The sequence below is a fragment of the Malania oleifera genome, chromosome 6 (assembly GCF_029873635.1).
Source record: "Malania oleifera isolate guangnan ecotype guangnan chromosome 6, ASM2987363v1, whole genome shotgun sequence".
Taxonomy (NCBI): domain Eukaryota; kingdom Viridiplantae; phylum Streptophyta; class Magnoliopsida; order Santalales; family Ximeniaceae; genus Malania; species Malania oleifera.
The window spans coordinates 13,185,723-13,257,811 of NC_080422.1; the positions used below are offsets into that span (position 1 = coordinate 13,185,723).

Below are 72,089 nucleotides of genomic sequence, written 5' to 3' on the forward strand. Positions count from 1 at the left end.
TCGGTACTCACTTGTCGACGAACCTTTGAATTTCGTCGCTGAGCTATAGAAAAGACTTCATCGACAAGAAAAGGAGCCTTGTTGACGAGCCCTGCTGTTTTCCCCTTTTTAAATCCCTTCTCATTTTCTTATTTATTTAATCTACATTTCTTGGGTCTGGTTCTTACAACCTCCCCTCCTTACAAAAACTTCATCCTAGAAATTTGCAATCTCTCACTTGTTAACTTAACAATATAACCAACACACACTCGACTCTAGGAAGAGCCGGCGGCCACCCACATAGCAGCCCCATCCCAAATACATTACATACCCTCACTTATAGCAGAAGAATATCGTGGTTACATACACAATGTCTCGGGAGTTCACATTATCACAAAACCCTCCCAGAGACTAACCATACATCACTCTAAATAATAGAAACAACACATACCTACCTAACCGACTCTACAACTCTATTCCTCAGAATAGTTGTGGATATTTCGGCGTATCTCCATCTCTAATTCCCAAGAAGTCTCCTCAACCGCGTGATTCCACCACACTTTCACTAACGGTATCTCCTTAGTACGCAGCTTCTGAACTTTCTGGTCCAGAATTTGAACGGGTATCTCCTTATACGCCAAAGCATCCCCAATATCCAAGAATTCATAACTAATCACATGTGATGGATCCGGCACGTACCTCCTCAACATAGATACGTGGAACACACTATGGATCCGAGAGAGCACTTAGGATAGTGCAATCCTGTAGGCCATTAGACCTACTCGTTCAAGTACCTCAAATGGTCCCATATACATCGAGCTCAGCTTGCTCTTCTTCCCGAACCTTATCACTCTCTTCATCGAGGCGATCCTCAGGAATATCTTATTCCCCACCTCGAATTCCAATTCCCGACGCATAACTCTTCTGTCGGCTCTGAGTTGATTTAATTCTATCCCTGATCAACCTGACCTTCTCAGAAGCCTGTTGCACAAGTTTAGGATCCAATATCTACCTTTTACCTATCTCATCCTAGTACAGAGGAGACCGACACCTCCGACCATACAATGCTTTGAACAGTGCCATCCCGATACTAGCTTGGAAGCTATTATTATAAGCAAACTCCACTAACGATAGAAACTGAATCCAACTACTGTCGAAATCTAAAACACAAGCCTGTAACATATCCTCCAAGATCTGAATCATCCTCTCTAACTGTCCGTCAGTCTGGGGGTGGAACGTTGTACTAAAAGTAAGTTTCGTCCCCAATGTTTCATGTAAGCTCTTCCAGAATCGAGAAGTGAATCTTGGGTCTCGATTTGAAACAATGGATACCGGTACCCGTGCATTCTAACTATCTTTTCCACGTATAGGTCTGTTAGCCTACTCAAAGGGTAAATAACCTTTATCGGCACAAAGTAAGCAGATTTAGTCAACTTGTCCACGATTACCCAGATTGCGTTATGCCAGTGAAGTACTGGTGGTAACCTGGTGACAAAGTCCATGGAGATATGCTCCCATTTCCACTTTGGAATACTCAATGGCTACTACGGCCCTACCGGCCTTTGATGTTCAGTCTTACCTGCTGACACGTTAGGCATTACTCAACGAACCGATCAATCTCCCTTTTCATGCCACTCCACCAGAATGATTCGCACAAATCTTGATACATCTTTGTGCTACCCGTATGTACTGCATACAAAGAATGATGCGCCTCCCACAAAATCGTCCTTCTTATCCCCTCGTCGTTTGGAACACACAGTCTGGTTCCAAACCTCAATTCACCTCCCTCGAAAATGTTAAAATCTGCAGCAAATCCCTACTGCACTTTCTATACAACCTCCACTAACTCCCCATCATTAGCTTGGGCGGCTTTAATCCTCTCAAATAATGTCAGCTGGATCACCAAGCTAGCAATGAAAGCCTAGTGATTACCATCCACCAATTCCACGCCAAGACTCTCCAAATCCTGTCTGATATGATGATGACCTACTACTGCAGATACTGACGCATGCTTTGACTTCCAACTCAACGCATCAGCTACCACGTTAGCTTTCCCCAGATGATAGCTAATGGTGCAATTGTAGTCCTTGATCAGTTCCAGCCACCTCCTTTGCCTCATGTTCAACTCCTTCTACATGAAAAAGTATTTGAGGCTCTTGTGGTCCGTGAAGATCGCACACTTCTCACCGCAAAGGTAATGCCTCCTGATTATCAGTGCATACACCACTGCTGCCAATTCCAGATCATGCGTGGGGTAATTCTTCTTGTACTCCTTGAGTTGCCGAGAAGCATAAGCAATTACTTTCCCTTATTGCATCAGCACACATCCCAAACCCTTTAGAGATGCGTCGCTATATATCACAAAACCACCGTCCCCAGATGGGATGGTCAAAACTGGAGTAGTGACCAGTAGATGTTTCAACTTCTGGAAACTCTGTTCGCACTCATCGGTTCAATCAAATTTCACATCCTTCCTTATTAACAGTGTTAGAGGACTAGAAAATTTAGAGAATCCCTCCACGAACCGTCAGTAATACCCAGCCAGTCCAAGGAAACTTTGAACTTCCTGCATGCTCTTCGGTTTCACCTAGTCAACCATTGCTTCAATCTTACTTAGATCAACTAAGATACCACCTCCCGAAACGATATGGCCTAGGAATGCAACCTGGTTCAACCAGAACTTGCATTTCTTCAGCTTAGCATACAACTTCCTTTCCCACAGTATCTGAAGCACCAACCTCAGATGATTTTCATGCTCTTCTAAACTCCTAGAATATACCAGAATATCGACAATGAATACCACTACGAACTGGTCTAAGTATTCATGGAAAACCCTGTTCATTAGGTCCATAAATATCGCAGAAGCGCTAGTTAACCCAAAAGGCATGACTAGAAACTAGTAGTGACCATATTTGGTTCGAAAAGCAATCTTCACAACATCCTTAGTCTTAACTTTCACCTGATGATACCCTGACCATAAATTGATCTTCAAGAAGACCTGCGTTCCCTGCGGCTAGTCAAACAGATCATCTATACGAGGAAACGGGTATTAGTTTTTCACTGTTACCTTGTTGATCTCACAGTAGTCAATGCACATTCTCATTGACCCATCCTTCTTCTTCACGAACAATACTGGAGCTCCCTAGGGTGAAACACTAGGTATGATAAAGCCCTCATCCAGTAGTTCATGTAGCTGCTCCTTCAACTCTTTAAGTTCAATTGGAGTCGATGCCTTGCCTGGTAGCAATTCAATAGCGAACTCCACCTCACGATTAGGAGGTAAACCAGGTAAGTCTTCTGGGAATACCTCCGAAAATTTGTTAACCACTCGGATATCTTCAAGCTTTAGATCATCACAAGGTGGTTCCTTCACACAAGTTAGGTACCCTTGACACCCATCCAAGAGTAATCTTCTTGCCTGCATTGCCAATAGAATCTGTGGCGTCAAACGCACGCACGATCCTATGAACTTATACTCTGTTTCCCCAGGAGGTCTGAATACCACTACTTTCCTACGATAGCCAATCACAGCAAAATTGGAGGATAACTAATCCATCTCTAGTATAACATCAAACCCAAACATATCGTATACTACTAGATTCACCGATAGCGATCTTCCTTGAATTACCATTGGGCAGTTCCCTAACATCTTCCTACAAACCACCACACTCCCAGACGGTGTAGCCACAGACAACCTCTCATCCGTCACTTGGGTTTTAACCCTACACAGTTTCACAAAGTTTACAGATGTAAAGGAATGGGTTGCTCCTGAATCAAATAGGACAACTCCTTTATTTGAAAGTAGTAACATGGTACCTGTCACCACGCTGCGAGCACGCTCTACATCGGCTGGAGTAAGCGAGTACACTCTCTCTTGAGCTGTGTTTCCCTTAAAATTTTCTCGAGGCACCTGATTATTTCCCTGGTTTTGACTCGGTGCAAGTGTATCGTTCATCTACGTATGACAATCTCGGATCCTGTAACTCGATTTGACACAGCGGTAACAATTACCCCCAAATGGCTGGCATTCTCCATCATGTCATCTGTTGCACCTGGTACAATGCTCATGAGGTCGGTTCCCCTGTGGACCTCACGGTTCCGTACCTTGGCGATTACCTGAACCGTAGTTTCTCTTCTTCCACTGCCCCTGACAAAAACCAGTCTGAGAACCAGAAGGCATTGATCCCTTCTTTTGATACTATACCACCTTATCCTCCAGGAGACCAACCTCAACCACGGCGGCTTTATCCACTATAATAGAAAACTCCCAAATCTGCAGCATTCCCACCAGCCTACGGATATCTTTCCTCAGACCCTTCTCGAACCTCCGAGTCTTTTCGTGCTCATTCGAGATCAAACACTGCACAAAGTGAGACATCTTGATGTATCTAGTTGTGTAACTCTGCACTGTCAGGGTCCCCTGAGTAGACTCGAGAATTCGTCTACCTTCACATCACAGGTAGAAGTCGGGAAGTATATCTCAAAGAATACCTCCTTAAAAGGCTCCATGTCATCCCTAATGGATTGGCCCTCTGCTCCTTCAGCAGACTTACATCCATCCACCATCTCTCAGTTTCTTCCGCCAGCTAAAACGTAGCATAGAGAACTTTTTACTTGTTGGTGCAATGCAGAACTTTTAGTATCTTTTCTGTCTTTTGCACCCAGTTCTCCGCCACAATCGGGTCGGATCCCCCAATAAACGTCAGAGGATGCATGCGAGTGAACTTCTTAATGGTACAACCCGCCGCCGTAGGTAGACACTCTCGTCCTCTAACACTTTGCTCGATCTCTCGTATAATCTGCTTAGTTAAACCCCAAGGCACGGAAGGATAGCCTTCACTCGCAATCCCTCCAAGCTACTATCCTAGTTGCTACCCTTGGGTTTCATTCTAAAAAATAAGATAGGAATATATTGGCATTCCTATATCATAACACAATTAACATAATCATTGCTGGATAATCAAGTTAACTTCTAGACTCTCAGGTCCAGGTCTGCCCCACCACACCAACACGAAATCATCAATGGTTTGCTGTGATATTACTGAAATCGTTATTCCAAGAAAAATACAGAATTACCATCAATAAATCCCTGCCTGGCTACAAGACAACCCTCGACCTACTCTACCCATTCTCTACATCATATACTCTGGTATGTTCACATAATCATGTCTAACCAAGTCTACAAGACCTAACAACCTGGTTAACTCTAATACCAAGTTGTCACGCCCTGGACCCAGAAATGGGCCCTAGGGTGTGATTTAGTAACCTAACCTGTCTCTGTATCATACTACCATCCATGATACTACACAATATAAGGGTCTGACCCCGTAGGGTTCACGTATACCCTATACACAAACACATACACAATATACGCAGCGGAAATATTCAACCTATTACATTCATTCCATACCATACTAGAGTCTATACAAAACCAGGATCTAGTCCCATAATACAAAACCCCTAGGCGCCTACATAACCCAAAAATGACAACCCAGCCAAAGATCAGTACTTACACTAGTACTTAGATAATGCTAACCAACAACCACGCTCCTGAAACGTTAGGACACTAGTATCGGCTACTCGAAGGACCTGAAAAAAACATTTGTATGATAGAGGTGAGACACTTCTCAGTAAGGGAGAATAAGGTGATATCACTGTGTGGCACATGAGTGTTATTTCAACAGTAAAATATAAACATTTCACAATTCCAGTATTTTCACAATACAGTTCCAGTATATCTCACAAAACACGATCAATCTATCAAGTGTTGTCACACTCTTCAGCCTAAGCCAACCATATTACACGGTACCCTTGGTAACTTGGCCTTGAATAAGCTCCCATGGCATTGTATCGATGCTAACTTGGTGAACCCACACCCTTCGCTAATCAACCGTTATAGAAAGTGATATTTCACACTCTCCACCTACGGTATTATTCCGACATGCCTCCACATCTCAGCCTTCAGGTATAAGTCGGCGCGCTTTGATTATCTTCGACATTCGGGCTGATTCCGACTCCGCATTTTCACAAAACCTGGAACAATTTTGAACTCTCGTTCCTATATCTCATTTCAACAACTCACAGCCTATAGTAATTAATCGGCACGCTTTTTCACAAAACACATCATTCAATACAATAGTTCATTCCACACTCATTTGGGTAAACAAATAATCTCATATTAGATACTCCGAAAATATAGTTTAACATAATCAAAGGTACGGTCATCTCTATAATACAATTTAATTATATATATAATTTTTCAATGGGAAAGGAGATGATACCCGAAACCCCCAATTTTCCCAAAAACTATAACCCGAAAATCTCGTCATTTCACCCAATAGATTTTCTCAAATAAGTAACCAAAACATCTTTATAATCATAAACCACAGTTTTACCGATTCAGATTTCAAAATAAGTGATATAAATAGAAACCCCTTACCTTATCCTGAAAATCGAAACACTAACTTAATCGGTCCAAAACAACGACATGGGATCCCCAAAACCTAAAATCCGAAGAATAATGCTTCAGTATAATCCTATTTACTATAGATCTACTGAACCAAAATGAAATCAGACCCTTACCTCAATTTTGGAACAAAACTCAAAAATCCTCAAAACGAATATCTGATTCGCTATAACTATAAAGATTCTCCTCCTGATTCACGTAGCGACGTCGGATCGTTGATTTAGGCAACAAACGGCCAAACCTGAGAGAGAAAGAGTCTCCTTCGAATTCTAGATAAAGAGAGAGAGAGAGAGAGAGATATATATATATATATATATATATATAGAGAGAGAGAGAGAGAGAGAGAGAGAGAGAGGGATTTTGAGTTTCTTCACCATTAAGCAATGAATAAGATATTTATAACTTAGTTGACTTAACCACACTCGTCGACGAAGTGGAGCACTCGTCGACGAGCAGAAGAAATGCGTTCGTCGACGATGGCGTGGTCTCGTCGACAAGCCAGAGATTTCAGAATTTCCAAAATCTCTCGGTACTCACTCGTCAATGAACCTCTAAATTTCGTTGCCGAGCTGTAAAAGGGACTTCATCGACGAGAAAAGGAGCCTTGTTGACGAGCCCTGCTATTCTTCCCTTTTAAAATCCCTTCTCCTTTTCTTATTTATTTAATCCACATTTCTCGAGTCGGGTTCTTACACCATGGCACTCGCCTTTCTCAGCAAGCCCTCGGGCGGAGAGTTTACTTCATCCCAAGTACATATAATACTACAATATATAATGCATTTATTCTTTACTCTATATTTCTGTTATCTCCGTAATACTCATCTCTTCATGATCTCAGTTCTCACATTTCCCAGTATTTCACATCACATAATCTCATTTCACATTTCTCATCTTCTGTCTTCATATACTCAGTATTCACAGATAATTCACATACATTGCTATATAATATTCACTGGTTAAATCAACAATTATGCATTTATAACTGAATGCCAGATGGATAAATACTGTCATGCCTCCCCCCATGACGGGTTATGCAGTCCGTAGGCTGGACTTAGCCCTAGTCGGCCCCCCAGAGTTAAATCAGTAACAACCTCTTTAGTCTGTATGTCAGATTGGCTGTTCCCATAGTGGTCTAGACTCTAGGGAGACTTTACCCTTCTCAGCCCAATCAACCATCCCATCTCCACACTATCTCTAGGATGTGTGGGTGCACTAAGCTCTCCTGAAACACGCGCAACAGTACTGTGCATACAATGGTCCATCGGATTTCTCAAACTATACATTGCAATTTAACAATACATTTCATTATTTCCATCATGTCATACATATATCATAACTCAACTCAGTACATTCATTTTATTCATGCCACACAATTTAAATAATACTTTTATCTATATAACTACTGAAATAATAAGCCAACTCATGTTCATCATCTGCTTTACTGAAAATACAAGTTAAATTATCTCCACAATTTATCCAGAAAATCCATTACTTTAACTATTCCATTTTGGAAAATAATAACTAATAACACAACCCTAGGCTCAAAAATTTTAGTTTAAATAGTTGGATTTCAATACTCGCAGGATAATCATATAAATAGACAAATAATTTCCATTTTAACCCATGAAATTTACAAAACGGCTAGCTTAATCTATTCCCCTTACCTTATTCACGGAGACTGTACCTGTAAGATTCCTAAACCGACGCCTACGACATTCAGAACACAAACCATGTAACCACATATTTCAGTATAATAAGTTAAGTCCTAGAATAATAATTATTTTAATATCCCTAGGCTTACACACTCCCGTTAACCAGTTAAATTCTAAAAACGGGGGTATGATCCACTTCCCATATTTAAATTTAATCTCCAACATATTAAAAAAAAATTACCAATATGATCAAATATCCGTAGTTTAATCTAATTCCAATATATTCCCAGAATTCTAATTTAATCCAATCCCTGCAATTTAACTTAATTCCAAAATGTTCCCCGAAAATTCTATTTAATGAAATTCCTGCAGTTTAATTTAATCTCAGGAATATCTCTAAAAAAAATCCAATATAATCCAATCATGCAGTTTAATTTAATCCTAGGAATATTTCTAAAAATCTAATTTAATCGATTCCCTACAATTTAACTTATTCACAACACTCCCAAAAAGCTGATATAGTTAAATACTACAATTTAATAATTAAATACTATAATTTAATTGGTTAAATTTTTAAAACAACCCACAAAATTTGTACTCTTTACCTTAGCCTCGGAGTGGTGCCTCGAAAGTCTAGTTCAAAATTTCGCTCTGGTCAAATTGACGAGGATTGAAGCTAGACCTAGAAATGGCGTCTGATCGTCAATTAGACTAAAAATTAGAGAGAAATTGATGAGAGAGTGAGTTTACCTTACCCCAAGAGTGAGTTTATCTTACCCCAAGAGTGGTGCTTACAACGCTCCTACAAAAAATTCACTCCGGTTAAATTGACGATGGCAGAAAATGAAACCCAACTGTATTTTCTGTTTTCTCGATCGGCTGAGTATTTGCCAAAAAAATGAGGAGAGAGAGAAGTGACGGCTAGAGAGAGAAAGCGCAAAGAAACTTGCTGAGAGAGAGACGACCCATATTTGAAATCTTCAGAAGTCTCAAGAAGCTCCTGAGACTTCCATTAGGTTATATACATATATTATTATAACTAATTAATATAATATTTTATTATAGATATATTATATACATATATATATATATACGTATATGTGTATATATGTATATTTATCATATTACTTATTTAATTAATTCAATTTAACATGAATGAATGAATTAATTAATAATAATAATTTTTTTTGGGGTTACTGTAGTATGTATATATATATATATATATATATATATATATATATAGTACGATTTTGATTATAAATCATAATTGGAAAAAATCATGTGGTATGAAAATAATGCTTTTTAATTGACTGGTTGAAAATACTGTACGATTGTGAATACTATCTACTTATTAGTGTTGTTTAGATGTAAGTATTGTCTGGTTGTGAATACTGTTTGACTGTAAATATTGTTTGGTGGTGAATATTGTCTGTTGTGAGTGTAAACATGCAGTGAAATACGTAGCTGCCCTATGTGGGCCACGTACAGTGAAGTATGCAGCTGTCCTATGTGGGCCACATACTGGGTAGTTCGTAGTAGTCCTATGTGGGTCACGTACTGTGATAATACGCAGTAGTCCTATGTGAGTTACGTACTAGGTAGTACGTAGTAGTCCTATGTGGGCTATGTATTGGGTGGTATGCAGAAGCCCTATGTGGGTCACATACTGTAAGGTATGCAGTTGCCCTGAGTGGGCCACGTACTGAGATCAATGGAATATATTGTAATTCTGTGTGGTTGTGTGGTGATGTATGTGAACATAAGCATTTATGGAATATGATTGATATTGGAATATGTGTGAATACTGGTATGTGAATTTTAGTACGTGAATATTTATGGAAAAGTAAATCTTTTCGCCCGAGGGCTTACAGTGAAATGTGAGTGCCCTGATTGGTATCAGTTGTAACCATACTTGAATCAAAGGGTACTATTACAAACGGTATCAAAGTAGAGGGAAAATACATGTATGGACGTGTAATCTTTCCAATTCTCGGGAACTTTTGCTATAAATATTGGTTATTTGTGTGACTATAGTCTGTATGCGCCTTGCCAGTTATTGTTGAGTAATGGATGAGTTTATTTTATATATATATTAAAACTCTTCTGCCACACATTGTTATATTTTATTTCTTTCTTACTAAGAGGTGTCTCACCCCAACGAATTATTAACTTTTCAAGTCCTTCAGGTGATCGAGCTTAGAAAGTTTTGGGGCAGGGCTGAGAATTTTGGGTGGTAGTTGGAACAACTATTTGTAAAGTTATATTTAGAATTTCTAGTTATGTAATATATGTGAACGGATACTCCTTTTTGGGTTTTATATAGTACTTTGATATTTTATTTGAGATTATTTATTATTTATTTCTGCGTGAATGGTATCAGAGACAGTGAATGGTCTCATCACACCCCGGGCCCCACCTAATCGGTTCGGGGCGTGATACTTTGCCTTTCCATCCTTCTCACTAGTTTATTGATGCTGATGCCTTCTCCATATGACAAATACTCCTAATTTATTTCAAGCCATAAAAAGCACTACTTTACACTCCAAGATTATTCTTGCCAATGGTTACACCAGCCTCTAATTGTTCATTCATTTCCTTAATTGCCACTTAGTCAATTAACTAAATCTCATAATTGTTTTGTGTCTTTATTTCCTTCTCGTTGTGGTATTTAGCATTTCCAAAGAAGAGAATTGGTGGAGGGGAGCTTGAAAAAGATGATCTGTACTATTTCATCAGTGGTGGAACATCTAGTTTTTGTCACACAGCTTCTTCAATTTCTACTATAGGGTTTCTCTGAATCTTATTTGGGTCATCCTATCCTTCACTTAAAAAAGCTGCAATAAGTTTTTCCTATGTTTAAGCCTATTTCTCGTTTTCCGAGTGTTCTTCGTGTCAATTGAAAAACATACTAGGACATCTTTAGACTCAAATCTCGCTATAAATCATTTTTTTCCCGTCATCAACATTTTGTATCGTATGGATAATTTTCACGTATGACCTAGATATATCTGTTAAAAAAACAAGTATGAATTTTTAAGTGTATTTACTCAATTCTACGAGGAAATAGAAATCCAATTTGTCGTATTCAGAGTTTTTTATGTGATAATGAACTTGTATTTGTTCAAAATGAGCTTCAATTTTTTTGCTTGGCCAAAGGAATTATTCATCAAACATCATGTCTACTGATCCTTCAGTAGAATTAGACTGTAAAATGGATTCAGGTTTGTGAATATCCTGCCCCTATAGGGACAGATTGGGTGGCTTCTAGATGAATTCGTAGTAATTGGTATGGATTTTGTTATAACTGGTAATTGTGTTTTACTTGCATGAATTTTATTTCAGTGTCCTCATGGAGGTATTTGTAATTTATGATTTTCCATAATAGAAAGGATTTCGTGTATTAAAAAAAATATTCTATAATTGCATAGGTCGTGCAGAATACTTCTATCATATTGCACTAGGCAGTAGGTCGAGACACAATTGACAGTAAGACATGCCTAGACAGCCAGAAGTGACATCACTAATTTAAACCATGCCAAAATCCCATGACTGAAGATTGCACAACGGGAATTGGATACCTCTTTACCAGCATAGACAATTTCTTTACCAGTCTGAACAATTGGTTCAGCATAAGTCACACTAATAGATATTAAACAGTTGCATCAACAATAGCACTAACTGCTGTGTCAATGCATCTTGTGACTTCCTTGTGTTTCCTCCTGAGCTTTCCTATTCTTCTCCCAGTTGGTTTGCACACCCTTTATGAACGTCTGCTATCCTCTTGCTGCAAGGCACTCCTGCCTATTTTCAACTGGCCCCTGCCTCTCTTTTCCAGGGGACCTACTTAGCTGTGTCTGCTCTGCTCCAAGGCATGAAATCTGCAACATACAAGCATCTCATTAGCACGAATGCTTATGATTTGCACCGTTTCATAATATTAAATACAAGCCAAAGAAATGGAATAATCTGAACTTGAAGGACGTCTAGTCAAGATAGGGTTTGATAAAAGTCATATGCTCCTAACTTATTATGAATAAATTTAACACAAGTATCCCCCTCAAAGCTTTGGTAAAAAAATCAGTAAGATACATATCAAACTTCCACAAGTGGTAGTAATGAGCTTCTGCACAAGTTTCTCCCAGACAAAGTGGCAATACAAAGTGGCAATCAACTTTAATGTACTTCGTCTGCTCTTGAAAGGCAGGATTGGAGGCAATATGAAGAGCAACTTGATTATCACACATCAACTTCATAGGCTGAGAATGCAAAAAACCCAACTCTTCAAACATGTTCTTCAACCAAACAAGTTCATAAGTAATGTGAGCCACAACTCTATATTTTGATTCAGCACTCGACCTAACCACCACAATTTGTTTCTTACTATTCCAAGAAATCAAAAAACCACGAACCAAGATATAGTACCCGATTAATCTCCGGTTAGAAGGCGACCTAACCTAATTTGCATTTGTATATCTATGGATGTAAGTGTGACCCTAATCATGATATAAAAGACCCCTCCTAGGTGCACCTTTGAGATATCTCAAGATGCGAATTACTGCGCCCCAATGACTTGTCCTTGGAGAATCTAGAAATTGACTCACAACACTTGTTGCAAAAGATATATCCAACCAAGTGACTATGAGATAATTTGACTTTCCAACAAGTCTTTGGTATTGTCCAAGATTAGGTAGCAAATCATTCATATCCAACACTAACTTGCTATTACGATCCATGGGTGTATCAATTGGTTTAGATCCCAACAATCCAGTTTCATCCAACATATCAAGAACATACTTCCTCTATGGCAAAACAATTCCTAGACGAGATCTAAATACTTCTATACCCAAGAAGTATTTAAACGGTTCAGAATCTTTGGTTTAAAACTTAGTCTATAGAAAAAGTTTGAGACTCTAAATACCTTTATCATCATCACTTGTAATAACAATATCATTCACATAAACAACAAGAAGGATCCTACCCGATGAAGTATGACTATAAAACACAGAATGATCCACTGCACATTGTCGAAGACTAAACTCAAGTACTACAACACCGAAACGATCAAAACATGCTTTAGAGACTATTTTAAACCATATAGCGCCTTCTTGAGCCAACACACTAAGCTTGACTCCTCCTGACCAACAAACCTAGGTGGTTGCTCAATATATACCCCCTCCTCAAGGTCATCGTGCAAGAAGGCATTCTTCACATCTAATTGATGCAAAGACTAGTGACAAGTAGTAGCTAAGAAGATGAACAAACGAACTAATGTAGGTTTGGCAACTAGAGAAAAAGTATCAGAATAATCCAAAGTCCAAACCACACACCTGAGCATACCCCTTAGCAACAAGACAGGCTTTTAGATGGGCCACAAAACCATTAGGGTTGACTTTCATAGTGTAAACCCAACGACAACCAAACAAAGACTTATCAAAAGGAGGAGGTAGCAAATCCCAAGTGTCATTGTCATAAAGCATTCATCTCTTCACCCATAGCATTCCTCCACCCAAAGTGGGCTGAGGCTTCCAAAACAGATTTAGGGAGGGTAGTAGATGATAGAGTAGTAACAAAACAATAAGAGGAAGGTGATAAGAAGTCTTAACAAACATAGTTGGAAATGGGATGTTGAGTACATGTGCATTTACCTCTTCGAACAGCAATGGGAGGATCAACATCATGGGAAATATGAACATTAGACGAGGAAGCCAAAGGTGTGCTAGTAGAAGCTAGAGGGAACTCTCTTCCTTGGAGTCGCAGTCATGAATACACCTGCAAAATAGGATGATCAAGACAATAAGAAGGACTCGAACAACATGGAGACTCAGATGGTTAGTTGGGCAAGAATAGCAAAGTAAAATCTAGAAGATTAGGTGGGGGGAAAGACTCATTGAGCTCAGAAGCAAGGTGTAGATTCAAAGAAGGCAACATCGGTAGAAACAAAGAAGTGATGCAGCACAAAACTATAACAACAATATCCCTTTTAAGTTTATGAATAGCCCAAAAAGACACATTTTATAGCACAAGGATCCAACTTATCCACTCCAGGAGTTAGTGAATAAACAAAGGACACACACCCAAATATACGAGGAGGAAGAGATAATAAAGGTGGATTAGGAAAGAGAATGGAGTAGGGAATTTTACCACTAAGAACAGAGGATGACATCCTGTTGATCAGATACCAAGTAGTAAGTACAACATCACTCCAAAACACTTTAGGCATATACATTTGATAAAGGTGTGATTTCAACGATAAGTCTATTTTCCTCTTTGCAACCCCATTTTGTTTAGGAATGTGGACACAGGATGATTAATGGACAATACCAAACTCAAACATATAAGTAGCGAATTGTGCATTAAAATACTCTTTAGCATTATCACTTTGAAGTATTTAAACTGGCAAACCAAATTGAGTCTTTATTTCATAACAAAAGGCACAAAATACATGAAATAACTTGAAACGGTCTTTTATTAAATATAGCCAAGTCATTCTTGAATGATCATCCACAAAGGTTATAAAGTATTGAAAACCCAACTTAGACACAACTCTACTAGGACCCAAACATCAGAATGAACTAACATAAAAGGGGCTTGCAGCCAGTTTATAGACTCGGGAAGCAAAAGGGACACGATGATGCTTTCCCAACTAATAAGACTCACAATCAAGACTAGACACAAAACTAAAATTAGGAACAAGGCATTTTCTAGTGAAGGATGACCAAGAGGACAATGAATTTAGAGAGGTGTGGCGGCAGCAGTGTAGGCATTAGAAGGAGATAGTGGCTCAAAGTGATAAAGTCCACCGACTTCATGCCCTCTACAAATCGTCTTCCTCAACTAAATTAAGGAAGAATGCCACTGAACAATTCATGGATTTAGTATCTTGCTAACAAATATAAGATTGAAAGGAAATTTGGGAATATACAAAATTGAAGGAAGAGAAATAGAAGTGGGATTTACGATCCCAATTCCCTTGACTGCAGTGCTAGATCCATCAGTAAGAGTAACACTAGGTAAATTTGCAGGATATTAAAAAGTAGAGAAGAAGCTACGTATACTTGTGATATGATCAATGGCAATGGAGTTTGTGACCCAAGGACTAGGACGAGAAGTACTAGATGACAAGAATACTATGGGATTACCTGTTTGGGCAAGAGATGCAAATATGCAATGGGAAGAGATGCTTGTTGTGACGCTTGATACTACTAGAACTCGAAATATTCTTCCTTTGACATAGATACAGTACGTCCCCCCAACTCAACCCCAAATATGTGTCGATGGTGGCTGCATTGGCTGCCCCCAAAGGTGTGAAATTGGTAGTGGCTAAATTGGCAACACATGAAGGTCTATATGGAGATCCCAACACTGCATAATAGTATGATTACTCCATCCACAATGAGTGCACTTGTGAGGAGTGCCTCTACCTCGTCTGTCTCTACCACCATGACCACTTGAACCACCTTGATAACTTTTGCAGTTGTTTGGTAGAGAACTAGAATCACCTTGTGTAGCAAAGGCTGTCCTCTTAGAGCTAAATGCAAGAGTAGGAAAAAGCATGCTAAAGGAAGCACGACGGGCACAAGAATAAACATCGGCAAATGATAGCATCTCGGCACTACTAAGTATCTGGGATCGCACTACCTCAAACTCGGGTCTTAAGCCCGCTAGACTTCAAAAGACTATCATCTACTCCATCTGTTTCTACATCTTATGAACGTCGGCAATTATAGGTTGCACGACGTTAAGCTCCTCATGAATACGCTTCATCTATCCGAAATAATATGAAATGCTCCTATCTCCTTGTTGTAATGAAAGTACTCCTAAGATAAATTTTACATACATGTAATGTTACTAGGGTATAGAAGCTTGACATAATCCCAAATCTCCTTGCATGTATCTAAATGCATACACATCTCTGTAATCTGTGGCTCCATCGAATTCCACAAGAAGGAAACAATCAAGGCATCTTCTTGAACCCACATTTCTTTTTTCTTCTCATCAAAAGGATAAAATTGGAGCAAGTGGTCAAATTTTCCTAATCCTGCTAAATAAACCTGAACAACTTTAGATCATTGAACATAATTCTTTCCATCTAACTTTTGAGTTGTTATCTATAACAGCAATGTAAGAAACAGGTTTTTGGGATATTCATAGACTCCATCCCAATACTCACAAACTTGCAGCCACACCAATGTCAAACAAGAAGAACAATCAAAACTAATCAGCACAATCACAAACTATATGAAGCCCCGACACAACCATGGACGACGTGAACGACTCACCTACTGATATAGCACTGCCACAGCCTCACAACTTGACGTACGAACACTGCCATTGCTCCAAGAAACTCACAAAGAAGCCTTTACGAACATCGAACAGAAATTAACAGATTACCGCAAGTGCATGGACGAAAAAGGTTGGATTTTTAGCAAAAAGCATGCCCAACAACTTGATAATATTTTCTAGAGAAGGAATCAAAACATGAAAATAAGAGAAAAAAGGTGGTCGGAAACTCTCTCATGCGCCGGCGCATGGGGTTAGCAGTGCCAGCAGTTGGCCAGCACATGGCAGTGCGTAGGGCCTTTTCCGGAAATGGGGTTTTGTGTGGTTAGGCTTCAAAGGGTTCTATATTTGGGTATATGGTTTGTTTTGTGAAATAATGAGGGGTGGAGAAGGACCTAAGAAGGACAGCAACAGGAATATGTTTTCCAGCAACGACCGAGTATAATAGGGTTTAGGTTGGATCATGCTCTGATACCATGTTGAGATTTTGATTAAAATGAATGACTTAACTTGAAGATAGGTTTCTCCTTCTATTTATAATACAAACTAAATACATTCTAATGACAATAATACCCTCATTAACTCTCACTAATTAACATACTAACACACTTAATAATAATAATAATACTAAAATACATAAATAACCTCTAATAGCAACTAGTAGAAAAACTCAAAGCAAACAAATGCTTCGTTTATAAACAGCTAGAGGAAGTTTAACACACTCGATAATGCTTTTGAAGATCCTCAATGTCTCTACAAGTGTCATAGACCCCAAGTTTTCTCCTAGTTGCAAGGTTCATGAGGCACTTGTTGAGAACTCTTCACACCCAAGTCGCCAACATTTACATGATCAAGTATTGAAGCCAGCATAGCAAGCATAACTTGAGTCACTTAAACCCCAATAATAGCAAAAAGCGTAATATCATATGTAACCATGAAAGCACAAAAAGGCAAGAGCTATACACATAACAAATAACCAGTGCACAATAGCACACATAGCAAACAAGCATTACAGACACATTATGAAAGTGTCTACTTGTCTCATTCATCCAACAAGGCAATAATACATGATTTCACACAAAGAGTTCAAATTACAATGTAAAAGCCCCTAAAGAAATATATATAGGATTGTTACCCATCCCTCTATTATCCATTTACACTCATCCGATGAGATTCTCCCCAACTCAATCTGTCAATGTCTACGTCAATTTGAAATTTTGGAAGTCTTTAATGCCCTATGTAGCCAATATTCAGCTTTTGTTGGTTGATTTGGAGTTTAGGAAGTCTTAAATCTTAAGTGAGGAGTGTTGACGGTCTTCAATCTCTGCCAAATTGATTTGTTCTTCTCCTAACCCCTTCCATTTGATTAGGTATTGTTGTTCATCACCTACTTCCTTGATGACTCTATAGGCAAGGATCTCTCAAGCATCTCTTAATAGCTTGCTTCCTTGAAATGGGTAGTCACATTGTTTTATATCGTTAGGATCATCTTCTCTGCATCGTACGGCTGATGTGACAAACTATGCAGACCGCCATCGATTCAACATTCACATCTTGGCCAAGAGATTCCAAAACAACCCTTTCAACATCAACTTACTTCAAAGATACATAATTAAATGTAAATAAAAGGGTAATTTAACAATAAAACTAAATAAACTTCTTTCTAACTACCCATAGCTACCACATTCTTAGCCCCCACTGCCACCTCCACAACCCTTCTCTTTTTCCCTATCAAAATGCACTTTTATTAATTCTAGTATTACCAGTGGATATATTACTCTTACCAGTGTACAAAATTCTGCATAATTACATGAAATTTGCATTTGTCCCTTTGAGAAAGGTGGCTAGTTTTGTTTAATTAAATTCCAGGTGAAAGAAGAAACGATTGGAAACTAATATTTCTTCTCTATATTGTTCTTACGTACAAACCAATATATAATACAATTACCTATTCGAAACAAGGAAACAATTTCCTATTAAATAATATCAAATCTCCTATAATTACCCACTTTCCTAATTTGTATTTTATTTACAAAGATATTCGGGATTGATATTTTAACACTCCCCCTCAAGTTGGATCATAAATATTAATCATCTCCAACTTGCTAATAAGATCATCAAAACTCTGTCGCCCCAAGCCTTTAGTGAGGATATCTGCAGTTTGTTCCTTGGTTGGTACATAAGTCATACATATAATTCCTTCTTCAATTTTTTCTTTGATGAAGTGTCTGTCTACCTCCACATGTTTAGTCCTGTCATGTTGGACTGGATTAAGAGAGATGCTAATAGCTGCCTTGTTATCACTGTAGAGTTTGATAGGAAGGTTCACCGGTACCTGTAATTCCTCCAAGAGTTTTCATAACCACAATCCTTCACAAATCCCTTGAGCGACTGCCCTGAATTCAGCTTCAGCACTACTACGAGCCACCACATTCTGTTTTTTGCTTCTCCACGTCACAAGATTTCCCCAGATGAATGTACAATATCCTACGGTGGACCTTCTATCTTCCACTGATCCTGCCCAATCTGCATCTGTAAAGATCTCTACTTCCTTGCTTTCACATTTCTTAAAGAAGAGTCCTTTTCCTGGGGATCCCTTGAGATATCTAAGGATCTTGTATACGGCATCAAAGTGAACTTCCTTTGGTGAATGCATATGTTGACTTACTACACTAACTGCAAATGCAATATCTGGTCTAGTATGTGATAGGTAGATCAGTTTGCCAACCAATCTCTGATACCTCTCCTTTTCTACTGGTTTTCCACAATCTTCAACCCTCTTTACTGTTTCTATCGGGGTTTCACTGGGTTTGCACCCTAGCATGCCAGTTTCAACTAGGAGGTCAGTAACATACTTTCGCTGAGAAACACTAATCCCCTTTTTTGTTCTTACCACTTCCATGCCCAAAAAATACCGCATCTGTCTCAAGTCTTTGACTTCAAATTCAGTAGCCAGAACCTTCTTCAATCTCTCCATTTCTTCAGTATCATCACCAGTAAGGATTATATCATCAACATACACTATTAGAATTGTTTTCTTACCTCCTTCAGACTATTGGAAGAATAGTGTATGGTCTGATTGCCCTTGTCGATACCCTTGATTCTTTAGTACCTTTGCGAATCTGTCGAACCACGCTCTCGGAGACTGTTTGAGGCCATATAACGATTTCTTTAGTTTACACACTCTGTTTTCTTCACCTGTTCTACTGAATCCTCGTGGTATAGTCATGTAAACTTCCTCTTCTAATTCTCCATTTAAGAAAGCATTTTTAATATCAAGTTGTTGTAATGGCCAATCTAAATTGGCTGCCAGGGACAAGAGAACCCGAACTATATTTAAGTTTGCCACTGGTGCAAATGTCTCAGTATAGTCAATGACGTAGGTCTGTGTAAAGCCTTTTGCAACAAGTCTGGCTTTATATCTTTCAACTGTTCCATCAGATTTACATTTCACTGTGAAAACCCATTTACAACCTACTGGCTTCTTCCTTTTCGGTAGATCTGTCAACTTCCAAGTTCCATTTTTTTCTAGGGCTCACATTTCTTCCAAGACTGCCTCTCTCCATTCTGGTATTTCTAGAGCTTCCTGAATGCTTTTTGGTACTTTCATCCTGTCAAGATTAGAGACAAACGCACGATATCCTGTAGACAAGCTTTTATAAGACATGTATTTCGACCAAGGATATTGAGTACATGACCTGGTTTGTTTTCTGATTGCAATAGGTAGATTGATATCATCAGGTGCAGAATTATCAGAGGAAGACTCAATTACCAGATCAGGATAAGTCAAGGGCTCATGATTATTCAGAGCCATCACCGGTTCCAACGCTCTTAGTGCCTCAGGTATGAGATTCTCCCTCTCCTTTGTTTTCGGCTTTCTTAAGTAAACCAGTATGTCTGCATTGTTATGTTCTCCTGCATCTCCCCCGAAGGGTAAGTGTTCAGTTGTGTTTGGCAAGTCGGGAAGTAATGTAATGGAAGACTCAAAAGATGGGTCAGGGAATGAAGTAACTGGAGTAACCGCAGATTCAGTAGTAAAAGGATCAAAGAACCGATCTTCACTCCTCCATTTCTCCTCCTGAAGAGAGGGCTTTGAGAAATAAGGAGTGATTTCAAAAAAGGTGACATCAAGACTAACGAACAGTCGTTTAGAGACCGGATCATAGCATTTGTAGCCTTTTTGGGTAGGTGAATAACCAATGAAGACACATTTAATGGCACGAGGATCTAATTTATCGCGATGGTGTGCACGGACATGAACAAAAGCAGTACAGCCAAAAATTTTCAGTGAGAGACTGGAAGGGAGTCGAGAGGTAGGAAAGTTTTCCTGAAATTTCTGAAGAGGAGTGACAAATGAGAGTGCTCGACTTGGCATTCGATTAATGAGATGTGTGGCTGTTAAGATGGCATCGCCCCAAAAATAATGTTTCATGTGGGTAGTAAACATTAAAGCCCGGGCTACTTCAAGTATATGTCTATTTTTTCGTTCAGCAACCCCATTTTGTTGAGGGGTATCCACACAAGAACTTTGATGAACAATCCCATGATCTTGAAGATAAGTTCCCAGGATGGTATTGAAATATTCCGTACCATTAGCAGTACGTAGGATCTGAATATGAGTCTGAAACTGTGTATGAATCATGGTATGAAAATTGATAAAAATGGAGCGGACTTCAGTTTTCTCTTTCAATAAGTAGACCCAACAAAGACGAGTATGGTCATCGATAAAGGTCACAAACCATTTTGTATTGGTGCGATTTAGGGAACGTGAGGGACACCATACATCACTGTGAAACATAGCAAATGGACGTGATGGTTTGTATATGGATGATGGAAAAGAAGTACGACGATGTTTAGCAAGCTCACACACTTCACATTGAAACTTAGAAGCCATTTTATTTGAACAAAGAGAAGGAAACAAACGTTTTAGATATTGAAAGTTGGGATGACCCATCCGCGAATGCCATAACAAAAGTTCACTATTTCTAGAAGTAAATGTAGAATCACAAATTGCAGTATTACATAGTTCACTCAAACTTGCTTCCTCAAAGTAGTAGAGTCCCTCATACGCTTTAGCAGTGCCAATCGTCTTCCTTGATGATAGGTCCTGAAAAACACAATGGGAGGAAACAAATTTAGCGGAACAATTCGAGTCTTTTGTTAACTGACTGATAGATAACAGATTGCATGATAACTTGGGGACATGTAAGACTGATTGTAAAGTTAAGGAATCAGATATGCGAATACTTCCTTTTCCAGCAACTGGTAAGAGAGATCCATCTACAATTTTTACCTTCAAATTCTCAGCATATGGGGAGTAGGATGAAAATATTGATACGACCCAGTCATATGATCGAATGCACCCGAATCAATTATCCAAGGGTATTTGTAACAAGATGTGATTTTTAAAGCTGACAGATGATTACCTCGATGAGCCAGAGAACCAAAGGAAGACTGACCCGATGTTTGCATTGATGAAAACATCTTATATAATTGATCCAACTGTTCAAGACTGAAGACACTGCCGGACGGGGTATCATTGTTCTCTCCTTGTGATCTTTCAGTTGATCCGCCAGTGCTGGCCTGGTACCCACGATTTTTGTGGTATTGTCTCGGTTTCCAGTCTGCCGGTTTTCCATGAATCTCCCAACAGGTATTTTTTGAATGTCCTGTTTTTTGACAATGTTCACACCATATTTTTCCTCTTTGTGGTCGTTGACTAGGTCCTCCTGGGCCTTTTAATACAAGAGCTGAGGCATCCGACCCAGCTTGTAGCCCATCTAATTTTTGGGCGGATCCATGTACAGCCGGGCCCAGTGTAGCGGATTCATTTTGGGGCCGCAACATCACCCGTCTCCTGTTCTCCTCCCTTCTGACCTCTGCGAAGACTTCTCGGGTTGAAGGAAGAGGTCGCCGGCCGAGGATCGGTCCCCTCACGTCGTTGAGCTCGCGATTCAGGCCGGCAAGAAACTCGAAGACCCTTTCATTTTCGAGCCTCCTTCGGTATCGCGTGCTATCACCGGAGCACTCCCACTCTTCGTCGATGCTCAGATTGAGCTCCTGCCAGAGATGACTCATCTCTATGAAATACTCGGTAACCCCTCTCTCGCCTTGCCTCATCTGCCACAATCGGGTCTTGATGTTGAAGATTTGGGAGTAACTTTCGCCATCGGAGTACGTCTCACGTACGGCTTCCAAGACCTCCTTCACCATCGGCAAAAACAAATAAATTTTTCCGACTGATGGTTGCATCGAATTGACGAGCCAAGCCGTGACCATGGAATTTTCGGACCTCCATCTCTGCAAGGCTATAGTGTCGGAAGGATCTGGTTTCCTTCGCTCACCGGTAAGGTAACCAATCTTTCCTTTTCCCTCAATTACCAGTTTCATGGACTGAGCCCCTTCACGGAAATTTTTTCCGTTTAGTTTTTCCAATGAGAGTGGAAAGACTGAGTTATCATTCGTACTCCCACCAGACGTGACCTCTGAATCGCCGGTGATGTTCGCAGAGGAGGTAGAGTCTCTGCAATCAGCCACTATTTAGCTGGGTTTAAGAAACCCTAGCTCTGATACCATGAAAGAAGAAACAATTGGAAACTAATATTTGTTCTTTATATTGTTCTTACGTACAAACCAATATATAATACAATTACCTATTCGAAACAAGGAAACAATTTCCTATTAAATAATATCAAATCTCCTATAATTACCCACTTTCCTAATTTGTATTTTATTTACAAAGACATTCAGGGTTGATATTTTAACACCAGGCTTCAAAAAAAGTTTCTAAATAATCAAAAGACACTGATCAATTTCATGTTTTGTCATGTATAACACCCAGGAACCATTAAGGAAATTCTTCAACCTAAGGTAATGTAAGCCTGTTGAAGTGAGCAGCTCAGACGCCAAGCATGACGAAAAGCTGTATGAACAGCGCATGCTAAACCAGAAGATATAGGACAAAAAATAAAAGGCATTCAAGGTTTTTCTTGGAGCACAACCTTCAGCCCTAACTTGATTGATTATTTCATCTTTCTCCTTCAATGGAGCAGCAGCATCACACTTTGTACGCTGCCTCCCTCCACAGTGTATCCCTTTCTTTTGTAAGAACATAAACCTGAAGCCCTGAAACCATTTCAAGCAAGAATTCACTTAGACAATATTGACCACAAAATCAGTCCAACTCCTGCCCCTTCAAAAGATTTAAGGCTACAATATGCAAAAATATGGTACTCCAGTTAGTAAATATCAAAAGTGTCATTTAACATACTACAAGACTTATTTATAAAGAATTTGATTCATAGAAAACCCACTGTGAAGAAAAATAATACGTAAAGAAGGTGTCAGAATTTAAAGTTGGAAAGGCTGAATTTTCCCTCTTTCGACGAAAGTGAGGAAAGAATATTTTTCTTTAATAACTGCTGAGGAAGGAATACGACAGAAGAAATATCCACATTCCACCAACTCAAAAAAAAGAATATGACAGGATCCCTTAATGCAAGTGTGCGAGCCTAGTTAGGGAAGGGTGGTGTTTATGATTTTAGATATGGGAACCCCTGCCCTCCTTTTTTCCCTCCATCCCTAAGGCAACTAGCTTAGAAAAATAGTAATAAATCAACAAGAGTTCCTTAGAATATGTGGATATATATCCATTGTGGTCTGCCCCTTCCCCGGGCCCCACATATGCAGGAGCTTTGTGCACCAAGATGCACACACACACACACACAGACACACTTATATATATATATATATATATACTGAGAACCATATGGTTTTAATTGACATAATAAGTTGGAGAGATTGTTCAAAATACGAAACTTTTGAGTTAAGCATTACTTGGCTCCAGTGATACAGAAAGTAGAAATGCTGCAAGTCCAAAAATAAAAAACTGTCCTTTATTGAGACGATTTCCTTTAGAAGGTATCGACTAGGAAGCGACAATCTTGTCCATAAAAAATTAAAGCGAGACATCCCTAGTGGCGTGGTGCCTTTGGAGAGTTGTTTGAACATAGAGTTGAAGCCTGAAAGTAAGATGTAAGACTACTTTACTTATGCTTAGTGGTTTTTTTTTTTTTTTTAGGCAGGTGGGGTATATAAAATAAGAATGTAAAAGAATGGGCAATCAAACAAATGCATATTTGAGATACAAAGACAAATATGAGAATACAATAATAAAAGAAAGTACTAATATAAGTAAAGACGCAACAAGAAATGACAGCATTTGTGAGCTAGAGGCCTTCCTACATAAAATTAGATGAAAGAGCAATCTAAATTGCTCTAGCTACATTCAATAAAAACTAATAAATGCACCAAAAAAGGAGTAATTGGATCCAGGTTGAAGAAAGTACAAGAACAAGAGAAGGGAAAAAATAATTTTGGTCAGGCAATGAGGAATCTCTTAAGAAAATACAGCCCCAAATAATGATGAAAATTGCAAACAAAAGATTAGCACAACCCATCTAATCAATTAGAATTAAGGTTTCGCTCAATTAAACTGACAAATGGTCGGTTAGAAAATTAAAGGTTAGAAGCAAGAGTACAAATTGATATGGGCCCAACATCTGTCCAAAACTTGAAAATTTTCAAATAACAAAGAAGTCCATTGTAGTTTGTAGAAGCATTTCTTATTTTATCTAGAATATGAAAATCAGAGCTTGGTTCTAACAATAGCAATTGCTCATTCCATTTCATTGTCATTGTAAGGAAATAAAGGCTCATTTGACACAACAACCATTGTTAGGTTAAATAAGGCATATCCATAAGACTTGTAGCCACTAAACGGAAGATGAACTTTTGGTCAAAAGGGCAAGTCGATCAGGTGTCAATATCGGACACATGTCAATATGAGACGCATGTCGGGTAATGACACTCCGGGCTCCCAAGAGTGACAATGCTTCCTTAGTATCATCTATGGTCTTCCAGACATGGTTACTCTCTTTTATCCATACTCACAATTAATTCTAGAACTTTTACTTTTAAGGAAAAAAGGCTTACAATAGAAATATGAGCTGCTAGGTCAAGTCAATCTAGATATGGTTGAATATCATACTCTGCTTAAAGCACTAGAAATTGTTATATTGTACCAAAGAATTTACAGTACGAAGTATTAATAATACAACAACAATAATAACAAAACCAAGCCTTACGTCCCACTAGGTGGAGTCGGTTATATGAATCTTTTTCCGCCAATTTATGTGATCATGGACCATTTCTTTTAAGAAATTCAGGGCTATTAAATCCTTACCCACTATCTCATTCCAAATTATTTTAGATCTACCCCTACCCCTTCTACTGGCTCGCATATAACTAAATCACTTTTCCTCACTGGCGCACTGTGTGTCCTACGTTGCAAGTGCCCAAACCATCTAAGTCGTCCCTTCTTTATCTTATCTCCTATAGGAGCTACACCTAACTTACCACGAATATGTGTATTTCTTAATTTATCTTTCAATGTTATACCACTCATCCATTTAAGCATTCTCATCTCGGCAACTTTTACTTTTTGGATATTCTATTTCTTTGTCACCTAACATTTTGATCCATATAGCATAACTGGTCTTATAGGTGTCCTACAAAACTTCCCTTTTAATTTTAAGGGTATTCCAAGATCACAAAGCACACTTGAAGCACTTCTCCATTTTACCCAACCTGCTTTAACTTTACGCATTACATCTGATAATAGTCTAAAAATTTAGTATCTTTATACACTTCATTACACTTCCATTATATTAATACTCATACTTTTGGTCAAAATAGAAACTCATGTCACGACTTTAATTTGTATTGACTTTAATTGTAAAAATAAGACTATGCATACATGTTTAGGTTGTCTTGAGTATTATTCATAAAGTATAGTATTTATGTAGTGTATTTGTTGTGTGCAAATGGAAAAAAAATGTGTGAAAGAAAAGCCAACAATTTCAGCTTGCTTACCTACTGCACCCCAGTCAATATTTTGAACATATATGAAGTTGTAGATCTCCAAATGAGCTGATATTTTATATATAGAAAGACAAGACATATATCTACAACTTTTATCTTTTTTATAAATTCAAAGTCGGTGTGCATGTAGGTGAAATATAGCAATCAATCTGGGTGAAGACAAGTCAACAATGCTGGTTGCGTACAGCTTGCTATTTTGGACATAGCTGGAGCTGCAAACCTTGAATGAAGATGAAATTTGATATCTGAATGCCCAAGACATTGGGTTACAACTTTCATGTTTTGACCAGCTCCCAATTCCATGTGTAAAGAGGTGAAAATGGAGCAATCTTGTAGAAGTTGATAAAATTGCAGCTTGTGTTCAAACTTGTGTTCACACTTGCATAAGGTGCTTGTGATGCCTATAAAAGGAAACCTTGAGAGAGCTCTAGGGACACGAAATTCTGACCATTATTCTCCCAAAATTGTTGTAGAACTTCTCTCTCAAGTTTGTGAGATAAATTGTAAGTTAGGCTAGAGTTCTTAACAAGGCTAGAGATGAACTTCTATGTGTAGTATTTCTACTTCTCTATTTTGATTCAAATTGAAGTTTAATAAATGTAATATTTTTTTATTATGTATGAAGCTCTTTATCATTTTAAGTTTCAATTAAACCAAAGATTATGGTTTTCAAGTTCGTATAAATTCAGTCATGCTTTCTTTATGCGATTTCTTTTTAATCATAGTTTTATTTTATGGGTTGATCTTTTACTGCAATATTGTCAGTAGATATATTGTCGATTTTGGATAACCTCTAAGATAACATCTTCTTGTTCTCAAGGAAAAAAAGAGTTTTATGCATATTAAATACATTTGCTTATCATTGTTCTTCAAAGAAATACTTTCCGATTGAAGGTTTGGGACGTGAAACTTTCAGTTGAGTTATAAAATTGAATCAAAATAGGAAATAGATTTACGAAGCATAGAAGGGATTCTCAACGCCTTGTTGTCCTTAATACTTGATTCTCTTCAACTTATTTTGTTGTAAACGCTTCCTTGTGGGATCGACACCACAATCTATACTTCAATAACCGCTAGTACATTTTGAGCGTAATCAAAATTTGGCGCCGTTGCCGGGGAAGCCATATCAACAAGAAAGGTTTGTACTTCAAAGGTAAAGTTATTTTTTTTTTCTTTTCTTTTAATGGAAGGCTAAGCCTCCTACTTTTACTTCAATAACCGCTAGTATATTTTGAGCGTAATCAACATCCTCTTCAATTTCTCTTTCAGCTTACATAATAGATCCAAAGTATCGAAATATAAAAATGCTATTTATTTATTCATCATTAAGTTTAACTTTGTTTCCAATATTCCTCCTACTACTACCAAAATTACATTTCATATATTTTGTCTTATTTCTATTTATCCTAAAGCCTTTAGATTCCAAAGCTTATCTCCATAATTCTAACTTATCCTCTACTCTGCCCCTAGTTTCATCAATCAATAGAATATCATCTACAAACAACATACACCGAGGAACCCCATTTTGGATGCTCTTAGTCAGTTGATCCATCACTAAAGCAAAAAGATAAGGGCTCAAAGCAGATCCTTGATGTACGTCTATGGTGATTGGAAATTCTTTAGTCTCTCTATCTATAGTCCTCACACTAGTCATTACCCTATCGTACATATCCTCAATGACATTAGCATACCTACTACATGCACCATTTTTTTTCTAAACCCGCCATAAAACTTCCATAGGTACCTTATCATATACAACAACAACAACAAAACCAAGCCTTAGTCCCACTAAGGCTAATCATACGCTTTCTCTAAATCAATAAATAGCATATGCAAGTCCCTCTTCTTTTCCCTAAATTTTTCCATTAATCTTATTAAAAGATATATAGCTTCTATAATAGATCTCCTAGGCATAAAACCAAATTGAATTTCTGAGACCTTCGCTTCTAGTCTTAATCTTTGCTCAACTACCCTTTCCCACAATTTCATCGTATGACTCATAAGTTCAATTCCACAATAGTATTTATTTTTGTATATAGCTATTAAAGTGATTTTTTTCCATTCATCTAGAATTTTCTTAGTTTTATAATTATGTTAAATAAATTAGTTATGAATATAATTCTATTATCACCTAAGCATTTCCAAACTTCAATTGGGATGTTATCCGGTCCTATAACTTTTCCATTTTTCATCTTTTTTAGTGCAAACTTAACTTCATTAACTTTAATTTTGTGAATAAATCTCATATTTTTAGTCTTTTCCTCATTTGTCAATTCTAAGTTTACGTCTTCGATTTGATTTTCATTAAATAGCTTACTAAAGTAACTTCTCCATCTTTCTTTTATGTCTTCTTCCTTAACCAAGATAATATAATTCTCACTTTACATACATTTTAAATTACCTAAGTCCTTACTCTTTCTTTCTTTAACTCTAGCAAATTTAAATATATTTCTTTCCCTTTCTTTTGTATCTAATCTATCATACAAATTATTAAATGATCTATGTTTAGATTCACTAATGACCCTTTTTGCATCTTTTCTCGCCTCTTTATACTTTTCAAAGTTATCTATGTTTCTACATTTTTGCCATATTTTATACCAAATTATTTTTATATTTACGCGTTTTTTGAACATCTTTATCCTACCACCAACTCTCTTTGCTATTTGAGAATCTTCTCCTTGATTCACCTAAAATCTAATTTGCTATCTTTTTAATAGAGCTAGCTAATCTACTCCATTGAGTATTTGCATCCATCCCATCCTCTATAGTCCAATCACCATCTTTGATCATTTTATCTTTAAATTTTACTATATTTTCTGCCTTTAGGTTCCACCACCTAGTTCTCTTACATTGCTTTATTTTATCCTTTCTCTTCCATTTTTTTTAATACATATATCTAACACAGAGACTATGGTTAAGCTTTCACCTAGAATAGCTTTACAATCCTTACACGATAAATGATCTACCCTCCTAGTTAAGAAAAAACATACTTGACTTTTATTTTGTCCACTTTTAAAGGTTATTAAGTGTTCTTCTCTCTTCTTAAAGCAAGTATTCATTGTAATAAAATCATATGACATAGTGATGTCTAAGATCAACTCCCTAGGCTCATTTTTGTCTCCATATCCATATCCTCCATGTATCCTCTCATATCCTTTATTGGCCCTTCCAATGTGTCCATTCATATCTCCTCCTACAAATATTTTCTCAATCCTTGATATGCCTTGTATAATACTATCCATATTTTCCCAAAATTGTCTCTTAATAATATAATCAAATAATAGGAATTAGTGAATTACAATATTACATACAAAAACAAAAGAAGTTAAACAGATCATACCTTAGACCATGCTCAATCGAGGTGGTCTAATTCAACTCGCACGCAAGCAAAAACCAGAGAATGTTTTTTCGGTAGGCGGATGGAACTGAAATCAGATTGTATGAGTATTATTATTTGCAAATCCCATGAATCTGCATTGAAAGCTTAGAAACACTGTCAACTATAAGGCAGCATCCAAGTTAATGAAGAGACTTTTTGTCTTTCTGACATCTTCCAGCATGATGAACTCCAGGAGATTCCACGTTGATATTCCCAATCCTTTCTGATACGATGACCATAAATCATCTGCAAGACAATGCTTTCAGCAACAACAATTACCACGATCCCAAATTTCTTGTAGCATCCAGAAGTTACATGTATGAAATAAGAACTCTTTTTTATGCTGTGAAGTCAATATTCTGTACTCACAATATCCCACATGCAGCAATAACTTAAAATTACTTCCAGAATACCCGAAAGCCCTTTCATGGTATGATGAACACCACATACTTGCTGCTTCATTGTGGGCATCCTTTTCTTTTCCTCCAATAGATTTCTTTCTTGAATCCATCATCACAATTATTGAATCACTGTTAACAGCAAATAATTCTTGAACCTGAAAAGTTCACTAAGACGTCTCCTTATCTAATTCACCAAAAGTCACTACAAGAACATATGCCATCTTTAAAGTGATGGTAGCGATTGACATCTCTAACAATAATTTCCCTATTTGTGATTTTTGAGATGAATTTGATGGCAACATGGCAGTCCTCACAGACCCGTAGGTTCTTGGTCACAAGAAGCCTGGACCCAGGGGGGGTACTAATGAGTCCAAATGCAATTGCTAGCTTTTCGCTGTGGCTGCACACCATTCCTGTCTTCTCATCATCCTCAACATCATGGAACACTGGAGAGGTATTTGGCACATAGCCAGCTTCTGCCATAAGTCCCCCTACCCTTTCTAACTCAGCATATATCTCATCAGACATAGGGTGCGACATATCTCCAGAAAGAAAAGCATGGACTTTGTTTTTGACTTCAATCCAACTACAAGCAATGCACTTCTTTAGTCCCATGTCTGTCATTAATTTTCTAAGCTTGGCAACTCCATCCCATCTACCTGCCTGAGCATAAATGTTTGATAAAATCACATAGTTCCCTGCATCATCAGGTTCGAGCACCATCAGTCTCTCCAATGCTAGCTCCCCCAACTCCACATTTCCATGTATTTTGCAGGAGTTCAATACTGCACCCCAAACGCCAGAGTCTGGCAAGACTTTCATTTGCATTATAAGATTGTAAGCCTCATCTAATCGACCGGAATGGCCAAGGAGATCAACCATGCATGTGTAGTGCTGAACTGTTGGGTCTATATGGTAATCTCTCGTCATCAATTCAAAAAATTTCCACCCTTCATCCAGCAAACCTCCACGGTTGCATGCTGATAAAACACCCACAAAAGTAATATGATCCGGATGAGCCTGTTTTCTCATTTCCTCAAACAAACTCAATGCTTCAGTAGCATGACCATGCATTGCATACCCAGTAATCATGGCATTCCAAGAAACAACCCTTTTTTCTACAAGCTGCTCAAACAGATTCCGAGCAACCTTCACTGATCCACTTTTGGCATACATGTCAACAAGGGCAGTTTTCACCTTGTCTTGAGATTCAAACCCTCGTCTCCAACTGAATCCATGAAGCTCCCTTCCTTGGGGAAGAGCCGCAATGTCAGCAGAAGCTGAGATCACGGTGACCAGAGTTGCAACAGTGGGTCTTAAGCCTGTTAAGGCCAGCTCACTGCAAAGAGAAAGTGTATCATCTGCACGCCCATTTTGGGAATAGGCAGCGAGCATAGAATTCCACAATACAACATCTCTCTCCACAATTTTATCAAACACTTCCCTAGCACTCTCCACACAACCACACTTTGCATACATATCAATAAGTGCTGCACCCACAAAGACGTCCTTTTCCCACCCAGTACGTATCACATGTTCATGAATCTCTCTCCCCTGCTTAATCGCCGTGAGTGCCGAACACGCCTTGAGGACAAACGGGAAGGTAAAATTATCGGGAAGAATTCCATACTCCAGCATTTGGTAGTAAAGCGATACTGCCACTTCGTAAGGCCCATTCCATGCATACCCACGAATCAAAACATTCCAAAGAAACAAATTGTCTTTGGGAATTCGGTCGAACAGAAGGTGGGCATGCACCAAAGAGTCACAAACACAGTACAAATTAACAAGTTTAGTAGCTAAAACAAGATGAAAACCAAGGCCAGTGAGGCAGAGATGGGCATGGAGCTGCTTTCCGTGCTCGACGGCTCTTCTAGAAATACAAGATTGGAGGAAAGATGCATACTGTGATGGGGAAAATGAATGGTGGGTATAGGTTGAATCAGGGCTGGTTCTAAGGCGTGTGTTTGTATCGTTTTGAGGAAGTGTGGGTGAATATGGTAATGGGTACCGGAAAGGAGAGACTGAAGCGGAGGAGAAGGTGTGATTCGGGAGAGAGCAGAGTGGCGATGGAGAAGAGGTTCTCTTCAACTTCGGCACGCAGTGGAGTAGCATTTGGTACCCCAATAGAAATGCGACAGGAACAAATGGGCAGACTTATAGCGCTCCAAAACGATGGTTGGGCCTTGGGAGTTGGGAGTGAGAATTTATATTTTTAGATTTAGATTTGTGATGATTTAAAGACAAGATAATATAATTTTATATTATATTTTATTAAAATTTATATGAATTTATATTTATTGAAATTCATATTTTCAAAGTAAAATTAAGTTCAGTCTATATTATATAATGAGGATAGATTATTCTTTATGAAGTTATAACACAAAATTATAAATGCAGCAATTTTAGTCCCTCTAGGATATTCAAAAAATTTTATTATTATATTAATAATTGAAAGTATTAGTGTACGACACAATGTTATGTTACTTTGGTAATTCGAGAAAAGATATAACAATACTAAAATAGCTTTATAAGCTAGTCCTCAAAGCTCTAGTTAATATTTTTATTTTAATAATATATTTTTAATAGTGCGTTTAGGACTACTACCTTCAAATCAATACATCAAATATATAAATATTTATCGAGATAATACCTTAATGCCCTTTTCACACTTATTAACTAAAGTGATATTGTAGTACAAGTAATTGAAACGTATTAAGATACATGGTTGGTTTGTAACTAATATGTCCAAAGTTAATTATTTAGGGAAGCTTCTTGTTATCTTCATCAACCGGCTAAGTAGTTAAGAAGAGAAGATTCATTTCGATTGATATATTCACAAATATAAAATGCACTATCAATGTGGATTCAGAGTTTTCTATTCCCATGATTAGGAATTTGAATTTCAAATTTTTGCTTTAAATTTGTACAAATTTGAATAAATGTTATACAAAATTATACTAAATTTTATCTAAATTACAAAAATCAAATCCTACTTTTGAAATCGATATTTATAAAACATATTTCTAAATAATTTCTCCAAGAGATCTAGTTGCAAGATTTAGTCATTACCTTGCAAATGGTACTAGCTTCTTATTGAAAAATAACAGTATTATAGTACAATCAACCTATATTAATTTCTTTTACAAAAAAGCATAAACAATTTATTAGTTTATAAGCACGTGGCTCATTTTAATCATCCAATGTCAAAAGTACATTATGTAGGTGTATTTGTTTCGCAAGTTAAGATTTTGAAAGAATGAACTAGATTAGATCGGACAATTGTAAATTAGTAAGATAATTATCTTATCTCATGTTCAATTAGAGACCATAAGTAGGATTTTCCTTTTAAACTAATCAATGGGAAGAGAGATGGACTGTTGGACCTCTATCAATACTAAAAAAATTTTATAAAGATAAACTCTATTAATACTAGCAATTTTTTAAAAAATAAGATAATTTTTTAAAATAAAAATTCAAAACCTTGGCTAAAATATTAATTTTTGTCTATTCCACATAAAGAAACAATAAAAAATTTTGCATAATCATTTATTTTATGATGAAAACACTTTTTTTTAAAAAAATTATTAATTTAATTCTTAGAAATAGAAATTTTACACATTAAACGTGATCTAAAAGGCAAAAATAAATGGAAATGGAACATTCGTAAGATCGATAAAAAGAGAATTGGCACACTAAATTGAATAATATTCATTTTTGCTTTTGTTTTTTTTTTCCGTTTCCCTAGTAAAGAGTAGCTCCTCTAGTCGTCTTCCTTTCTTTTTCCTCCCTTATCATTAATTCATTTCCATCAAACGAGACATGAATATTGACAAAAATAGTTTCAGATGACATGACATAAATATTTCAATTTTCACATCTTTCATAAATAACAGTGGCAAAAAAATTTAGCTCCAATGTTCAGGAAAATACAACAGTTGCAAATGGATCTCTCATCTTGCACCACAATTCACTGGCCTAAGATATCTGAGATGTACCTGTTGATGATCTGGGACAGCTCTTCCCTGAGGAGAAAAAAGAAAAATGAAATGCAGAAATAGCAGATGCTATATAGTTATGAAAAAAAAAAAAACTATTCTTCTATTATGTTTCAGACTGGGCTTACCGATCTGGTTTGAACAACAGGTAGCGATATACGAACCACTGAGGACATAGATATTCAAGTTAATATTGGAACTAATGAGGAAAATTGCATGCACGGTATAGTAATGGTAAAAAACCATAATGATCTATCTGATTATCAAGAAAATGGAGAGAAAAAAGGTCATTTGAAATCCTCTAACCACTAGGGGCTTAAATGGTTGTGAGATTCCAAGATTTTTATTTCTTTTCCAACCATATCCTGACCAATCGAACATATCAAAAGTGTATCGCAGAACAGACTTACCGAAGAAAACAATATCCCCACTAATTCTAGTGCATTTGGGATGAGAGGAAGCTTGTCAATGGCCTATTGATGTGAAGGAAAGAGAGCATGTCAGAAATCTTAGATCTTGATAAGCTTTATATATACATCAGCGTCAAATAATTAGGAATATCTTGAAGGCAAAACTGTAAAATAGTCCACTGGATTGCAATTAGTATAATTAATGAAGGCCAAAAAATTTATTGCAGTTAATAGTCCAAACTTCCAGAACTGATTCATCAAAAGAAATGATAGATCCAAGTCACGAGAAAATTCAAAGCAGAAATAAGTTTTCAACCTTGAATAAAAATGAGTATTTAGGATTGATCTCTCCATCCTTCATTTGAGGGATGATACAAATAGGACGATCATTTTCAATCATGAAATGATTAAATGGTAAATTGTCCACTCTAACTTCTAAGTCCATCCATCACAACTATACTATGTAATGATGTGAAAAATATTAGAAGAAAGGATAGTGATAATTACTGTAATCAGATTTGCTGAGGCCCATATAGCAACTACAGCTGCAAAACCAAAGCCAAAAAGAGCAAATCGATCTTCAGATTTATCCCACTGTTTCAGAGAAATTGAAGGAAAATTAGAAAGCAGTAAGGTAGTCCCTGCAAAAATAAAAACAAAACAAACTAGTCTTCCTCTGCATTCCTGCATGGCGCGCACACAAACAAAATAATAGTAGATAATGCATAGAGTGAGGAAACCAGCCAATACAATTCACAGAATATAAGTTCTTAGTTTCCCCTTAATAGATTCTATCAGAAGTAAGGAACCTCAACAAACTTAACAAACAAACGCGCCTTTCTTTATTATCTACTGACTGAAGAAAACACCACCTTAAAAAAAAAATGCACCCTCGCTTATAATCTAGTAACTGAAGGGATCGCATGGTTTGCGGAACAATAATAATAATAATAATAATAATAATAATAATAATAATAATTGCAGAAATAAAAACTCTATAAAAAAGTCATAAATTTATGAAGCCCACCAAGGCTTGTTTTTGCCGGGCTGTTTCTTTTCATTCTTTTTTTTTTTTGAATGAAGAATGAGAGAGAGAGAGAGAGAACTCACAACATTTTGAACAGATTTAACAATCAAGGATGTTGAAGATTCAGAACTTTCACCTGTGGCCTTTACAGCAACAAAAGAATGACTCAGTTTCCCTGCAGCATGAAAAAATAAATTAAATGAAAGTGACTGCTAAACACACCCTAGGATTATGCACGCACACACAGAAAATCAAAAGAAAAAATAGAAGAGAGCAAGAAGAACACAACAATTTATTTGGTTCCGCATTGTGCCTACATCCACAGAGCCTCTGCATTATCTCCACTATATCTTGAATGAAAACTGCCTTAGGGTTTCAACCCTCGGCTACAAGTATGCATATGAGAGTGTTGGTGGGTATATGTGTGTTCGTGTGTTTGTGTATATATATAGCCACCATCATACAAGAGCATAATGACACTACGCCCTAACTCAATACTGCACCATACAGTTTGAAACCTCCCACTTATTTCAAATTTCAAGTGGATAACCTTTTCAATATGAGCGGCAACTCAACATTGAATGATATAAAAACAACAATCTTTTGAGCTGATTTCAGCAATTAAGAAGCTTTTTGATTTGTTTTTCCCCCTTGTGTGCATGGCTTTTTTTTTCCATTTCCTAAAACATTCCTAACAAGCTCATTACGTCATCACTACTGTCATGCATAGGCTCTTATCAGCATGGTTCATGTACTTTCATAGTGACTTAATAACATTAAAGGGAACAACCTTTGAAACCCTGTGTAAATCAAAATCTATAATTCTTATATAACGGGATACTATTTGAAGAACTATTAAACCTAAAAGCTTAAGCAATTAGGTGGCAACCAAGTAATAGGTTTTATTGCCTAACATCCCCCCCACCTTGCGAGCGAGCTCACTGGCTTGAAAGTGTGCACAAAAGTCCGCCCACCACTTTATTATCTCATGCTGAAATTTATTTATAAGAATGGGGACCCAGAATTAGACAATCGATCCATAAGGTCAAAGTGAACCCTGAGATACCTACCATATTGAAAAAGCACCCAGTCTAAAAGTTCACACCATTTGTCAAGGAGACACTACTACTATATTGAAGAACCACCCAGATTAAGTTTAAGCCACTATCTGGGGGTCCAATAATAGGTTTATACCTCGCAATTTGACAACCTTATTTCACTTTCAAAGTGACTAAGCCATTGAAGCTAATAATAATCCAAAAACAGGAGACACTGGGATACTAATTCTTTTACTCCTCATGTGAGAAATGGTTCAAAGATTTGGATGGGGATGCCTCCAGCTCTTTTTCTACTATTCTTTTTCTATCAGCTCTTGAAAACCCCGAACCCTTCTTCCTTCCCATTGAATAATTTCATTTGAAAGTCAAAAATTCCTTTTGATATCAGGGCTTTCACGTCATCTATAGCTCTTTATAGGCTTTACACCAACAGTAAGTTGCATAGCAACAGAAGATTTTTTAAGGCTATCAGCCCAGATGTCTGTTTAATGTGTTTTAAGTTTAGTGCATCTCCTGACCACTTGCTTCTTCATTGTCAGGTGCCTAAGAGGTTTTTGATGACTTTGGTGCTACCTTGAACAGTTTGTGCCTTCTTGTTGGTGCAGTACAAAGGTTTGGGAGGAGTAAGAAAGGGTTGGCCTTGTGGAGATGCACTGCCTTTGCCCTTTTCTGGACTATGAGGATTGAAAGGGATGCAAGGATTTCCAATGGCAAAACAACCCCCTTTCATCTTTTATGGGACAGTTGTTTTCTTGCTTCCTTTTGGGCTTACTCTTTTGGCTTTTCTTTTGGGGAGTCTCACTGTCTGATCTTCAGAATATGTTTTTTTTTTTTTATTGTGGCTTTTATCACAGCCGTTGGATCGTCTCTAAATCCAACGGTTGTGTGGTGTCATATGTATGTTTGTAAGCCATGAGAAAAAGCGTGTATTGCTTGCCATTTTTGTACAAGGAGAGTTAGAGGGAACTTTCTCTCTAGGAAGAATTTTTCTTCACAGGATTGAAGTGAAGGCGTGTACAGGGGATCTGGGATCGGGGAGAGTCTGATCAGATCTTGTATTACTATCATTTCATAGTGGATTTTTCTCCAGGTGCACACGTAGGCAATCTTGCCAAACCACGTAAAATCTCTCGTCTACATTTTTTCTATGACTGTTCTTTGTGCTATTTACTTTGTTGATCAGACGATTAAAATCGCTGTGCGTCAACGGGATTGAAGGAGGGCCTTATTGTTTTTGTTTCCCGTCTTTAAGGAGGATATCTTATCCTTCCATCTGCGTATTTTTTGCTCCTTTCTTTTAATGAAATTATTTTTCTGTGTTAGAAAAAGAAAAAGAAAAAGCAAAGGGATAATAACTCAAGGAAACATATTTACATTCTGGTATTAGTTCAATGGAAAAATAAATTAATTAATAAATTAAAACTTTCAGGTTGCATAAGTTCGCTGCAAAATTTTGCCAATCTGGAGCTTGTCAAGTGGAAAAAATTATGCTGAACAAGGATCATTAGAATGATAACTTTATGTTATTAAAAAGCAAAAGTATACAGTGTACAACATTTGCTCATACAGGAAGTCCTTCCATCACATGCTAGGACACCTTTGACTTGCAAACACAAAGATCACATACAGAACACCTACATTAACATGCACTCATTGTACGCCACATGCAAGACTAACCCATTAAATCAGTGAATATAACATTCACACCCCACTTCTCTCCATGCATGCTCCAAAAACACGTGTGAACTTTGTGTGGTGTGCATATTATTGTCATGGGTGTGTATAAGTGTGGAACATGATGTGAACTTTTTATATGCAAGTCAAAGATGTCCTGACGGAGAGCAAAGACTTAAATTTCAGCGAGTTTTGGACGGTATTGATGGAAACTCAATCTCAAGTTCGTTTTTTATAAACTTTTGACTGAAATTCAGATGTTTTTGGCAAATTTCAACTGAAATTTTGGAGTTCCGGTAAATTTTTGGTAAATTTCAACGAAAATTTCGAAATTTTGGTAAACCCTGCACTGTAGCTCAAATTTTGGTAGAAAAAATAGGAAAAGAAAAATGAGTTTCGAAGCCCTGAACTAAGCATACATCATCACTTCACCCTTGTTTTGAAGCCATAATTATTGTTGTTGTTGTTGTTGCAATTGATTTTTGCTGAAGGTATATCCCAAACTTGAAGATATCTCTCAACGTTATTTATAGATATTGGTAATTGATTATTAAACATTCAAATCACGGCATACGCACACTAACACTGCAGAACACACCCAAGACAATAATGAACACACCATTTCCAAGACTAACCCAGTTTGTATATCTATCACCCACTACTTTTCTTCATGCATATATTTTCTACTAGAGCCTCCTCATGAGGCAGCAACAAGGTAGCAGAAAAATTGCTAGCCCATTAAGCATCCCAAGTGTAGGCACATTTTAATATTAATGAATTTATCACTATTGTTGAACGTACCTTGGGAAAGGGAAATGTATCTTGGAAAGATATATACATCTTCAATAAATTAAGTCACTCGTACATGAAATTCACAAATTTTAAATATTAATTTCTTGTATGTACTTTGAACCTAGACATGTATCAATTTATTCCAAATACATTTTATATTTATTAAGTTTGTATATTTCGAAGGGTAATGTGTGCTTGTAAATAGTCGCTTTCACATTGTCACTCTACATCATTCTCATTCCAACTCAATCATTCACACAATCCAAGTCCTAGAGGTATTTCTTTTGTGGAGCTTTGGACTCTTCCGCTTGTGCAAAATCAATAGCCATACGATTCAATTAGGCTCTTGTATCCTAAGAAAAACAAGCTTAGAAGTGTTCAGCTCATAAGCTAAGCCTAAACTACAGAGGGCTTGAATATCCTTAAAGCCTCATTTCTGTGCCTCAGCATAGTTGGAATCATGTTTGTATCCCACTTGTTTTCCTATTTATTTTTATATTTAGACTAAATACCCTACAACAAGTTGTTTAATCTAGAGCAAGAGGAATAATCTAGAAAGAGAAATTTCCAGAGGAAGCGAGAGTCAGTGGAACCCCAACAAATTACTCAGCAAAAGTTGCCCAAAATTCCCTGGATTTTCAATTGGAATTTCAAGCCAAAATATTGAAGGAAAAAACATATAACTGCCATAATTTTCAAACTCTGCCCGAACAGTTTTCCATTTTCTCCCAAGCTTAACCCTTAGCCAACTAATCGCATAAATGGAACCCGTGTTGAAAAGCATACCCAGACACTGCACATAACTAACCCAAATTCCCATTGTTGCCAAATTTGTACGTGTGAGTGTGAATATCTTCTTAACTATTTCCCAAAAAATATAATATCACTGTGTTTAGGTTAGGCTTCAGCACAAAAACAAAATGTACAAATCTGGCAAGACAACAATTGACAAACCACATTCAGGTTAAACCAGAGCATATGATGATGACAAGCTTCCCTAAAATTGCATCTCAAAAATACTCGGAAAATGACAAGGAGGGTTACCTGCAGGGAAGGATATAGGGTATTTCTGAGGAGTTCCAAAAAGGGTTTGTCGTCCATGGAACAGCAATGCCGGAGGCAATCTTGCAATCAACGAAGTCATGCGTTCCTGAGTTTCACACGAGCAAAATAAAGAAAAGAAAAGAATGTTCGTTTCATGGGTTTGCTCTTCACAATTGAAAGAGCACAAAAACAGTGAAATGCATGAGAACAGATATCGAATTTATTCGGGTGGGTGAAGGGTCTTTACCTCGCTAGAGACTGGAGAAAGTAGACAAGGAAGACGATGGTCCGAAAGAACCGTCTCAGTGTCTGTCTTTGTATGGGAAATGGGAGAGAAGGAAGCGCAGGAGGGATGATAGTACGATACTTTAATTTTATTTATTCTCAATTTTATTTATTTATTTCTTATTTTTGGGGTTTCCCGCTGCCACAAAAATGTTATGACGTGACAAATTGTTAGGATAGAGTCTTGACAATTTTTAGAAAATAAAAAAATAATAATAAGTTTTGGGCGATATTTTTAAGGTCATTTACTAATAATTTTTTAAATTTTTTGTTTTGTGGAAGAAAAAACCTATGAAATGAAGATGAAAAATCATCTATTAATTTAAAATAATATTAAAAATTAAAAATCCTAATTTTTATTAATAATATTATTTTAACATAAATTAATATAACAATCATATGTTATAAATATAAATCAAAGGTTTTTGTTAATAAAAAATAATATTATATTATTTTTACTAAATAAAAATATTTAAATATTAATTAAAAGTAATGATTAACATAATAATTAATTAAGTTGTTAATTTAAAAATCATGCACTATAACCTATTAATTATTAATAAAATTTAATTAAATTCTAGAATAAATAAAAAGGACACTCTACAAATTGAAATTAATATTAAATAAATTAAAATTTTAATTAAGTCTTGTTTTTAACATAAATTAATGTGATAATCACGTGTTACAAATATACATTAGTACCAAGATTATTGTTAATTGATTAAAAAATATTTTATTATTTTAATTAATAAAAATTTAAATGTCGATTAAAATTTAATATAATTATCATTTAAATTTATAATTACAAAAATGTTAATATTTTTATTCAAAATATATTTAAAAAAAGTGTATATATTATTTTACTAGTATTATGACATTTTAGTTATTATAAATCAATTATGGATTGAACAAAAATTATTTTATCAATTTAAAGTAATATTGAATAACTTAAAAGTTTTGAATTTAATTTAGTAATATTATGTTTATCATAATTTAGTATGATAGTAATATGTTATAAATATACATTAACAACAAAATTATTGTTAATTAAAAATGATGATTTTATATTAGTTTTAGTATAAAGATATTTAAATATTAATCATAAATAATAAAAATAATTATTAATTAAAAAATATTAAAATTTATAATTTAAAATATGTTTAAAAATAATCATATAGTACCCTATAATGAAAGTAAATATTCAAACATTACTTATCTTAAACACAATTTTTCACAAAATTACACTTCTAAATAAGTAAACACAATTTTTCAAAAAAAACACTTCTAAATAAGTGGTTCCAAACGATTCCTAAAGTAACTTTTTGGCCACTTATAAGTGGCATAGTTCATAAGCGAGGTCAATTTTATAATTATAAGAAAATTTATAGGCTATTTTATAATTTAAAAAATACATTAGAAGACAATCATATATTCTTTTATTATGTATTATAATATATTGATTATTAAAAAAATATAATTTAAATTTGGAATGAAAACGAAGAATTGTCTATTAATTTAAATTAATATTAAAAAATAAACATATTAATATATTTTTAATTAATATTTTTATTAATAATTATTTTTATTATTTATGATTAATATTTAAATATTTTTACATTAAAACTAATAAAAAAATATGTTTGAAAATAATCATATAATACACTATAATGAAAGTAAATATTCAAACACTACTTATCTTAAATACAATTTTTCAAAAAAAAATACTTCTCAATAAGTGGTTCCAAACAATCTCTAAAGTAGCTTTTTACCCACTTATAAGTGTGACAGTTCATTAGCGAGGCCAATTTATAATTATAAGAAAATTTGTGGGCTATTTTTTAATTTTAAAAATACATTAGAAGACAATCATATATTCTTTCATTATGTATTATAACATATTAATTATTAAAAAAAATATAATTTAATTTTAGAATGAAAACGAAGAACTGTCTATTAATTTAAATTAATATTTAAAAATAAACATATTAATTTAATTAATAATATTATTTTAACATAAATTAATATGATAATCATAAGTTATGAATATAAATTAAGAACAAGATTATTATTAATTAGAAAATAATATTATATTACTTTTACTTAATAAAAATACTTAAAATATTAATTAAAAAATAACAGTTAACATAATTATTAATTAATTTTTTTATTAAAAATTAATCATAGATTATTTTGCTATGCACTATGACTATAAATTATTAATAAAATTTAATCAAATCTTGAAATGAATAAAAAGGACCATCTATAAATTTAAATTAATATTAAACGAAATAAAATTAGTTATTAATACTATTTTTAACAAAAACTAATGTGATAATCATATGTTATAAATATACATTAATAATAAAATTATTGTTAATAAATAAATAATATTATATTATTTGAGTTAATATTTTTATAATTAAAATTTTAAATAAAATTTATATTATTTTTATGATTAAAAATTTTAAATAATTTCATGAACTAAAATAATGTGATATTCATATTATTATTATTATTTTACTATGCAATATGACATATTAGTTATCATAATTCAATTCTAAATTGAAAATGAATTATTCGTTAATTTAATTTAACGTTAAATAAATTAATTTTAAATTTAATTAAATGTACAATTTTTATCATTATTTAATATGATATAAATATGTCATATATATGCATTAATAACAAAATTATTGTTAATTAAAAATTATAATCTTATATTACTTTTTAATATAATATATTTAAATTTTAATTATAAATAATTAACTTGATTGTTAATAAATTTTTTTAATTTAAAATATTAATATTTGTAATTTAAATTATGTTTGAAAATAATCAAATAACACCCTATAATAAAAGTAAGCATCCAAATCCACTTATAATTTTCAATATTTTTCAGTTTAACACTTGTTATCAGTATTTATTAAATTCAACGCTTTTTTCTGAAAAACACTTTTACATATGTTGTTTCAATGACCCCTCAAAATTTGTAGATTTCTACTCTTTTGGTCCTCAAACAAAAGTCTAGTTGTCATGCCTAGCTCACAAATTGAAGTTGTAAAGGAAGAAGAAGATTATAGAATAAAGAAGAACCATGTCTTAATTTAAATTAATATGAAAAATTAAAAATACTAATTTAATTAATAATATTATTTTAACATAAATTAATATGATAATCATATGTTATAAATATAAATTAAGAATGTGATTATTGCTAATAAAAAATGATATTATGTTATTTTTATTTAGAAAAAATATTTAAATATTAATTAAAAGTAATGGTTAACATAATTATTAATTAATAATTAACTATATATTATTTTACTATGCATTATAACCTATTAATTATTAAATAAATTGAATTAAATTTTGAAATGAATAAAAAGAACCATAAATAGATTTAAATTAACATTAAATAAACTAAAATTTTAATTTAGTTATTAATACTATTTGTAACATAAATTAAGGTGATAATCATGTATTATAAATATAATTTAGTAAAAAGATTCTTGTTAATTGATTAAATATATTACATTGTTTTAGTTAGTATAAAATATTTAAATTTTAATTAAAAATTAAAATAATTATAATTTAAATTTCTATTTATAAAAATATTAATATTTTTATTCAAAATACATATAAAAATAACTATATACATTATTTTACCATGCATGATATACTAGTTATATCAATTATGAATTGAACAAAAATTATTTAGTAATCTAAATTAACATTAAATAAATAAAAAATGTTGAATTTAATAGTAACATTGTTTTAATCATAATTTAATATGACAAAAGCATCAGCGAAAGTTTCCAGTCCACAATTGGCATAAAAAAATTACCATATATTATTTAGACAACAGTGAGCATTGCTTCGGCTTTTGCTCAATGTGTAATTTTTCAGTCAGTCCTGTTAACAGAGGAAATAAGGAATTCTATTTCCAGTTAAAGGCAGCAATCGGCATGCATTTTTGAGGTAAGGTTTCTTCTTTATCAAACCCTATCCTCTTCATCATATTTTTTGAAATTCTCATTACCACATTTTGTGGGAGTGAAGGACTCACTTTCATCATCCTATTAACAAGTATCGAATTGGAACATGGTTTAACCCTATCTTTGGGAGAGGCCTTGAATTTGAATTTGTGTGAATTTAAACAAAATGTAATCCAAAATTGTATTAAGTTTTGTGAAAATCGACTCAAATCCAAATACAAGGCCTGGAATCGATGCTCCCAAATGCAGCGTTTGGCTAGCAAGAAATAAGGACGTAATCTATGAAAGTACAATACCTCTGCACTTCAACAGCTGCATACCCTACACTTCCCTCATATTCCTTGGATGTAATATATAGAAATTATTTGAAATTTTCAAATAAAGCTTTCCAGATATCAGCATCACTACAGGCAAGAACAATAGATGGGACTCACTTCATTTCCTGATTCCATTTTTCTGCCAAGAGATCATTAAAAAATCTATGCCGGGATTCCACATCTCTAACAAATTCAAGAAGTATAACTAGTGCTATCTTCATATATTTAAAATCTGCTTGAAACATCAAAATTCTGAACCCAGTGCATGAGAACAAAATTCCATTAACAGGGCAGTTGAGCTTTATAGAAAGGCACTCTGAGCAAAATAAATGTTTCTTCTACTTTCTTCTCTACAGAAAACGTACATGACTTCAATTGTTGAACAAGCAAATAATAAAAAGTCTACAAGTGAAAAAAATGTATAGCTAAAATAACTAGCCCAGACAGAAGATAGGGAAGAAAATATAATGAAAAGAAATGAGTTTAGCAAATGCAGTAACTGATATTTTGTACTTCCAGCTGCACCTGGGGATTATTTATTTGTTTTTTGATTTTGCCATGTTCACGAGGTCTCCAAATAGCTTGTCCTCTGGTTTTGAGGGCTTTCCAGTTGGCACATAAGATAAGGTAGATGGGGGATATGGAGAATTACCGGCAGCAGCATCTCCCACAGATAATCTGTACATACTATTGTCAAGAGGTGTGTTAGGACCATAGCTCGGAACCTGGCTACTGTACATTGGCATAGGATACATGCTGTCCCCTTGCATTGGATGTGGGAACATGCCAATCATCTGGTTCCCTTGTAATAAGTGAGGATGCATCCCAAGGAGCTGGTTTCTCTGAATGGGCTGGTTATGAATCATGACTATCTGGCTGCCCTGAGCATACAGACCTGCAGCCTGGTCACTTCCCCCTTGATGAGGATGCGCACCATTGACTTGCATTTGTTGCGGGCCATGTGGAATTACCATCTGCGTATTGTCCATTGGTTGAGTTTCCCATGGTGGTAGTGGCAGTGCTCCATTGTCATGAGTGCCTGTTGAACATTCCAATAAACCATACTGCCTTAATTTGTATATCTCATGCCTTGTTACTTTAAATATTAGAGGTGTTTCTTCTGCACCTAATATTTTATGCCTATATTTATCCCCATATTGTTGCACTTAAATTTGTCCCCCTCACATTATTCTGGCTCCCCTCATCCACATCCTCTGAGAAAACAGCCGACTTCATAGAATTAATAGTGCCAATGATCACAATAATTATTAGATAATTTTTTTTTTTGGAAAAGCATATGATATTAGGGAAGCAAGGTTTTTTAGCCATTTGAAGTTCTGTATCACGGGCATGTTTAGTAAAAGAAAATTGTTACTTTAGCCTTCAAAATAATAAAGGGAAGACAAAAAGTAAATAAATAAAGTGATTAATCAGAGAATCATGAACTATTATTGGACATGAGATAATTTAACCCATGTCATCCATTTGACCTTGGCAACAAGTTACCACCAAGAAAATACTTCTGTAAGGAGCAGGGAGTACTAGATTTTAGACAAAAGGATGAGATAGGCACAATGTGGGGATAAATATATTTACCAAAAAACACTAGGGCACCCATGAAAGGATTGAAAAAGTTTTACCATAGTTAGTTTGTTGCTGCTGCTGATGTTGAAGTAAACCCATGTTTGAGGCAGCTCCATCTGGGTAACTTGTGAGCTGTGGGACCTGCAACATATTCTGTTGTGATTGTAGCATTGCAGGAAATGTTTTCCCAGCGGCATAGTCTGGCTGATCAAAAGAATTAGTTGTGACATGATTGACATCGTTCTGGGACAACACATCGACTGAGAGCGCAAGGTGGTTCTGCTGTGATGGACTGCATGGTTGAGGCTCTCCCACAGGAACAAGAGCAAGGGAATTTTCTGCTTCAGGAGATAAGAAATCTTCACTGCTCAAAAGGTCCACATGGGAATTTACCTTTGTTGAAGAAGTTAATTGACTATCAGATGAAGGAGCAGGAAGCAAGAGCTCGAGGGGAGCTTCACTCACTGCATTTGTGTTTGATCTGGGCCTGAACCAAAAAAAAGAGCCCATGTTTTTAAAATGGCCAAAATGTAGGTCTGTCAATAGATTGGATCATGACCAATTCGATGCCACAATCTAATAGAAAGCCTGAATTCCAGTAATCTGGTCGTGTTATATCAAATGTACAGGGCCTACAGGTCTTATAAAAAGAGATATAAATCTTATAGTAGTATATTTATCTTCTGCTTGGGAATGCTAAACTCCAATGCAGAGAAGTTTCGTAGTATAAACTTTTGCACAATTTGAAGCTCACACAACCAAAACGTAGAACTCCAATCCAAAATTAACCAGTTTTAAATTACCAAACTCCATTTGACAAAAATTGTTTAAGACTTGGCAAGATTGATGGTGAATTGGAGAGATTAGTTGCATTTTAGGCTTACAAAGTTGAGAACTAGATTTGATTTTACTTAACCAAATACTCAAAACCTCATACTGTTAAAGTTGGAAGGATTGAATCCAAACAGACAACAGCCCCCCAAAACTATACGACAACGAAATATGCCGATCCATACTAGGTTTGCTAATCAGAATCAGCCTTCTCATAGGCTTGCTCTTCTTCCTGTATTTTATAATGCTCCAGATTTGCACTTTTTGTACGGGCCACTGGATTACTCTCATGCCCTTTCTTTCCTCATCCTTTTTATTTATGAAATATCCATTGATCAATAACAATATAAAAAAATTATCATCGTCATCATCTTGTCAGACCTGATTTCAGATAAAGTTTTTATAGTTTTAAATTTGCAAATAGTCCACAAAAGGCCAATACTGACACTAGACAAAAGCATTCACTCTTCTCATCTCAACACACAACAAAATGCAATAATATTTTAGCCCGACTCAGATACTGCAGCACAAATAAACACTTTTAAGTTCCATTACCTTTCATCAGGTTGCTTATTGTTATTCTCGGCCATCTCTCCAGGATCTGAAACATCAATAAGTGCCTGATCAGATTTAGATTTCTCCATCTGATTGGAAGTACCAGAAGCAATGGCTTCGTGCTTGGCTAGTAGTCGTTGCAAATCATCATTCAGTGCTAATCCTTGACAAAGCAATAATTCATCCCTGAAAATAAATGTATGAAAAAAAATTGGCATGATACAGTTTCGTTATGTCAAAAAGAAAAAATACAAATAAAAAAATAAGAATATCTCAAATCATGTATGAATATGATGTCACACTTTAAATTCTTAATGATCCCACTATCAAATGAAAGCAAGACCTACAAATATATGGTACAGGCATTAGCTAGTAAAGGACTGAAATGTAACTGCATAACCCCAGACATGCCGCTTAGGATTGTGTATGTGCTCAATGCATTGCCCCAGTTCTAAGAACAGTTGGAAAACAAATAATATCATGTTGTATTTAAGAGTAAGTGATTTCACAGAAAACATGTCAAAGTAGAATTTGCAATTCCTTCCCAAGCATTTCTCGAACCCTAAAAATTGTAATTAGGTTGACCCACGCAAACAAGCCCCCAGTTTTAGAATTTGGCAAGTATTCCTACCTATCATGCTTAGAAATATTACTTGAATCCATAGCCTTATGCAGTGATATATACATAAAGACTTTGAAGAAAAATTTGAAGAGTTTTCATCATTGAAGGAGGGATGATTGGAATTGCAGAGATTTTCATCCTGTTGGTTGCAATGTCAGACAACCCTCAAAGTGAATGGTTACTAGGGGAAAGCATGCTGCTAAGGTGCACTGTCCTCATAGCCTTCCTCCAAAGATTAATGAATGCATTAACGAACTTGAGATTTAGAGTTAGAGTTTCACAGAAAACATGTCAAAGTAGAATTTGCAATTCCTTCCCAAGCATTTCTAGAACCCTAAAAATTGCAATTAGGTTGACCCACGCAAACAAGCCCCTAGTTTTAGAATTTGGCAAGTTTTCCTACCTATCATGCTTAGAAATATTACTTGAATCCATAGCCTTATGCAGTGATATCTACATAAAGACTTTGAAGAAAAATTTGAAGAGTTTTCATCATTGAAGGAGGGATGATTGGAATTGCAGAGATTTTCATCCTGTTGGTTGCAATGTCAGACAACCATCAAAGTGAATGGTTACTGGGGGAAAACATGCTGCTAAGGTGCACTGTCCTCATAGCCTTCCTCCAAAGATTAATGAATGCATTAACGAACTTGAGATTTAGAGTTAGAGTTTATAACAAATCTTGTAAAATTTCTGCAGCTGCAACTGGATTCTTAGCCCCTTGATAAATCTAATCCCGCCCAATTTCTCATGCTCAATCATTTTCTAGACAAAAATTGTGTTCCATGCGCACTTCACATTGCTTCAGTGGATTTTGTTTTCTCCTGAAAATATCAGAGCCAAATGCCTATAAGGTGTGTTGACTGTTGTATTGATTTCATATTTAACCAGCACCAGTTCAATCACATTAAAAGAGGCCACATATATTTTAGAACAAAAATACATTTTATAAGAAAACAGGGAGGAAATTTGCCCATCAAGTTTTGTATACTGATATTTCTTTCTTTTTAATTATTGAAGAAATGGAAGCCATTGTGGAAGCTATCAATACAAGGAACAGAGGAACTGAGCAGGCATAATAAACATATTATGATAGAAAATGTCAAATGATAAAAACAGAAAGATCAAAGCATGGCACATTTTCTTTTCAATAATCAAGAAAGTAGCAGAAATCCTTACGAAGTTGAGTTAATAAGGTGGACCACTCTCAGCTTGTACGTGCGACATTGCTTTACCAAATCTATAATTACCTCCTGTCTAAGCCCCTAAATCAACACAAAGACGATATATAATTCAATTATGGAAGATGCGATTCATAGTATGCCCAAAATGATGCCAGAAGTGCAGTTTATTTGGCAATAATGGTAAATCTGGGGGAAAAAACAAAGAGCGACAGATTAAACTAATTTCACAAAAATGATTTGCAGAGATGGAGACACATGTTTGTGACTAATGAGTAATTCTGAAGTACAAATCTCAGCTTAAATACTCTGATGAAAATTAATCCTGAACAAAAATAACTATATACACGGTCAGTTTTAATTCAGACTAGAAGAAGCATGCACTATTCACATTCAAACAAGTATAATCAGAAATGGTTTAAATGCAATAAAAAAGGAATGAAATTTTTGAAAAGTTATGTATGGAAGTATTTAAGACATAAAAGAACATACTTAAATGCAACAACCGTGACACAAATTAGTCATAGTGACCGAATGCCTATATATATTCATATCCACATTAAAGACCTTAGAATGAAACTTGGATGAAGATGCTGTGATGAACACAAACATATTTTAAAAAGGCTTTCACGTCTTCTCATGATTAATAAATGTCTAAATGAGGAACAGAACTACAATATTATTAATGTCGCCATGATTATGCTGGATAATTATATCATTCGTTTTTCTTTAGCATGAGTGTGATAACATGTAGCTTCTCTGGATAAATAAGTCTCAAGTCTCACACAACAACCAAGACTTAAGTCTCACTAGGTGGGGTAGTTAGTCAAACATCCAATACAAAAATTCCTAGTTAGTTAACTACCGTGGTATAAAAATAGCGCATTAAACCATGGGATTGATTTTGATTGCTATTTTGTAAATGGCACGGGAAACTATAGAAATTATATATATATATATATATATATATACATATGTATTTGTAAATGGCACAGGAAACTACAGAAATTATATACATGCATACATATACACAAACACGCACACACACATTGGGGGTGCAGGGTTGACATTTTTTCAATGGAAACACTCAAGCTTGGAGACTTCTTTCAGCTTTTATGCAGCATCTTAACAAATGAAGAAATTTCGCTTGTTTGACAAAGATGTGTGGTAATAATACTATGTTCCTTTGCGCACTAAATAATTAATACTATCTACAGTATATGGTTTTCATGTGGTAGGCTTGAAAGAGCACTTAGTGAAGCTGTTTTTTGAATAAGAATATGAATCTTTCCTCTCATTTCAAAGCAGAAAAAGTACCTCCTTTTTCCCAGGATCTAAAGCATTTAGCATTTCTGCTAGGACATCCATTATGCTCCGTGCATTCTGAATTTCTGTCAGGCTGGCAAAAAAGACATAAGAAATCAAAAAGTTAACACTTAAGTCAGAAGTAGTTCTATGAAAAATTCAGTAAGAGAAATAGGAAGAAAATAAAAAAATATTAGCCTCATCGTAAAAAAACAAAAATAAAAATAAAAATAAAGCCATGTTGCTTCTTATTTCAGGATTTGTTGTACGAATATATGATCAACTAGAACTAGTTTATTTGTGCTTTTAGTGAGTGCTTCCAACTAGGACTATATTGGATGTAAACCTGTAGGCCTTCTTCACTTGAGTAGCAGGATTTCAGTGAGTCCTTTCTTGTTTGGCCATCCCTCCAACTGTTGGGCCCCATTAGAAGTGATGTGCAGGTCAGACCCTCAATACTCATTGATGTTGTCATTTTGCCACTAATTTGTGGTTATTTGACATGTTATATGAAAAAGAAGGATCCTTCATGTAACATCAATCATGGAATTTTTTAATGTAACACAGTTTAGCAATGGTTGAAATATTTGCATTCATGATCCATCTTTAGTTGCACATAATATATGGTAATAGATAGGGGATTTTCTCACATAGAAAGTTATAGGAAATTTTTATTCTCAGAAGGAAAAAGGGAGAGCACAATGTTGGACTGACAAATGGAAAAGCAGGATCCAATACCCACTAAGTGATACACATTTTAAGGAGTAAATATGCAGGGCTACATGTTGAATCTATTTCATTGAACTGTTATTGGATGGGACGAAAATCGGAAATCTTCATGCCCAAGGGTAATTTTTTTTTTTCTTTTTGGAATAGCTGTACTTTCAATTGTGGAATTTTTAGGGGAGATGTATAACGTTGATAGTTATGGCCTTATGGAAGGACTCTTCTTGTACTTTATGAAGACATAGTTGGCTACTTTCATCTTACACTTCGTAAAGAATTTAAATTATAGTAGGATACATAGATAGTATATAGCCTTCAGGTAAACTTCCTAGAATTTACTTGTAACAATGAGTCCCCACTGCCGCAGTGTGAATAAGCCACAACTCTCAAAAGTGGCTCAAGCCAACTAAGCCAAAATCTTAACAACAAATTATTTATGCTTATTCATCCACAAGTTATAAAACCTTTAGAAATCTTATCCCAAGACGGCAAGACCTATGCAGGAAAAGGCCAGGATTTTCATGCTAAGGACTAAGGAGACTGAGATTTACATGATATCTCAATTTATAAAGAAAAGTACAGTAGTACCTAAAATAGGATGACATAAAAATGAGAATTTTTACTTAATTGTACTTGTTGGGTTTTCCCATTCAATTTATAATAATAGAGAATTTCTAAGAAAATCATCCTCCATCTTGCGACAAAGTGCAGTCTTGAGGACATTGTTTGCTGAAAAAGCATGTCATGTAAATGTGGTTGGAAGTTGAAACAACACAAGTTGAATCAACTTATCAATTAATGGATACATCGCTAATTTTCTGCAGCCTACTAACTTATGGTACAGTTCACCTGGTGTTATGATTTACTTACATCCTGACGATGACAAATATCAAGATCATAATGCCTTAACTCGTATACAAACACTTTTTCTCATGCAAAGGAAAGTCATTTTGATAAAATTTGTTAACAAGACCACAAATTTTTAACGTCAAATGACTTGAAAGAACCTTTAGGATCCAAAGCAGAGCTAAGAACAAGAAGTTCAACTATTTGCAAACTTATTCAATTCTTGTAGGGTATATACTGTAGCAAAAAGTATATTGACTCCACAGTGATGCTCCATTGTAACATCCTCTTTTTTCAAATGTGACTGAGGCCTGCCAAAAAACGACTATTCTTGCCAAGAATATTTACCTCACGAAATTCACAAAATCTCATTACATTCTTCAAGAATATAATCCGGTTGAGAATTCCACTTGTGAGCTTGTCCCACATTGAAAAATTAAAGTGGATAATGGGTGCTTATATACATGGATGGACCCAAGACCCAATTAGCTTAAGCTTTTGGGTCAAATTGGTGTTCACCCATGTGTATCAAGCCCACCCATGGGCTCCTCCGGTTCTAACAAGTGGTATCACAGCCGACAGTTCGTAACTCTGGGTGAGCAACATCGTAAAAGTCGAGACGGGAAGCTAATTCTCCTAACGTGCTAATAGTTGGAGGACCAAGTGTGTGGCTGAGGCCAATAAGGATCATCTAGGCTGCGGATGGATTCGAATAGGGTCAAGACATGGGAGGTAGGATTGGTTTGGAGGCAAGTGGAATGCAATCTGAGGCACGTAAGACACCAGTGGTAAGGCCCACTTGAGCAACTGTTGGAGAATTGTCCCAAAAGGGAGACGGTTTCCGTTCAAGGGGGAGCAGGAACTCACAAGTGAGGGGGAGATTGTTGAGAATTCTACTTGTGAGCTTGTCCCACATTGAAAAATTAAAGTGGATAATGGGTGCTTATATACATGGATGGACCCAAGACCCAATTAGCTTGAGCTTTTGGGTCAAATTGGTGTTCACCCATGTGTATCAAGCCCACCCATGGGCTCCTCCGGTCCTAACAACTCCAACCATTTTCTCTCAACTTTTGGATTAGATAGTTCGTCACTTGTCAGCAATTCCCATTGTTTTTTTTTGTCACATGTAAAATAAAAATGAACTCAAAGGATCTTAATTTACCTTAAATGGCATGAGCTTCTCTTCACTGAGAATAAATAGATGCATTAGTTTTGATGTTTGGAAGACCTACATTTGTTGCAAAATATATTTACTAGGCTAATGGTCGACTTCAAATTAAAACCCTATCAAGAGTCAGCTGGATGTTGAAAAGTCCCAATTATTTCATACCTATTCCAGTTTCAAGATCATTCATGGAAATTAAATGAGCAATTTCAGCTTCTTGATCATCCTATAGTTCATCATGACATTTGGAAGAAGCACCAACAATATTGACAATGTAACCAAGCCTTCAAAATTTGATGCACTTCAACCACTACTGTAGCTACTTCTACTATTGCCTGTAGTCCATTTAGTGCACTGTGCATATTGCTTGCTCCATCATATCTCAGTCCTTGAAATGTATATCCAAATTATAAATAGAAAAAACATGAAAAATTGCCTTTTCAAAGTCAATGTTATAGTGTATTTAACATGATCCAAATCAAAATCCTTCTCTGCTAGCAAATTGTCAAAAAAAAAATTGCCAATGGCTCTCTTTACTCATCCCATGCTTTATTGACTATAATTCAAGACTTTCTAGTACCAATTCCCTTGCAAATAGCACCACATGCCTTATTGGCAAAAATATGCAAATTTTCTTTTTGATTTGTAAAAAAATAAAGCATTTTAAAACTTCTTCGACCTCGTTACCTAAGATGCCCAAGATTTTATCAGTTCAAGAAAGTTGACATGATTTTTTAATTCTGATCTTTCATCATTGTTGTTAAGTGCACAGTGCACACCGTTGAAAAAGTTACCATCTAAAGTGCATCTATGGTTATTTTTAAGGCACGATCGATTAATTACAATTTGTTGAGATGTTTGCCTATCGTATGTGGTCTCAAAGTGTTGATATTGATTCATTAAATCTATATTATGCGGCAAATTTGAATCTCCTCCCTCGTGAACTAAGCATGCACAATTTACCTTTTTTCCAATTGAAGAAATTCAGAGGAGTAAATGCAATAGAACCAAAGTTTCCCATTGATTTGTCATTGAAGAGAAAACATGGTAAATGAAATTCAACATATTTAGAGGTTGAATACTCTAACCAATAAATGGTGACTAGTGACTATAATATTTTGGTTCAAAATACTTAAAATGAAGAGATTGATAAGGTGTAGATCTAATATGTGCTCTATGAATTTCATCATGCTACATATATCTATCTACTCAAGCTAAGATCATGCTCTAAAATACATAAATCAATTTCTTCAACTTTGAGTCTATGAAATTTAGACTTCACAATTCAAATTATCAAACTCAGATAACGGTGCGGTAATCTTTGAGGGAACCCGTACGGCATTGGATTCTAGAAGGGAAGCGATGCTGCCATGATGGTCCTTGTAGTTTGAGCAATCCTTCTTCTTAAAGAAATGATCTTTAGCTTTTTTGCTTCATATCTAATTCACAATTTTCATGAAGTTTTTAATATATTTATTAATTTGTTAGTAGTACTTTTTTACAAATCAGAGCCAAATCCCATACTTTGCAAAGCCTGAAAGGCAAATCAACATGATCACTGGGCAAGACAACTTGAAAACCTCAGTATCGAATTGAGCATCTTCAAAGAATCCTCTCAATAAACCCATTCCAAATCTCTCCAACATCTGATAAAAGGCAATCCTTAAAAGTGTTTCACTATTCACCTTGCTGATGAGCTTCTCTTGTACATTCTTGTTCTGGATCATTTTAGGCCCACCAAGATGAGTGGCAGATGAGGGATTTTTGCCTTGCAGAGCTGAAGTATATACCATGTCAAAATTTCCACAAAAACACAAATTAAAGATAAAAACAAGGGGTGGGGGGGGGGGGGGCTATAATTTCACTTCATAAGAAAGGGAGGCCAAGTTGAAAGAAAGTCCAAAAAAATAACTCCTTAGCATTATATAAAAGAGGACTTTCACAATGCCTGAGGGCAGCTGCATCCCTTGTCCTCCATTCCACCTTTGCCAAGATCCAATCCCCCTAGTTCAATTGCATCACACAAACTAAAGTTAACCTGTTCACCTAGAAGCCTATACATTCCACGGCAGAACTAAACTCTGCCTAGCATCCACATCAAAGTCCCACCAACTTCCGTGACCTATCCCTGATGCAATAGCATTGAATTAGCTGAAACCCTTAGAAGCAACTCAAATCAGTTGAGCCAAAAGCTTAAGCATGATTAACTTATGCTTATACAAACTCAAGCTTCTAACTTTTTAGAAATCTCATCCAATTTTTTTTCCTAAACCAAATCTCACTATTCATATGAGCTTTCATTGCCAAGCTCAGCTTCTCATTGTTCTTCTGCTGCAGGCCCACTAGACTCCTTCTCACTGATTCCACTGTGTCCAGAGTTAGGTCCTGCTCACTCATAGGCTAGAGGCCTGACATGGGCTAGTCCTTATCACTCCTTGCATAGCTGAACCAACCTCTGCCCAGCATACCATTTTCTGCAACTTTACATCTATAGGGATTTCTTTTGTTAAGCATGAATAGGGTTAAAAATCCATTATGAAGCATAAAAAAATTCATAAAGAGCATTTGAAGTCCATTAGTGGTGAGATGCTATTCTTCCATGGTGGGTAGACTCCATTACACTCTAGATGAATAGGTGCAAGGACCATTCTTGTTCTGGCAAGGTATTTCTTCTCTTTCTCCCCCCTACTCCCACCATTCCTTTCTTTTTTTCTCCTTTTACTTCCAATGCTACAGCCAAATCAACACTTAACCACACTTTTCTTTACCTTGTTAAATTTCACCAACCTTTTCCATTCAATCTTTTAACCCATATACTATCTAAAAAATGCATTCAATAATGTTATGATTTGTAAGTACAAGGATTGAGAAAATAAGTGTATAATATAAGAGAAATGCTATAGAATTGACACAAGATTTACGTGGTTCGTCTTATAGCCTACATCCATAGGTGAAGATGACTAGAGAATTTCACTATTGGGAAGAGATAGAATACAAGAGCATCTAAGATGTTATTCTCTCAGACACACTTGCAAAAGACCCACAAAGGCACCTATATATACACCCATTCAGGAATAACTCCCTCTCAAATCAAATTAATTCTTCCTCAGATCAAGGATGCAAATTAACTCTCCTTAAGGTCAACTCTTTAATTTTCTTTCTTTCAATACAAAAAAGAAAAACTCCTCTCTATAGTGAGAGAATAAACCCACAATTTATTACAAATAACTCCTTTCTTGAATGAGAGATTTATTGTGAAGCATGAATGCATTGATCAAAGCATGGGCAGACAAGTAACTCCTCTCTTAAATGAGAAATTTATTGTGAAGCACTCATATGGGACTGGCCCAAGCACTCATATGGGTTTGGTCCAACATTAGCAGGTCTCCCCCTCTAGTCATATATAGATGATAATTTTATTCTTCCATCTTCTCCATCTTATGCCCCCATAGGGGCATATTTCACAAACCAAAGATTCCAATCAAGTCCAAGCAATGCCTGTACTTAGCCGACGCTAGAGACTTTGTCAACATATGTGCAGGATTATCAATAATATCAATTTTCTTCACAATAATTTTCCCTTGTGAAATTACATCACAAACAAAATGATACTTGACATCAATATGTTTTGTTATTTTATAAAAAATTTGATCCTGAATCAAATGAATAACACTTTAGCTGTCACAATGAACTATAATCTTGTCCCAACAAGATGTAAGCTCAACAATCAAATCCTTTATCCAAATAGCTTCTTTGACTGCCTCTGTTATGGCCATGTATTCTGCCTTAGTAGTGGCTAATGCAACAACATGTTGTAGGCTTGCCTCCCAACTTACGACACATCTTCTGAGAGTGAACACATAGCCAGTAATGGATCTTCTTTTGTCGAGATCCCCAGCTAAATCTGAATCAACAAAACCAATAGCACCGAACCTATGTCTTCCAAATTCTAAACAAGCATTAGAAGTACCTCTTAGATATCAAAGTATCCATTTTACCACTTGTCAATGCTCTTTACTCGGATTAGCCATGTACCTGCTCACAACACTAAGTGCAAGTGAAATTTCTGGATAGGTACATGTCATAGCATATATCAAACTTCCAACTACACTAGAATAAGAAACATATGACATGCAATCACTTTCTATGTCTGATTGTGGAGACAAAATAGTTGATAGGTAGAAATGAGCCGCAAGTGGATTGCTAATTGGTTTGGCATTTGTCATGCCAAAATGCTCTAGAACTTTTTCAACATACGTTTCTTTTGTGTCACATACAACAATCCTTCCTTTCAATTCCTATGAATTTCGATGCCAAGAATCTACTTTGTTCTCCTAAATTTTTCATTTGAAATTCCCCTACAACTTGGTCCTTTAACATGTTGATCTCAAATTGATATTTAGAAGCAATAGCATGTCATCAACATATAACGATAAGTAAATAAAAGAATCATTTATGTTTCTTGAAGTGCACACAACTATCACGCTTGCTCCTTGAATAACCATTTGTCCAACATAAAAGAGTCGAACCTTTTATACCACCAACGAGGAGATAGCTTCAATCCATATGATGATCTTTTTAATAAACAAACATGATCTTCTTTTCCATAAATAATAAAACCTTCAAGCTGACGCATGAAAATATTGTCCTTAAGTCTACCATGCAGAAAAAGTTGTTTTAACATCTAGTTGTTCCAACTCCAAAACATGCATAGCAACAATAGATAATAATACATGCATAAATGCATGTTTAACAATTACGAGAGAAAATAACATTAAAATCTACTCCTGCAATTTGACTATAACCTTTAGCAACTAACCGTGCCTTATCTTGCGTCCTCAACTCCTGGAATACCTTCTTTTCTCTCAAGTATGATTCTTGTGTAAAGACCCAATCTCCTCTTGCATAGCCACTAACTACTTAGCAGAATCAACACAAGAAATTGTTTTCGAATATGTTACGGGTTCTTTAGTTTTGTTGGTCTCTTGTGCAACTGCCAAAGCATAGCCTGGTAGCCATTATGATTAGCATGACAAAACTATACAACACTACTATTCCTTGAAGGTAAGTTGATCTCACTTCTAGGATTGTGTTTGGCATTGTTATAAGATTCTTCGTGTGGCATCTCTTCCACTTCACTAGTGTTCTCAACTAAGCTAGTTTGGCTAGGAGCAGTCTAGATTCTTGAACTCTGAAGTTGAGGCTGAAGAACAATTTATTATGGAAAGCAATAGAAATAGCCTCAGCACAAAAATCCCTCAATAAACCAACATTTGAGAGCATGCAACAAGTTCTCTCTAAGAGTGTTATGTTCATGCGCTCAGCTACCCCATTTTGTTGTGGTGTATGTTTGATCGTATTATGCCTAACAATACCTTCATTGTTTAAAATTCTTCAAATCCAAGTGAGCAAAATTCCAATCTATTATCAATTATAAGATGTTTGAACTTCTTTTCTGTTTGTTTCTTGATCATTGCTTGAAATTATAGACACTTTTTTCTTATGCTTCAAAAAAGAACAACTAGATCTTTCTTGAGTGGTCATCAATGAAAGCAAGCATGTATTGAGCTCCACCTTTTGAAGGAACACATAAGGGTCCCCAAAGGTTAGAATGTATATAGTCTAGAGTACCTTTGGTTCTGTGGATGCTAGTGTTGAAAAAGTGACTCTCTTATGCTTCTCAAACACACAATGTTCATAAAATTCCTTCTTACCTATACTTTTTTTGCAAAGAAGACCTCTTTTGCTCAGTAACTTTAGCCCTTTCTCACCCATATGTCCCAACCACATATGCCATAATTTGGTAATATCAGAATCTAACATAAAGGATTAAGTAACAACAATAGCACCTAAAACTATAGCACCTTGCAAAACCTAATTCACCTTGCAAGACATACAGATTAGGAGATAATTTCTTTGCTTTTAAAATGATAAGGGCACCTTGTTGACCTTTATAACTCCACCTTCGGCAGAGTACTTGTATCCTTTGGAATCAAGGGCTCCAAAAGAAACAAGATTCTTTTTCAAATCTGGAATATGCCAAATTCTCACAACACCATCATACATTTTGATTTTTACCATTCCAATCCGAACAATTTTACAAGCTGCATTGTTGCCCATCAATACAATCCCACCAGTGGTTGATTTATATGAGGAAAACCAATCTCTATTGGGACACATATGAAACGAGCATGCTACATCCATTACCCAATGATCTTTAAAGCATGCATCACTTGTAGTAGAAAGTACAAATTCAGCACCTTCGGATTCATTATCGACAACATTTGCCTCAGCCTTTTTCTCATTCTTTCTTTGATTTTGGCCTTGTTTGTTGTCTCTATTCTTGTTCTTCAACTTGTAGCAGTCTGCCTTGATGCACCCTTTCCTCTTGCAGTAATTACAAAATTTATATGCATGTTATGATCTTGATCTGAATTTATGATCTGAATATTTTCCATGGACCTCCCCTGGCTACCAAAGCATCTCCCTGTCTTTCACTATTATTTCCCATAATATGTTTCTCAATAAATTCTTTAGAGAATTATAAAGCTTTAACATCCTCTAAACAAATGGTGTCTCTACCAAATAAGAAGGTTTCTCTAAAATGCTTGTATGAAAGGGGTAGGGAATATAACAATAAAAGGGCTTGATCTTCTTCTTCAATTGTGACATCAATTGACTTCAAATTTGTAATGATGGAATTGAATTCATAAACGTGAGTTTTCATAGGCATACCTTCTATCATCCATAGAATATACAAGCAGTGCTTAAAATATAATATGTTGGTGAGGGACTATGTCATGTACAATGACTCTGATTTAAACTATAAATTGGCAGCGGTCTTTTCTAAGAGGACTTCTTTTAAAACAGTATCTAAAAGGCATAATTGGATTTCTGTCATAGTTTTTCATCCATCTCGTCCTTTTGATCATTTGTCAAAGTACTTGGCATTTTCTCTTTTCCTAGCAATGCTTTCACCAAACCCTTTTGGGTAAAGATAGAACTCATTTTTACTTGCCAAAATTAAAACTATTGGAACCATCAAATTTCTCAATGTTGTACAATGTCGAAGCCATTGGGAACCTTGTTCTAGTACCACTTGTTATGATTTGCAAGTACGAGGATTGAAAAAATAAGTGAATAATAAAATAAAAATGCAAGAGAATAGACACAAGATTTATGTGGTTTGACTTATATCCATGGGAAAATATGACAAGGGAATTTCACTATTGGGAGGAGATAGAATACAAGAGCATCTAAGATGTTATGTTCTCTTACCCACTTTCTAAAGACCCACAAAGGCACCTATATATACAACCCGTCAAGAATAACTCCCTCTCAAATAAAATTGATTATCCTTCAAAATCAAGGGTGCAAATTAACTCTCCTTGAGGCCAACTCTTTAAAAAGAAAAAATTCTTCCAATACCAAAAAAAAAATCATCTTTAATGAGAGAATAAACTCTCAATTTATTATAAATAACACCCATATTGAATGAGATATTTATTGTGAAGCATGAATGCATTGACCAGGGCATGGGAAGACAAGTAACCCCTCTCTTAAATGAGAGCTTAAATGAGAGATTTATTGTGAAGCATTCAAATGGGGCTGGTCCAAGCATTCACAAATAAGCCTTTACTCCATGCATAAACTTTAGCATCTCTTTTCCCTCATAAACGCTAAGTCCAAATCCAAAGCTCACTTATAGTTTATTGCAAGCCACCTATTCTATGCTTAAATGTGACTTTGTATAAACAGGTCAAAGCGCAACCCATAAGCTTTGGAAACTATTAAGAATCAATCGTAGTAGCCTAATGGGCAGTGGGATTGGTCGATGGCAAGGTCATACAGCAGCGAGGATGATAGCAGCTCTAACCTCTTCTACCCAATGGTGGTGATGGTGAGATGGATGCAAAGATGATCTGTGGGTTGAGTGGGCATGGGATGTGTAGGTGGGGCAAGGTTGCAACCAAGGTCTTAAATTTTGATTTTGACTCAAATTTCGAAGCTCCAAAAGTATGGAAATTTCTATTTCGATGTCAATTTCAATTTCAATTTGAAAAAATGACGGAAATCAGTAGTAAAGCATGGAATGCTTTGTGAAACTTTAGAAATGGTTAACAAACACAATAATGTAAGTTTTAGGACTAATATATTACAAGTTAAATACATCTATGTTGTGTATGAGGTGGAAAAGTTGTAATATAGTATGTGTATCAACATATTTGTAAGATAATGTGCATTACACATATTCAATTAATACAAATGAAATTCATAAATCATTTAAATATTATTTATTATTAAAATAATAATAATTTAGATATGAATGGTTAAATAAAATGTTGTTATAAGTTTATTTTTTCATATAACTTTTGTTTCGATAAAAATAAATAAAATAAATTAAGAGATAAATTTCACTTCACTCCTAAATCTCTCATTTGAATTTTGAGGAAATTTCATTGCATAGTTAAAATTTCAACAAGTACTGCTAAAAATTTGAGATTTCGATAAATTTAGGATGATTCGTTGAGATTTTGACGGAAATTATGCAAGATGGAAATCAACTGCCATTTCAATTTCGAGGGTGAAAAAAACCATAAATTTTGACTGAAATTTTGACAGTTTCACGGAAATTTAAGTCCATGGTTGTGACCAGGTGGGGTATTAGACAGAGGCAGTGTGACAACAGTGTGGTGCTGATGGCTGAGCCCTAAGACCAAATGACGTGGACCTACTTCCTTACAAGGGATGAACCCAAAATTCTCAAACTTAACTCATAGGGGACTCCATAACATATTTTACAATCATATAGGCCAAGCATGCTCAATAATCAAGAATATAAAACAGAGAAACCTTATAAAATAGAACTATACTCTTTCTAATAGTTAGATTCTTAATTATACTAATTTGAGATCTACTGAAAAATTATTAGAAACCATCACAAAAATAGGAAGAAAAAATTATATTAATATGTTAACATTGAGTAATTAATTCCAAATACCCTAATCTTGCTTATGCATGATCTCTTGACGTTCCCAATCAATTAGTTGTCGCTATCATCTATTTTGACAATTCTAACAGGTTTTATTAGTGTTTAAATTACAGATAAACATTGAATTTTGTCATCTAATACTTGAAATGCAGCAACCATGCTTTGAAACTGTTCAACAACAAAACAAACAACATAAATAATATTATATATAGTCTGTTATGAGAAAAAAATTGTAAAATGGCAAAAGAACAAAGTCTCTAATGAATGACGGTAAATATGGCTCAACTATATAGTCCTTTTGCTACCAGGCAAAGCAACCAAAAACAAGAGATGAGGGGAAAATCCAAGCTGATATGTTTACCTCAAGGTTGGAAATTCAGATTCTTCGGTTGATTCTAATGGTTCTTGCTGGCAGTCGGGGTTGCAAGGATCATTAGAATTCAATGACAGAGCATGTGTTTGTTGAGGCATAAATACAGGTGCAGAACTTTCAGACTTCTGAGGAAATACTGCTCCTGCATGCTGAAAAGCAATCAAGTAACTAACCTCAGAAATGCAAAATTAAAAATGGTGAGCACCATCTAACAAACGTGCAGCAAATTTTGAATTAAAAATGACAAACTTTCCCCACTTTTAGCAGCTCCAACAGAAACGAGAAGCTGTATAAAGCAAATATTAAATCTCATACTTCAGCCACGAAGTGATTTTCTGAATTTTTTGTGTGCATCACTGCCACACAGGCTGTTCTTGCACTTGTTTTCAACTTGATCCTTAATTTTCCTAAGGAACTACTCCACATAAACAGAATGTTCAACTGTGCTTACCAACAACTCCTCATATGCAGCATAGTATTGTGGATATCTTGCCCTTGGTCCTCCAAAAGCTTCCTGCCAAGTATCTATTAAACTCAATATCTTGTCCTTGACACGTAAATCAGGCTGCAAAAAGTGAAGGGAAAAAGCTTATCAGTGGATCTAACCAGGAAATAAAATTGGAAACCAAAATCCAGCAAAAGCCTGCAATTGACAGTGCAACCTTCTTTTTGACAATCTTCGCCATCTTATGAGGAATATCTTTTTGTGCGACATGCATATGAATTATGTCCCCACAATTCTTCATCACCGTCTCCAGAAGCTAGCATGAAGAAGAAGAAGAAAGCAGCATGAGTTCAGCACCTTGGCATGACAGAAAACATTATCGCGATTGACATGTGAAGATGAACATACTCCCAAACACTCCTCATACCAAAATAATAGTCATAAATACATCTTAACTACAGAGTAGGAAATAAAAAACATCATATAATGCCAGAAATAATTTAGTCTTATAAAAAAAAAAAAAATCAATCTGAGTGGTTGAGTCAGATTTTGTTTTGTTATCAAAACAAAAATGATGGAGTAATAAATAATGACTCAAAAACCTTTAGAAGCTATGGATCTCCATTTCCTTTTCCCCCTCATTCTTATGAGAGTTTCCTTAATATAACAGTGCAGATGGGTTTGGGTCCCTAGAATTTCTTGAATGAATATTGGGGTAAAATTTTAAGATACTTTGCATATAAATATCGTCATACATCAGCTGGTGCTAAAAAATCATGGAAACAATTAAGTGTACAATGATATAAAGAAATAGGAAACAAAATATTGTCATTCAACTCGTTAGAAATACACTCACAGGAAGTTACGATAAGGGAATACTTACTACCAAGAGCAGCATGTAAATCAATGTTCACCAAGCCCATGATGTGGGAACATAATCATTCTCAAATCCCAGCACAAGTGAGCAAGAAAATTTTAAGCTCAGAGTCAGGCCCCAGAAAAATAAAAACAATGCTTTGGCCTATAGGGACACAATACAGCATAAAATGACAGCCATTGTTTTTGTCCTTCATTTGAAGGCAAAATGACCACCATTATTTCTCCAATTTCAAAAATCTCCTAGATACATCATTCCATACAGATTCTTTTTTCATAAGAACCTTCCATAAGAAAATAATTTTCAATGAAATAAAAGATATAAAATGAAACCATGACCTACATGAGACATTGTAATAAACTAAAAGTTTTTGAGTGTTACAAGGTAATAGAAATCATGGTAAAAAAATGTATTAGATATTAGATGATTAGAAGGTGGGTACAACAAATTCAACTTCTTGGAAAAAAAAATTGGGGTGGGGCGGGGGAGGAGTGTGGAAGACATGGTCAATGGAATGATGACAGAAAAAAAGGAAAATTTGATGAGGAGAAAGTATGGTTCTTACTGTGAGGGCAAGAATCTGAACCTTTGAATTCTTACTTCTAATACGCCTTTTAATACCTTTAACAACTTCTTTCGCTGGCCTGGTGATCATACACATACAAATCAATTTTACGGAAATATATGAAGCATATGATTAAGCAATTACAACAAAATAAGAACATGATGTAGACTTGGGAAAAACATTCAATTAAAAATCAAAACAGCTATAGCTTGACGCACTCAGATGCATGGTAGACAGGTAATGACTTGTCAATTGTTTAGTTGTTGGGAACAGCTTTCATTTCTAATTTCAAATTTTCCAAAGAAATACAAAATGCCACCTTGTTTTCTAGTGGTTCAACTTTTATATGAAGAACTTGGAAAAAATAAATAAATAAAATTTCCCAATTTTCACGAACAAACATTGAAAATCTAGAAAATAGAAGGCATTTTTATAATTTTATGGAAAAAATGTAAATGTAAGAATGAGAATTGTTTTGTGCAAATAAACAGGCCCTTGGTATTCTTTTCAAAAATGTAAACATGTCAGTCTGTAAAAAACTATCTCAAGCTTTCCAAAAACTAAAAAGGGGAATACCAAAGAATGAAGAAACAAATTGTATTGAGCAGACCATGAAAAAAGGAATCATTTGTCTCTGCTAAAAAACACAGAAATGCAGATGAAACTTATAGCAACATGCCATGGTGGAATAAAAGCTGCAACTAGTGTGATGGTGTTTTCTTCACTCTAACCTAGCTTATTCTATGATGATGAATGTGTCAATGGTGATTGTTGTAGTTTGTTTAAATACAGATCTAATAATGCATCAAAACTTGTAATATAAGAGACCCCGCAAAGAATAGAGCAGGTTAATTTAAAAAAAAAATGATGAATAATCCTGTGTTATCATTAAGCCTTTATGAAATTGGAAAATTGCTTGCGCAGAGAAAAAGCTGGGAATGTCACTACTAAAGCAGATTTGACAGACTAAAGTCCATTTGGAAAGTTGAGTTTGTTTATTTATTTATGGTTAGAAGTAGCTCCTTTGAAAAAATCAAAAGCTAAAATTTATAAAGCAACTATAACTAGTGGAAAAAATGAAAAAATAAAGCCATCTAACATGTAATTTTATCTAGAGAAAATTAAGTTGAGCATTATTGCTCAAAGAAATGGTCAATGTGACTAGATTTAGAGGAACCTACATTTCAGATTATCAAAATTGCATCGAATTCAATTCAATAAGATCCTTTCGCCGTTTCCTCAATCAATGTACCTTCGAACCCTAAATCATACTCTGTTAACTTTAATTTTGTTAAGCCAACGCCCTCATTATTAATTCAAAGACTCCACGCTCCCCCAATCAAATCGAAATTATCGAATTAGCAAACCAGCCCGAGAACAGAAAACTCAAATCAATCAATCAATTAATCACCGAAAATGAGAGAAACAAAAAAGAATTATCAATAACAAGAACCAATAGAAGATCGGAAGACGTACCCGATATCGTGATTCAAAATGTCGCAGATTTCGGCGTTCTTTGCCCAGTCAGGACCGATCAGCCGATCACTCGTTGCTCTTTCCACAAGAGGATTTACCATTTCTCCTCTCTCTCTCTCTCTCCTCTCTCTTTCTCTGAGAATCTCTCTTTGTTTAATTATTGAATCTGTTCATCAACGTGGTGGTTTCGTCTTTCCGATGCAGCTTCAATGCAACCACTTTCTCTGCCAACTCGAAAGGCCCGTTGTAACTAGAAAATAAATGGACCAATCAGCAACCGCCGCGTGTGACCTGGCAACTGCATTTTCCACCGGGAGACGAGAGACGGTGTAGCGCACAGCTACGCGAGCGGGTCTTACCCCCCAAAAAACTATATAAAAGGAAATTTTAAAAATAAAAACTTGAGTGGGCCAAGCCCAATTTGACCCCAAACCCAATTTTGGGTGTTACAGCTAGGTGTACAGAAATTATCCAAAAATTTAAAAATTTATGCCAAATTGAATCGAAATTACAAGTGGTTCGATTTTTCAGTCTTTGGTTTCGATTTTGATTTACAAAAATTTATAATGATAGTTTTGGTTCCGATTTCAAAATATAACTAAAATTAAAAAATTGAAAAACCAATTTAAATAAATAATATATATAAATTAATATAATTACTTAATATATGCTCGTTTGGCACATAACCGAACCGGTTAGACACCTAGCTACAACTTACAACATCAATAAATTGGTGGACCGGGCTTTGGGATGGGTGGGATTTTGGGGCCCAATCTCAAGCTGAATGGGGATTCTAAGAGTACTAACTTACCTGCATATTTTGAAGAATAAATTTGATGGATTTTAGTAAATTTGAATAAAATTAAATATGAGATTATATTTATTTTTAAATTTATATAAATTTTAATTTTAATTTTAAAAATCATGTTTTCAAACACTTCCTTGTAAAGAATGGTTGCTTCACATAGATATTTGTACCTATTAAATTGTTTTTGGACTCGCATCACTAGTGAGAAAAAATATATATATAACAAATCAATAAGTGTGAACAAACAATTATTTTTAATAGTATTTTTATATAGAGATAAGATATAATAAAAAATAAATTTTCTTTTTATTTTTTCCTTTTCTTTAAAGGCATTTAATCCAAACAAAACCTACTACTATTGGTTCTATGTAGACGAACAAAAGCCCATAGCATGTACAAATCTTCTTTTCCCTTGGAATTATTTTTCATTTCCAACATCCTCATCCATTCTTTTTTGGGTTAAGAGGGGTTGAATACAAAGAAACAAGAAACACATAATAAATAAACTACTTCTAAAAGCATAAAGGAAAATATTTGGTAGTCTTCTTGGCAAAAAAATTTAAATACCATTTTTTGTATTTTTGTCCATTATGTTTTAATTAAATTAAAAAATAATTCCGCCCATGTTGTTTGTAACTCTTATACTTTGTTTTTATAAGCAAAGAAGGAAGAGGAAAAAAAAAACATGGAGGGCAACATAGTAGAGCTCGTCGACGAATGGACAGTAATGAGTCGTCGACAAAGGTTCTGTGATCGTCGACGAGAAAGTACCGAGAGCAAGAAAATTTCAGAGTTCTGGACTTGTAACGACCTCAAAATTCATACCATTTTTTTCTTCAAATATATAAATATAGACTGATAATCCTTTTACTCTGATACCCCTGTAATGACTAATGGAAAACACCTATGCAGTGAAAAACATAAAAATGTACAACCATTATTACAATACCATAATTTAGTATTATCCCCAAAACATATATACATAACTACACATCAAAAACCCTAAATGCTACTCCAAAAATACGTCCCCCTAAAAACACTTACCCTACAGGCAGGACAGTGTAAATGACCTCTCTATTTCCGAGTCTGATCTGCTCGTCTAGTTCGATCACCTAAAAAATGTTAAATTACTGGGATGAGACAACTCTCAATAAGAAGAAATATTCTATTATCAGTGTGTGACATATGAGTTTACATGAACTATAAAATAACAAATAACTGAACTAAAATAACAGGTAAAATATAATACCGTGTAACTCACACCTATGTTTTTTAAAATACACCTATTTCTGAACTTACTATTTAATCATACTTTTATAATTTATAGGTAAGTCTGCTGATTTATGTAAATCTCTATATATATATATATATATATATATATATATAAAACTATGAAACTTCCCTGGAAAACTGTATGTCATGATTTGTTCCCTCATGATAAGGTTGTGTGGCCCGTAGGCGGGACTTAACACTGGTTGGCCTACCAGGATAAGTCAACTGAAACTCTATCATCATCAGACCGGCCACTTTGCAATCCCTCCAAATGCATGGTAACTGACATCTCCCTCATCAAACCACCCACCTCAACCCAGACTTATGGGAAGCCTGCAATCCTTCCAAGGCACAGTTGACTGAAATCCACACATTATCTGAGATATGTGGTTGCACTCTGATATGAAATAGTTACGGTATTGTGCTCTGCTGATTGAACTAATTCATCAAGGATCTGATACTATATAATATTGTTATATATGTATCTTACTGTTTTACCATGATTCTGATACAACTGAAATAACCATAACATTGTAATATCTAATCTGAATATGCTGTATAATCTGAATAATTTGTAATATCTGAATGTACTGTAAAATCTGAATATTATGGTTCTAAAGCCTATATATCATGGCATTCTGAAATTTCTATAATATATGTTTTTGTGCATATACTGTAATCATGTTATACTGAAAGCTGTATAAATTACGTACTGATTTGATAATAACTCATGCCCCACAACTAAATAAATAAATCCATATTCTGAAATCTGTATTTCCTAATAATAAAATAATTTATTAATTGTATACTTATATGGAAAAATAGGACTGTACACGGTTCGGTTTTGGCCAGAACCAAAAATCGAACCAAAATTTTTGATTTTGGGATTTCTGAACCAAAACCGAAACCAAACTGAAATTATGCTTTAATTGAAAACTGAAAATGTGGCGGCTCGGTTGCAGTTTTTTGGTTTTAAACCGATTTTTTTTTACAAAAAAATAACCTTTATTTTTCATAAAGTTGTTGAAAATTTATTGAGCATTTTAATTTTTTATAGGGACTCATAATTTTAACAAAATAAAATATGTTGGGTGCTTTTAACAAAAATAACCTTTATTTTTCATAAAGTTCTTAAAAATTTATTGAGGATTTTTATTTTCTATAGTGACTATATGGCTATATTGCATGCTATATTTTTACTAGCCATATTATATATATATATATATATATATATATATATATATATCTTATATAAATCAATTTTTTGGTTTTTTTCGGTTCGGCTTCAACATAAAATCGAAACCGAAACCGAAACCAAACTTTTTTATTTTTGAAAACCACAACCGAAATCGAAAATCGAAAAACCGAACCGTTTATGGTTTCAGTTCGGTTTCGGTCCAGTTTTCAATTTTTCGGTAATTTTTGTACACCCCTATGGAAAAACATATAATTTAACTCCTTTAAACATCTGTAAATCATATTCCAAAGTGCATATACTTTACTGATAACAATTTCTAAAATTTATAGCATAGCAAATTTCCCTTACCTGACTAATTGGATTCTGTTTTCTATTTTTCTATCTCACGCTTGCGGCGTTCGTAATTTCAACGCTCTGAAATTTTGCACGTATATTCTCTAGTCAATTCACTAAATTCCCAAAATAATTATCATATTCATATTTTCTCGAACCTGCATATTCACAATTTCCTAAACTATAAATTATTTATCATTCTACCTGGGTTCTTGAGAAAATACCCGCTAAAATCCTTAGCCTGCTTGCAGTATTGTCACCAAACCCTGTATTTCACAAAATTCCAATTCCTTAATTTAGCCCCAAAACTATATTCATATTTACATTTCTAAGTCTATTCATCCCATAATTCAGATAAACAACCCATAAATACCCAAAGAACACCTTTACCTCAGTTTTGGGATGGTGCCTTGGAACTCCAAACTGAAATTCCGCTCCGCCTACATTATAGAAAATCTTCCCAAGAACCACGTGGTGGTTCCTGATCGTCAATCCGAGCTTGAACGGAGCTGGAATCGAAGAAAATTGGAAGTGGGTTCATAGAGTTTAGGAGGAGGGAGAGAGAGAGAGAGAGAGGGTTTTAATTTTAATTTCAAATGAGCTCTTGGTTCTTTTATATCCTCAGCACTGCCAACAAAAATCGTCGTCGGTTTTGTCTAGCTTCCAAGAAATCGTCACCGGTTTTCTGTTTAACCGGCTTGAAATTACTGTTTACCATTTATCGTACTACGGTTAAATCCCAAAACCGTTGCCAATTTTCTTCCCCCTTCGTAAAACCGTTGCCGGTTTTCTCCTACCTAGGCCAAAAATCCACTTTTCCCATTTTATTTTTATTTATTATATTTTCGGTTCTCTACATTCTCCCCTCACTTTACAAATTTTGTCCTTGAAATTTACTATCAGTGCTATGCACCATCCTTTAAGGAAAATTTACTACTTATTTTATTAATTACCCTCATTTATGACTGAGGAATACCGTAGTTACAATCAGGGTTCTGGGAGATTACATGCATATACATAAAAGAAAATTCTCCTAAAACTAAAAACACTATCTACCCTATAATCTAATATATAATTCATATTTTAATTACCCCGCACTGAAATGAGGCCTCCTCTACTACGTGATTCCTCCACAAGACTTTCACTAATGGTATTTTCTTGATGCGGTACTCTTGATCTTTTCTATCTAAGATCAGCACTTTCGTCTCCTCATATGCTAAAGTATCTCTGAGCTCTATCTCCTCGTAACTGATCATTTGGGAGGAATATGGGACGTATTTCCTCAACATAGAAACTTGAAATACGTCATGTATTCTAGATAAAGCTAGTGGTAAAGCTAGACTGTAAGCCACTAAACCCACTGTTTCTAGTATCTCAAATGGGCCAATAAACCAAGGGTCCAGCTTATCCTTCTTCCCAAATCTCATAGCTCCTTTTAGTGGTGCTACTTTGAAAAACACCAGATCTCCCACATCAAACTCCAACTTCCGGCGGCGAGTATCTGCGTAGCTTTTCTGTCAACTCTGAGCTGCACTGATCTTGTCTTTAATTAGTTGAACTTTATCCTTGCTACACTAACTCTGATCCCAAAACTCGCCTCTCACCCATTTCATCCTAATATAGTGGAGAACGGCACCTCCTACCATACAATGCCTCATAAGGTGCCATCCTGATATTGGTTTGATAGCTGTTATTATACGTGAACTCAACTAGAGGCATATACTGGGTCCAACTACCCCCAAAATCCAACACACACGCTCGTAGCATATCCTAAAGTATCTGGATCGTCCTTTCTGTCTGCCCCATCAATCTGAGGATGAAAAGTTGTGCTGAATGATAACTAAGACCCTAAAGCCTCTTGTAAGCTCCTCCAAAACTGTGATGTGAAACGCGGGTCTCGGTATGAAACTATAGATACTGGCACTCTATGAGGTCGAACTATCTCTTGAATGTATATCTCTGCCATTCTATTCATAGGGTAGTTGACTTTAATAGGTAGGAAATGGGTAGTCTTCGTCAGCCAGTCTATAATTACCCAAATAACGTTCTGGTCATGTAGCGCTAGCAGTAAACATGTGACAAAATCCATAGCTATATGGTCCCACTTCCACTCAAGAATGTGGAGTGGCTGCAACTGTCCCGTCGGCCTCTAGTGCTCAGCCTTTACCTACTACCACGTCAAACACTATTCCACGAATTCAGTTATCTCCCTCTTTATGTCGCTCCACCAAAA

The 72,089-nt window shown here is 35.4% G+C and overlaps 3 protein-coding genes across 7 annotated transcripts; all 3 read right to left on the reverse strand.

Annotated features, from left to right (window-relative positions):
• Nucleotides 1-11,495: 11,495 nt before the first annotated feature.
• On the reverse strand, nucleotides 11,496-32,310 carry LOC131157401 (pentatricopeptide repeat-containing protein At4g21065-like). 4 transcript variants are annotated; one of them, XM_058111533.1, is made up of 3 exons: nucleotides 29,660-32,310; nucleotides 23,379-23,502; nucleotides 11,496-11,975 (listed from the first exon to the last, which is right to left on the reverse strand). In XM_058111533.1, the coding sequence occupies exon 1, from the start codon at nucleotides 32,212-32,214 to the stop codon at nucleotides 30,289-30,291; it is 1,926 nt and encodes a 641-aa protein (XP_057967516.1). In that variant the 5' UTR covers nucleotides 32,215-32,310; the 3' UTR covers nucleotides 11,496-11,975; nucleotides 23,379-23,502; nucleotides 29,660-30,288. The 4 variants fall into 4 exon arrangements, with proteins under 4 accessions (XP_057967516.1, XP_057967515.1, XP_057967517.1 ...); XM_058111532.1 differs by having other exon boundaries at nucleotides 23,379-24,398; nucleotides 29,660-32,280; XM_058111535.1 differs by lacking the exon at nucleotides 11,496-11,975 and adding an exon at nucleotides 18,263-21,484 and having other exon boundaries at nucleotides 21,804-23,502; nucleotides 29,660-32,241.
• Nucleotides 32,311-33,928: 1,618 nt separating this feature from the next.
• On the reverse strand, nucleotides 33,929-40,533 carry LOC131157402 (protein CURVATURE THYLAKOID 1C, chloroplastic). 2 transcript variants are annotated; one of them, XM_058111537.1, is made up of 7 exons: nucleotides 40,350-40,533; nucleotides 40,103-40,208; nucleotides 35,618-35,709; nucleotides 35,015-35,101; nucleotides 34,508-34,570; nucleotides 34,226-34,263; nucleotides 33,929-34,124 (listed from the first exon to the last, which is right to left on the reverse strand). In XM_058111537.1, exons 2-7 carry the CDS (start codon nucleotides 40,200-40,202, stop codon nucleotides 34,070-34,072), a joined length of 435 nt encoding a protein of 144 aa, XP_057967520.1. In that variant the 5' UTR covers nucleotides 40,203-40,208; nucleotides 40,350-40,533; the 3' UTR covers nucleotides 33,929-34,069. The 2 variants fall into 2 exon arrangements, with proteins under 2 accessions (XP_057967520.1, XP_057967519.1); XM_058111536.1 differs by having other exon boundaries at nucleotides 33,929-34,570; nucleotides 40,350-40,466.
• A 4,446-nt stretch (nucleotides 40,534-44,979) lies between these two features.
• LOC131158341 (TOM1-like protein 9) lies at nucleotides 44,980-66,595 on the reverse strand. Its single transcript, XM_058113141.1, has 10 exons — nucleotides 66,246-66,595; nucleotides 64,770-64,848; nucleotides 63,545-63,643; nucleotides 63,334-63,447; nucleotides 62,871-63,031; nucleotides 50,790-50,871; nucleotides 49,471-49,556; nucleotides 47,670-47,855; nucleotides 46,340-46,770; nucleotides 44,980-45,738 (listed from the first exon to the last, which is right to left on the reverse strand). The coding sequence occupies exons 1-10, from the start codon at nucleotides 66,344-66,346 to the stop codon at nucleotides 45,236-45,238; spliced, it is 1,842 nt and encodes a 613-aa protein (XP_057969124.1). The 5' UTR covers nucleotides 66,347-66,595; the 3' UTR covers nucleotides 44,980-45,235.
• Between the last annotated feature and the right edge of the window lie 5,494 nt (nucleotides 66,596-72,089).

Coding starts and splice junctions, on each gene's coding strand:
- LOC131157401 (XM_058111533.1), bottom strand. CDS start 32,214: ATGCTACTCCACTGCGTGCCGAAGTTGAAGAGAACCTCTTCTCCATCG.
- LOC131157402 (XM_058111536.1), bottom strand. CDS start 40,202: ATGACTTCGTTGATTGCAAGATTGCCTCCGGCATTGCTGTTCCATGGA. Junction 35,710..40,102: donor CCCTATATCCTTCCCTGCAG/GTAACCCTCCTT, acceptor TTCATGCTGCAG/GGAAACTGAGTCATTCTTTT. Junction 34,571..35,014: donor CCTCAGCAAATCTGATTACA/GTAATTATCACT, acceptor TCACATCAATAG/GCCATTGACAAGCTTCCTCT.
- LOC131158341 (XM_058113141.1), bottom strand. CDS start 66,346: ATGGTAAATCCTCTTGTGGAAAGAGCAACGAGTGATCGGCTGATCGGT. Junction 63,644..64,769: donor TTCAGATTCTTGCCCTCACA/GTAAGAACCATA, acceptor TCTTCATGCTAG/CTTCTGGAGACGGTGATGAA. Junction 49,557..50,789: donor TAGATCCTGGGAAAAAGGAG/GTACTTTTTCTG, acceptor GTGTTGATTTAG/GGGCTTAGACAGGAGGTAAT.